This window comes from Panthera tigris, chromosome D3 (assembly GCF_018350195.1).
Source record: "Panthera tigris isolate Pti1 chromosome D3, P.tigris_Pti1_mat1.1, whole genome shotgun sequence".
NCBI classification, from domain to species: Eukaryota; Metazoa; Chordata; class Mammalia; order Carnivora; family Felidae; genus Panthera; species Panthera tigris.
The window spans coordinates 27,851,034-27,921,367 of NC_056671.1; the positions used below are offsets into that span (position 1 = coordinate 27,851,034).

The 70,334-nt window shown below is 57.1% G+C and overlaps 1 protein-coding gene across 1 annotated transcript; it reads left to right on the forward strand.

The window, feature by feature from the left end:
* The first annotated feature begins 933 nt into the window (after positions 1–933).
* On the forward strand, positions 934–26,691 carry RTN4R (reticulon 4 receptor). Its single transcript, XM_042962123.1, has 2 exons — positions 934–1,046; positions 25,072–26,691. Exons 1-2 carry the CDS (start codon positions 1,025–1,027, stop codon positions 26,472–26,474), a joined length of 1,425 nt encoding a protein of 474 aa, XP_042818057.1. The 5' UTR covers positions 934–1,024; the 3' UTR covers positions 26,475–26,691.
* Positions 26,692–70,334: the final 43,643 nt, after the last annotated feature.

The window sequence follows — 70,334 nt, forward strand, 5'->3', positions numbered from 1 at the left end:
TTTGGTCCTTAAGCCTCGGCTGGCTTTGTGGAGCATGGGGATACTCAGCAGGTGGGCAGCTAGGAATCACCTGGGTTTCCCCTTTCCGAAGGAGGGAAAAGGTGAGGTGCACCTGTGGTTCAGGGCAGGACTGTGACTGTGTCACCTCCCTGGGTTAGTCCAGAGAGAGTTGGTGCAAAAACGGGTCGGGGCTTCAGAAGTCTCTTGAGCTTTGAGCCTCAGTTTTCTAACTGAAAAAATGGAGCAATCCTACTCCAGTAAAGGGTTGTTCGGCCCTGGCGGCTCCAGAGAAAGCGAGGGGGCCATTCCAGGCCTCCGGACAAAGTCCTTACCGGTGGCTGGACGCTTCGGTGACCCTCACACCCCGGCCAGTCCGGGCCGACACGCCCTGGAGCCCACGCCCTCCGGCCCGCGCCCCCGGCCCGCTCCGGCCCTCGCCGCCATCCCCGCGGCCGCCTGCAGGGGCCGCCGCCTCTTCAGAAATGCGCCGCCTTTGTCTGGGGCCGCGCGTGGCACCGGTGCACCGGGCGGGCTGAATACCTCCTGCGGCCCGGCCTGCGCGCCCCGGGACCCTGAGCCGCCCACGCTCCCTTCCCTTTCCCCCGCTCCCCTACCCTCCCCCCGCCGCCCCACGCACCCTTCAGGGCCGAAGTCCAGGTGAGTGCCCCGCCCGCCGCGAGGCCCCGCCCCGCCCCGCCCCCGCCCCGCCCCGGCCCGGCCGGCGGGGGGACCGGGCGGATTCCTCGCGCGTCAAACCACATGATCCCATAAAACATTCATCCGCTCCCGGCCCGCGCCGCGAGCGCCCCTCCATTCCGCGCCGCCGCCGCCGCCCTCGCCCTCCGCGCCCGCGGCCCCGCCAGCCCAGCCGACCGGGCGGAGCGGAGCGCGCCTAGCCTCGTCCCGCGGCCGGGCCGGGGCCGGGCCGGAGCGGCGGCGCCTGGATGCGGACCCGGCCGCGGGGAGACGGGCGCCGGCCCCGAAGCGACTTTCGGTCCCCGACGCGCCCCGCCCGACCCTTAAGATGAAGAGGGCGTCCGCCGGAGGTGAGTGCTGTGCCGCGCCCGATCCGGGCAGGCGGGGTGGGGACGGTGGGGGCGGCCCCTCCTGGAGCCGCAGGGCCAGGCCGGGGCTGCCGAGGCAGGCGGAAGGGTCACCGGGCGGCCGTGAGGGCCACCGCAGTGCCGCGCCGGACTGGGGCCGCGGGCACCCCGGCCCCGGGAGGGCGGAGCCCGCGGCAGGAGGAAAAGTTGCCGCTTCCCGGGAAAGTTGGCCGCGGCGGCGGGGCCAGGGGCGGCGGGGCCCTGTGGCCCCGAACTCCGAGCCCGGGCCGGGTGGGTCTGCTGGCTGGAAGGGCGGGGTCCAGCCTCGGAGCGCCCTGGCCTCTAAGGGGTTAATGAGCAGGGTTGCAGAAACGTGGGTACGGAGCAGGGGTGGGGGTACTAGGTTGCTTTCACCTTTGCCCCTAGTAGTCCGCTCAGGACCTCTGGTTTCTCTGGGGTCAGGCCGCAGCGGGATGAAATGGGGGCGTTGGCGACAGTAGAGGGCGTGGGGGGGGGGCGGGGCTGGCCCAGCGCTCTACCCCAGGGGGTTGGCGGTGAAAGTAGGCAGCCTTAGCACCTCCACACCCGCAACCTGAGGGCCCCTTGGGGGCTCAACTGAGTGGTTCCAGAAGTGGTGGGGCTGGCAGCACCCCCTCCCTGACAGCCCTCATGGGACCCCTGGTGTGAGGTCCTGAGAGGTGGGGTCTGGAGGGTGACTTCCTATGGGGGAAATTGGGCATGCCCCGCCTGGAGGGTGCTCCCCTGGTGCCCACCCGGGCTGCCCTGCTGATGTCCACAGTGCCGCAGGCTGCACACACGTTTCCTTGCACGTGCACGTGTCTACAAGGGCTGCACACTTGTACATCGCGTGTGCACATGCATGCCAGACTGCCCCAGTGTGCCCGCGCACACATGCTGTGGATGCACATCCATGTCCTCACCCCCGCCCGCACGCCCACAGCCACACATGCGTGCACATAGCGTGCCTGCTGTGGTCTCCCCACTTGGCACATGCTGGGGCCCCTCAGTGGGACCCACTCCCTTGCCTACATGCACATGTGTTGAGGGGGAGGCTCTGGGCAGCCAGAGCTCACAGATGGAGGGGCGAGAAACAGGCTGCAGGAGCATGGCCCCACCTCTGTCTGCCTCTCCCCAAGTCCTGGGAGTCACCCCTCCACAGCCCCTTTGGGTCTGGGTGTGTGTGTGTGTGTGTGTGTGTGTGTGGTGTGTTCATGTGTGTGACTCAGTATGCTTCTGCACGTGTGTGTCTGCACACATGACCATATGTGCCTGTGACCACATCGGCATGTGTTTCTTTGCCTCCATTGTTGGTGCCCCTGTATGCCCAGACAGGCTGCGACCAGGTTTTACCCAAATCTTCAGCAGAGGCACTAAGGATGTGTGCTGGGGAGCTAATTCAGTGCGCCCAGACTAGGGCATGAGGCAAAAGGGCTCCCAGACACTCCTCCCCTCCCCCCCTTAACGGGGCAATGGTGGCCAATGGGGGCTGGGACCACCCGGGCAGGGAAGGCTTATTTCAAACCTCGAGGTCAACACAGTGACACATAGACCAGACCCTTCCCCCATGCTGTGCAGTCACTGCCACTAAGCCCAATGGGGGACAGGTATGTGCCCACACCGAGGCTGACCCAGGGTGACCTCAGGAAGACCCTGTCCCTGTGCCTTAGTATCTCCATGGTAGGAGCCTTATTGGCGAGGTGCTCTGTGGTGTCACCGGCTTCAGATGCTATGTGCGGCACTGAGGTAAGGGTGTTGATGATCCGCTCTCACTGTGGTGAGGAGGGCCTTGGGCCCGGGCTCGGAGAGGCAGGGCCATACTGCCTTGTCCCCCAGCCACCATCAGTGTCCTTGTCTATAGAATGGGGACAAGTGGGTCATCCTTACAGAGTGTGTGGGAGTAAAACAGAGGGGCAGGCTGGAGGTTGGGCCCCATAGGTGGGCAGGCTGAGGAGCTGGCCATTCCTCTTTTGTAAGCCAGTCAAGGTGAGGAAGAAGCAAGTTCTATGGGAGGGACTGAGCCAGGTGGTGGTCACACCCTACCACCTGGCAGAGGGCCACTCATAAACCCTGGCTGCTGGGTGTGGGATGGCAGAACGACAGCCTGGATTTGGGTCCTGGCTACGCTACCCGTCAGTGGTATGACCTTGGGTGTGACAGTTCACCTCTCTGTACCTCGGCCTTCTCTCCTGGGCCAGTGACATGGCCCAGTTATCCCTCACGGGTTGTTGGGGATACTTCCAGGCCAAGGTCCCCATGGGCTTCGGATGCCAGTACTTTTGCCTTCAAAATCCCAAAACATCACCCCCCACGCCACCCCAGTCAGTGGTTCCCACAAATGGAAGTCCTCCCAGAAACCTTGCACTGCCAACTGGACCTCCCTTGTGCCTATTTGCAGATGGGGAAATAAAGGCCCATAGAGGTCACAGGGGAGTTGGAAAGGGGTGATGTGCAGTTGGGGGGCAGGGAGCGAGTGAAAGCACTACAGAAGGTGGGAGGTGGCCAGCAATGTGCTTCCCAAGCTGGGCAGCATCTCTGCTCTGCCCCTCACCAGCAGAGAACTCACAGAATACCTGGGCCTCAGTTTCTCTATGTGAACATTAACAGCCAGCTGGGTGTCCTGCAGTTGGGACTGACCCTCTCTCTGTGGTCATGGATGAAAGGTAAGGGAGAGGGCCCAGTGGGTCTCAAGAAGCAAGAGGGCTTGTGGGGGTGTCTGTAGAAGACCTCCCCCCCACCACAGGCTGTGCTGGGGCTCTGGAAGGCAGAAGAGGAAGTCCCGCAGTCCAAGGAACCTGAGGGCTGGCCTGAGACCCATCACAGGGCCAAGAGTTTGTTTGTTGTTACTCGCTGTGAGCAACAGACTATGAGGGCCTGGCCATGTGTGGCCCTGGCTCCCCCATGCTCACTGCACTCCAGCTCCCCTCCCTCTGCTGCCCCCAGGCCAGAGGACTTGTGCTCACCCATGAGCAGTGCTGCCTCCTGGCTCCGTTCCCCACCTTGCTCCCTGCCCCAGGCCCAAATTCATGGCTTTGTGGCATGGATGCCTGTGGCAGCTGGTGCAGCACCAGGAGGGTCCCCGCTGGTGGAGGCAGAGGGAACCCATCTCCCAGGACTGCATTTCCTGCTCTCCCGGACCTGTGGCCAGTGTCTCCACAGAGCCTCAGTCTGTGCATCCAGAAAGGGGTCAGGAGAACAGGAGCACGAGGAAGCAGTTCCATGGTGAACGAGTGAATTGCGTTGAATGAGTGAATGGGTGTGAGTTAGTGTGCATGAGTGTGCGACACCCCTGCCCCTGAGCCCTGTTGTGGGGCTCCTGAGGGCTCTTGACTGTGCCTGGTTAATGAAGTTCGTGTCACCCCGGCCCTAGCCTGATGGGCCCTGACTCCCAGGCAGGGCTGCCTCCCTCGGTGGCCACCTAGGGCCTGGGCCTCAAGGTCCATAATGAGCCAGGCTGGCTGTCCCCCGCTCTCCCTCCAGCTGTGCCACAGCACTGGCCCCCAGCCCCCCCTTCTCTCTCAAGGTAACCCCTCAACAACCTCAACCCCTCTCTGTGTCCCCCACCCTGTGTCCCAGCTGCCTCATCCCAGACACTGCGATTGCTCCTGATCTGTTTACTCAGACACCCGTTCATTTACTCACTCATTTGTCCCTGTTTGGAACCAGGCAAATAAGGGGATGTGATCCTTGCTCTCCTGAATTTATAGGACTCAATGCTTTAAAGGACAGCTGGTCACAGAGCCAAAACTGGAAGCCCAGCCAGAGGGTGGGCATGCTGTCCACACCCGCTCTATCTCCCCAGGCCGTCACTGGCATGTGTGGGCCCAGCCGGGTGTTGTGTGCTGCAGTTTCTTCTTTTGTCGCTGTATTTTAAACATATTGCACGTCGGGAACTATTCTTGTGCATCATGGGTTTACTGGTGTGTGTGGAATCCCTTCCTGAAGATTCGCCATCACTTATTTATCTGAACCTGCCTCAGTCTCTCACAGTGTCCATGGTCCTGGAGCTGGCCCTCAGGAGATGCATTTAGTGTATGCCCCCAGTGTCCTCAGTGCAGGACTCCACGGGTCTCCCCCAGGGTGTGGCCACGGGCCCCCTCCCCTGATGGTAGCAAGCCCTGATCCTCACCCCCTCCCAACATTTTATGGATGGGCTCCCTGGGCCTCTCCCTTCCCTGGGGTAGGGTTTCTCACTGGTAGTGGTGGAATCTGCTTCTAGGCTTTGATCAGGACTCTGACTCCAAGGATGGCCCTTATGCAGCTGGGCTTTGGGCTACCTCTCTCCTACCCCCTTCTCACAGCCTCTGCCCTCAGCCAGCAGCATCCTGACAGTCCTGTCTCCCTGTCAGAGAGGGCCCTCTGCCTTGGGCCCTCTGCCTTGCCCTGCTGAGCGAGGATGGGGGATGGGCCCTGCGGCACCATCCTACACCCTTGATCACCCCACTCGCTCCAGGACAGGGCAGCCAGGCCGGGAGGTGGAGCTGAAAGGCAGGACTTAGGGCAGACCTCCTGGAGGGGCTGTGGAAGGTGCTATGTGGGCAGAGGCCAGGAGCTTGGGTTGGCTCAGGTGGGTCTGACAGGCTGTGAGCCCCATCTGGGCCTGGCATGTGGAGCTGGGCCAATGGTGATATGGGGAGCCCAATTGGAGGGGCTGGGGTGTCAGGAGCTGACCCAGCTTTGTTCAGGCAGCTCGCCCGGCACCCTGGGGGTGCTCCTGTGCTCGCTGGTCAGCACTGAGGCGTTCCTAACTGGCCATCACAGATCACACTCCGTGTAATTGAAGTTCCACAGAATGTTGGTGCGGATTGAACAAGGGTTTTGTGGTCAAGCAAATTTGGGACTGGCTGGGTTAAGTGGCACTGACAGAGCTCCTTTACTGCGGGGTGTCTCGGAGCCTCAGGTTTGCAAGTGGATTGGGCAGGGCCTCTGATAGGCACCCCATGTGACATGATTCAGGGACTGCTGTGCCCAGAAACTGTTTTGGGCATCAGTGGCTCAGATTCCTCGGAGGGCCTGGGAGGGGGACCTTTGGGCCCCTAGTAAAGGCCCCAGGGATGGGTGGGCCATCCCACACAAACCCTGCAGCCATGGCACTGGTGGGTGGAGGGACCACGCTTCTCCTGGCAGTGTGAGGCAATGTGCAAATTTAACCTTTGGGTTTATGACTCTATTTCTTTGCAGCAAATGTCACGGGAAATGTCAGGCTGAGGCTGAAACTGGTGAGGGGCCCATTGAGGAAGGGGATGGCGTGCATAGGGGCTCAGGCCAAGGCAGAGCTCTGGGTCCCTCACCTCCTCCAGGGAGCCTTCTCAGATTGCCCTTTCACTTGCCTGGGCCCAGCTCTGTGTCCTCCATCTGTCCCAGCTATTGTGACCTTGTTGAGATGTTGCCTTTATTCACCTCCTGCTGGGGCCCAGATGGGGCGGGCTCAGGGACCTGCCAGAAGTCTCCCCATCCTGAAGTCTGGGCAGGCGTTGGATCAACCTGTGCAGTGCCGGCTCACTCTGTGACCTTGGGCAGCACCCGCCCTTTCCTGGTCACCAGAGGCCTCATCCATAATCAGCGCCTGTTGACCAAACATGGTGCTTCCAGTTCAGTGCCTTTGTGGGTAGGAAAATGCTCCAAGTCTGAGGCGAGTAGGGTGCTGGGCTCTGGGGGAAATGGGTGGGGGCTGGGTGGCTGGCTCATGGTGTCATGTGGCTGCTCCAAGCACACAGTATGTGCTCCATAAAAAGCAGGGACAGTGAGCAGACATGAAAGGAGGGGGGGGGGGTCTCAAGACCAGCTTGGGAATCCAGAGCCCCCAAACTTACTTACCTCCCTACCCACTCCAGCATGGCCAGCTCTGGGGCCTGGTTTGACCTGTCATAGAGTTCTGCTCTGGCCCTCTGGTCCCCATGATTGCTTAGTAAGTGTTTATTGCCTCCTTGCTGTATGTCAGGCCTATGCAATTGAGCAGGGATCTCAGGCCCCTATGCTGCCCTCACCCAGCAACTCCACATCTCTTTCCCCTGCATGTGGAGTTCCACTGGAGTTACAGGTCCCTCAGACCCAGTCGGTCTGGTGGTCATTACCCCTGTACCACCTGCCTTCCACCCCCATCATCCACACCCCAGGCCCAGGGTCTTTGCTGCCTCCCATCCTCCAAAACAAGTCCAGTGTCCAGTTGGGCCCCAGGGAGGTCCATCCCCTTTTATCCCTCACTGAGGGCCTGCTGCAAGCCAGCCCCCTCCCAGGCTTATGGCCACAGATGCCCACAGCTGCCTGCCTGCCATCTTGTCCTCCATTCAGGCTCTGAGATGCTTTCTATAACATGTTACCTGACAGCCAAGCTCCTCCTGCTTAAACTCTGCCATGAGCCCCCCTTGTTTTCAGGGCCTGGGCCAGGGAGTCTCATTTGGGAACCTTTTCTTCTACCCTCAGTGGGAGAGGCCCCCAGTTTCTGGTCTCAGCACCTGACATGCATACCTGTGCCTGCCTCCCCATCTCCACGTGCCCAAGTCCAGCCCAGACCTGGCACTGGGATACAGGGAGCCACGAATGGTGGAGCAGCCTCATGGGCAGTGACTTGAGTCAGTTCCCAGGAGACACAGGAGCTGGCAGTCATGGCCCTTGGGGATGGCTGCTGGGTGTCAGGTACAGACCAGTTGTCTGAGGTGGCTGCAAGAGGGCGGCCCCCCTCCAGGACTCAGATGAGCAAAGTCATGGGTCTAGAGAGAGACAGAGATGCCAACCTATAGGGGATCCCCTCCAGGCAAAAGCCGGGCAGGCAGTGTCTGGCATTGGGACCCTCCTGGCTTTAGCCCAGAGCCAGCTGAACACCTGGGTGTGTCACTCACCTTCTGAGTCTTTCTGTCAAAGGGGGGAGACTCTGAAGGGGGAGTCAATGTTGAGTGCTGCCCCCAGGGCCCAGCCCTTCATGGAAGCTTGATTGTCCCATTCAGATGGAACTTCCTGTGGAAATAGAAGCTGGTGATGGGGCTTCTGGGGCCCTCAGTGGGTCAGGGAGCCCCCATCTCTCAGGGGACCCCTCAGGTTCCCAAGTCCTTTGAAGCGGCCCTGTCCTGGGCAGGGGTGGGGGGTCTGTGGTGTAACTCAGGAAGCAGGGTGTACAGCCACTGGAAGCAGAAGCCTCTGTTGAGCCATGGGAGCACAGAGGAGGAGCCCCGCCGGGGCCTGCCACTCCCCAGCAGTCCTGTAGCCATGAGGGTCCTTGCCGCCTGTCCCAAGGGGAGTCTGTGACATCAGTTCATACCAAGGGGAGCCAAGTCAGAGGTCAAGGTGGGACGTGCAAAAATCCAGGCAAGGCCAGTGGCAGGGGAGTCTGGAGGGGACGCTGGGACCCATGTAAGGCATCTCCACTTCTCAGCGAGGGGCCCACGTCCCAGCAGGGGCCTGGGTCAGATGGGCACTGGGCCTGGTCACTCCATCCTGACTTAGAAGGAAATTCAAGGTTTCTCTGCCTTCACAATGTGGAGACTTCTGCCCCACAGTTCATTTTGCAGCAGCTTTGTGGTCTGGTGGAAGGCGCACCCCATGGTCATTGGGCAGGGTGGGGTGCAGGCAGAAGAAGGGTGGGCCACCTGCCCCCAGGGTGTAGCCTCCAGCCCAAAAGCACCTCCCATCCCCAAACACATGGGTAGAAGCAGAATTACAGAGAAAGGCCAGTCCTGGCCAGTCACCAGAATGGGCTGGACACCACATCACAGCAGTCTTGGGAGGGCTGTGGGCCCCAAGGTCACACAGGATGCTTGCACCTAGCTCTCTCACCTGCCTCCACAGCACACCGCAGCCAGGAACTGGGAGTGGGCCCTAGTGCTCTGTCCTGCCCCCCCACCCTTCCCAGAGCCCTGCCAAGTTCCTCCTACAGCTCTCCACTGTCCACTTCCCTCCGCCATCCTGCTCAAGGTCTCCCTGCTCTCCCAAGACACACTCAGCACCCCTCTTGTCCTCAGAGAGCACAGAGCTGGCTAGTCACGCCCCTGCCCAGCCCCCACCCCGAGGCTCCATGGGGCTTTCCAAGGGATGAAGCTGTGTGAGGCAATGGCCAATGAGCCTGGTGAGAACTCAGCTCTTAGGTCTCCTCGGGAGCTGAGACCGAGACCCCAGGGCCATCTGAGGAAGGTACAGGACTGTCACTGCCCCACTGGCAGTGAGCACTTCTCACCCCAGGGCATGGGTGGCTTTCCCCACATGGCAGGAACTGATGAAGGAGCTAAAGGGTGCCCTGGGGCTGTGGTTCCTACATATGGCCTTGCAGGTGACCCCCCAGCCCATCCTCTGGGCAGGATCCTCCCCACCTTTGATGGGGTTAGCTAGGCAACAAGATGTACACCAGGGGTAGGGGCTGGGTGGAGGGGACCTGGGCAGGTCCCTGAGGGTCACTTGTTTCTCCTTTCATTCTCTTTGGTTAAGTGTTTTCTAGCCTTTAGTTTGAGGCCAGCCCTGTGTTGGGCCCAGCCCCAGCGGGAGGCCAGCCCACTGCTCTGTGTGCTCCCGGCCGTATGACATGTGGCCCCTGCACACCTGTCATGTCCAGGCTGTCTTTCATCTCCCTGCCTCAGCCCCAATTTATGTCAGGCAGAGGCTGACACGGGGACAGGTGTGACAAGTGTCTGGCTTCCTGTTCGAAAATTGGCAAAAGAAAAACTCTCCCCATAAAGATATTCCATCTACATACCTCCCGGATGTCACTGAGAGGACCCGTCACTGCCGAGACAGATGGTGGCCCTAATGGACTCCATTCTTTACCTGCTGCCGGAGTCACAGCCCATCCCCCGGGGATGGCCCGAGGCAGGTTGTGGCAGTGTGTGTGTGTGTGTGTGTGTGTGTGTGTGTGTGTGTGTGTGCACGCGCGCGCGCGTGCACATGCACTTCAGTGCCCCTATGGAGCCCTCCTTGATGCCGTGGCTGACTGCTCCCCCCCCCACTCCAGATTACAGGAAGCCTGACATAGATATGACCTTCCCCACCAGTGATTAAGGAGGCCTGGAGGGTGGGGGCGACACGTTCCTAGATAGAGCAGCCTGTAAGAATTAGGGAGGGAGGGCCTACAGACCTTCATCCTCAGGCCCTTGCCGCTCATTTCCTGCCACGTGGCCAGCACCAACACTGGTCAGCTCACTACCCCTACACTACCCCAAGGCCCAGGTGGAGTTAAGACCTGCTTGGCGTGTAACTCAACACAGGACCCCTCAGGCCTAGCTGTGCTTCTTCCCTGCCAAGTACCCCATGGTGGGAGCCCATGGCTGAGACCCTGACCAAGCTCTAGGTCTCTACTTATTCACCTGCTCCTTAAATGGCCCCATTGGGGCTGAGTCCAGCATTGAGGGTGGGTGTAAGAATGGACGGACGCCTCAGGCAAGACTGCAGTGTGGGAGGGGAACAGATTGGGAAGGGTCCTCTTCCAAGGGCTGGCATGGTGGGACTGTGAGGAGAAGAGCCCTTCCAAGAGGATGTGTTGGGATAGGGCAGGCATTCTGGAAAGGGGAACTGCCTACACAAAGGCTCATGGAAGCCACAGGATCCGGTGCACATGACAGAATCAGAGCCTGGAGTTAGGCCAGGTCAGGCACCAGCATGCCCTTTATAGCTGTGACTTGACCTCCCTTCTGTCAGGTGGGGGCAGTGGGTCCCTGCCGGGGGGTGATATGACCCATCCCTCCTGAGATGACCCCACAGGTGGGCTATGAATTTTCTGTACCCACTCTGCACCACCCCTGAGTGGGCTGTGGGGTCTCTCCATACCCTGTGAGGTGGGTCTTGGTATCTCCATTTTCCAGGTGAGGAAGCAGGTCCCAAGAGGTTGGAAGACCTGCCTGAGGCCCCAGAGAGGCAGAGGCTGCACCAAAGCCCTGGACTTTTTCTCCGGCCATCCTGCAGGGCTGGCTGTGGTGGGCGGGGATCCCATGGCATGGGAGTCTTGGAAGGGGGTCCTGCTGCCAGGGCACTGCCTCATTCACCCTTCTTGGGGCAGGGCTTCCCCATCCAGTGTTGGTACATGAGACCAAATAAACCAAACTAAAAGCATTTCTGATTTTACTGGTTTGTGTGCATTGTAAAAAAGATCTGGGAAAATATATCAGATGTAAGAAAGAAGTTGTATTAGTCAGCTCAGGCTGTCATAACAAAATGCCACAGACTGGGTGGCTTAAACAACAGAAATTTATTTTTTCACAGTTCTGGAGGCTGTAGGTCTGAGATCAGGGTGCCGGTGCGGTACGGTTCTGGTGAGAGCTTTCTTCCTGGCTTACAGATGGCCACCTTCTCACCATGTTCCCATGTGGTGACAGTGAAAACAAACCCCCCACTGTCTCTTCTTATAAGGGCCCTAATTCCATCGTGTGGGCCCCACCCACATGACATCATCTAGGTGCCCATCTCTCAAGGCCCTTCCTCCAAATACCATCACACTGGGGGTTAGGACTTCAACATAGGAATTTGAGGGCGACACAAACATTTCTGTAGCAGAAATGAAATTGCCTTTGACTTCCAGGTGCTGTTGCCACATACTCCCCACGGGGATATCAGTACCCCATAGGCTGTCTGGGCCTGCACATCCTCAGGGAATGCTGTTCCCACAGCCTGGCAAAGTCTGCCACTTGCCTGTAGTGGTGGACATTTCTTACATTCATGTGACAAACATCTATGGTGTGTGCTAGTCACCAGGTGTGGCCCTGTCCCTGTGGAGCCCACAGTCCATGGGGGCAACTGGCAGAAGCAAGCAACATGGAGACCTGCTCAGTTGACCAGCGAGGTATGTGGTTAAGTGGGCACCCTGGCAGTGGAGGAAGGTGTGGGGTATCAGGGACCCAGGTCCACCCAAGTGCCCCCAAACCCCTGGGGATTTGTCAGGTTCTCAGACCCAACTTCCCTATTTCACAGATGACCAACCCAGACCCGAGAGGCAAGGTCACTAGCGGTGCCTAAGCTGAGCTGGACAAAGTGGCTGAGCTGGGAGGTGCCCTGGCCTCTCAGGCCTGTAGCAGCCATGATGGGACAGGGAGGCAGCTGGGGAGGAGTAGGAGTGGGGATAGGTGGGCACAGCCTGGTTTCCTGCAGCCTGGGCTGGGAGGGAGGCAGCTGACTGACTGCAAGGTTTTAAGTATGCATTTCCGGGAAGAGGTCTGCACTGGCACATGCGCCAAAGGCGCCCTGTTCCCTGATCATCTGCTTCCTCCTCTGCACGGGGCTCTCCTGGCCCCATGTGAGGCCACCAAGGCTGCAGGGCCTATTTGAAGGGGGCCTTCGGAAGTGCAGTCTTTCTTACCTTTGCTTGGCAGTTACCGAGCACCTGCTGAGTGCAGCCCCTCACACAGATCAACAGACAATCATGCTGAGCCCCTGGGAGTTGGGGACCTGCCAGGGGCACTGCGGGGCCGGTGGGGGGCCCAGACCAGGTCTGACTGACCTGGGCCTCATCTCATGCTGGAGACCCTCATGTGTTGAACTGGGGGAGGAGGGAATGAGGATGGGGAAATCATTAGGAAAATATGTAAGAAAAAGGAAAATGCCTTTTCGGGTTTGATAAAGTTGAACCATCATTGGCCTGGGTTGGAGTCCAGCTGGGCACTGGGTATGTCCTCTGTGGGGATGAAAGATCAGGCTAGCCCTGGCCTCAGGGTTACATGGTGGTGGTTGGGGGGGGGGGCAGTGAGTGGAATGTGGCCTGCAGATGGCCCCCTGACCCTGATCATCCAGCCATGCCCACCCATGCCTGTGGTGGTCTCCAGTAAGGGCCTGGGCTTTCAGGGGCTCCTTTCCTGGCCTGATACTTCTTTGGCTCAAGGTGTATGTGCCCTGCGTCTAGTGGGGTGGGCTGGGCCTCTTTCAGCACTTCCAGCAGGTGTTGGAGGTAGGGAAAGGCTGTGCCGGAACACCTGCCTTGACCCTCCCAGATCCCAGGGGCAGGTGCTGAGGAATAAGGCCACCTTCCCTAGCCCCTGCCCCCAGGGCAGCCAACCCCCTCCTGCATGCCAGCTCCTGGCGCATCAGCCTCAGGAAGTAGCCGAAATACACTGACCTGCTTTTCCAGGAGGCAGTGGCGCCTGGTCCTCCCACCCTCACTGGTGAGAAGCCGCCAACAATTTCCATCCCAAATTGATTTCAAATAAGGAAGAGTTATCACACACAATCATATAGGAATAATTTATCACTCGTTAATAAAAGAGCAATTACTTATTCACGTTGCCCCTGCCTGTGTGCCACGGGTTCCTTGGCAGAAACGTAATTGGGGCTCTCACTGAAGCCGAGGAAAGCCTGTTTGCACTCAGCCAAGGTCAGGGCAAGCCCTCCCCAAGAGCCACAGACCCCCACTCCGGAGACACCATGTGCACACAGCCCCTGCCGGGTTTACCTGCTGGGCTTCCTGCTAATGGGGGTCTTGTGTCTGTGAACTGGCAGCAGGGTAGAGGTGAGGAGGAGCTAGGGTAAGGCTTTGTCTGACTGTGGAAGGTCTGAGCACACAGCTGAATTTTCAGGCCAAAGCTGTCCTGTCAAGTGTCTAAATAGCAGAGGCCTCTGAAGCCAAGAGCCCGGAGTGTCCCTAGAGTTGGGACGCAACCTTGATGACCCTTGGCAGAGCATGATGCCGAAGAGCTTTGTTCAGGGCCATGGAGATGCAGCTCGAGCAATCACAGTCCCACTTTGTCCTCCTACACCTCAGACATGCCTGCTTCTAGACCACATTCATCTCCACCTTCTGGCAGATACACTTTCTCTTTTTTTATTTATCTCTACTTCTGACATTTCAGTGCCAAATATGCAGCCATTTTGAAAAGATAAAACGGTCGACCATATCTTGGTCAAAGTTAAAACCTGCACCCAGACCTCCAGGGCTAGTCTGGAGAATCGGCTTGCTCTGTCCCAGCCCCTGTTCCTCCTTGAAGGCAGCCACTGTTCCTGTTCCTTGTGTTTCACATTTCCATGCCCCCTCTTCTCTAGTATACTTCCTAGTATGGTTGTCTCACTACCATTAGTTAAATTCATAAACAGTGTTTCCCAACCCAGGTCACATAAATGCCCTTCACCACCCCACCACGATTGGGGGTGGGTACCTTGGTGGCCTTTCTACTCTTGTATGGCCTTTGGTTTTCCTGGATTTACAATTGACTCTATCTTTTCTCTCTTGTCCCATCTACTACCCTCATGTGCTTACTCTTCTCCACCTCAGGTGTTCTACTGGGTCTCTCATTTAAACCTGGAGGTGTGACCCCAGGCTTCTGTCTTGCTGCCCCCACATGGACCAAGCATGCTTTGGCCCCCTCACAACTGCCCAGCAAACTTCCCAGCATCACCCAGTGTTTCCTGGGCCCCATATTTTCCTCTTTCAGGGTTTATATCCTAGTTTTGGCTGAAGCACATCCCCAAGTAACTCTCTAAGGAAGACACAGTGAAGAATCATTCTGTGAGTCCTCATGTGTTAACAAACCTATTCAGGCTGGATTGGCCTGCTCCAGAATTCCATATTGAAAATAATGTCCCTTAGAATTTTGAAGCCATTGCAATTTTGTTATCTTCTTGACATCCAGTGTGCTGTAGAGAGGTCTGATGCCACATTGCTTTTCCCTTGGGAGCTCTTTTGACCCCCCCCGCCCAGAGGCCTGAAATCACATTGTGAATGTCATCTATTATGCTAGGCACTTGCCCAATGGAGGGCCAGGTCTTCAGGTCTAGGAGATTTTCTGGTATTATTTCTTTGATAACTTTTTTTCTCTTCTATTATCTCTGTTTCAAATAGATATTTGACCTATATTTGTCTTCTGAATCTCATCAATTTTTTTTCCTTCTTTCTCTTTTTGTTTTTCTTTCTAGAAGACTTCCTTGACCTTGTTTTCCAACCCTTCTATTGATTTTTTTGGTAATTTTAGCAATTCTATTTTTAACTTCCAGGTACTCTTCTTATTTTCTGATAGCTCCTTGTTCATAGCACACTGTTCTTGTTTTAAATCTTCTCCTATCCCTGAGAGGAAACTGATTAGATTTTACCTAATTTTTATCTATTCCCTGCACTGTCTCTGCTTTCTCTAGAGTTGTTTTCCCTACAGTCTGCATTGGAGCCTCTTTCAGATGCCTGGTTTTCTGGGCACGTGTTCTAGGGAAGCACTATTGAGAATGGAGCTTATCAACTGGCAGGTTTGGGGTGATCAGGCAGGAGCCCCCAGAAGCCCATGGTGGAGACCCTTTCTCTGGGTGTTTTTTCAGAGGAGCAACCCCCATCTTCCTAGTCCTTGTCCCTCTTACCATATACTCCATCACCATCATCTTGGCTCTCAAGAAGGGGGAATGAACACCTGTTTCTAACATGGGTGGTAGGTGGGTAAGGAGGAGAACCACTGAGTATGCCAGTATTGCATGAGAAGCAGCAGCAACTTGAGGTCATGCTGAGCACAAACAGGATCTCTCATGAGGCAAGTCATGCTGTGCTGGGCTCCAGGCCTGTCTGTGAGCCTCCTCACTCCACTGAGGCTGAACCTGGCAGAGAGGGTGGGGGAAGCAGCTCTAGGCATCCTTACAGTACAGCCTGGCTTCTGGGCCCTCATCCCACACCCATTCTCCTGCCTGGACTCAGCCTCTCCTGGAGAAAGCAGGGCCATCAGGCCAGGCTGGAGTGGCCTCATGACTGCTGGAAGCAGAGCGATCAGTATGGCTCTGGGATGCCACCTCTGAGCTGTGGGTCTTGACTCCCCAGGTCCCTTACCTGAGATGGGGCTGACTAAAGGTCTTCTGGGAAGGTGGGACCCCAGCCACAAAGCTGGAAGCATCTCAGGGTCCCAAGAAGGCAGGTGCTATCCTGCTGTCATCCTCATGTCACGGGTGTGGAGACAGTCTCACAGCCAGCCAGCAGCTTCTCCAGCCACTCCACGAAGGAGTACAGAGCAGCTCGCATCTGAGCCTGGGGCTACCAGACTCCGGGCCCACCAACCCAGGGAACAATAAGCTTGGGCTGAGGACGAGGTGCAGTAGGGGTCAGGGAGCCCAGAGCATAGGGGGTGTGCTCAACAGCTGGCCCTCTATGGGGGGAATAGCTGTCTCTCTACCTTATGGATCTCTAGGGCTCAGGGTCTGTTTTGGTCACCTGGGGAAATGGCAGGAGTTCTTAGACCCTGTCCCCTGTCCTCAGCTAGTGTGTATGGTCACCTCACCTCAGTAAGCTTCAGTACCCTTGTCTAAGGAGTAGGGTTGATGGTCATCCCCTTGCTATGCTGTGGGATGTTGTGAGACCTCAGGAAGTCTGTGCCTTGGGCAGTCCCAGGGAGGCCAAGGGCTCATCTCTCCCCTCTCCCTTCCTCTTCCCTGGTGCTGGGCCCTGGGTGGACTGACAGGGCCTCAATGGGAGACATTCTTGGCCAAGAAGCCCTACGCAGCCTCAAGGCACCGATGCTGGAATGGGCATCCTGTGGCCCTACTCAGGGGTGTCTGGTGTCCACCCTGTGCTGGCCTGCTGTTCAGTCACTTCTGGGGCTCCTCACTCTTGTGTGAGGCTTACTGCACTCCAGATCAGCCTCAGGTTGGTCCCAGATTTGTCTTGGCTGTCTGTGATCTGAGATCCTTGCGCATGGCCAGTGTGATGATGATGGCATTGGTGACAAGGATCATGGGCCTCCACAGTCCACTTTCCATTCAAGATTCTGGCCAGGGGTCCACAGGATGATCCAAGGAAGCCTGCTTACAAGGAGGCCCCCTCACTCCACTGCCTCTCTCCTTTTCTGGACAGAGTCATCTCACCTTTACTTTTTCTTTGTCCTGAAGATTCTGTCAGCCCAGGCCTCGACCTTACCCACCTGGGAAGTGCATCATACCTGACCTGCCATGTCCCCTCCTCCCAGCCCAAGTGGACAGGCTAATGGTAGAGGGTCAGCAGGCTGCCCTCAGGGTGACCTGGCCACAGAGCCCCTAGAGGAGGGCACAGGGTCCCAGTGTTGTTGGAATGGCATGGAGAGAGTTGTGGCCCAGAGACCACCCCCCCGCCCCCGGCCTGAAACCATCCTCTTTAGATGTGTCTCCCTGAAGCACAAGCAGGTGCCACAGGGATCGGTGCCTCCCACCACCACCCCATTGCCTGGGACATCCTTCCTGTGCTTCTTACAGCCAGTTTTGTTTGTCAGTGTTGTAAGTGCCCTCTTTGATGTGTGTTTGACCACTAGCCCCTCAACAGCCTCTTTAATAAAATCATTGTTTCTCTTTTGACCTGCACACCATTTGGGGGTCACTCTCCCTCCTTCCCCCTCTCCAGCCCCGCAAGAGGCCACCAGCCTCTGTCCGTCCCAACAGTGTGGTCTCAGCAGGACAGTGGCCTTCTCTGATCATTGGTTTCCTTTTCATTAGGTGGGGGTTCAAGTGACCTCCGTGAGGCCACTGTGAGGGTGAAGGCGGCAACACCCACATGCAGCAGGTGCTCTGTGTGCTCCAGTCACAAGCCAGGTCAGCAAACTGTTTCTCAGAAGGGTCGGATCCTGAACAATGTCAACTCTGTAGGCCACAAAATGCATCGGGACTACTCCACTCAGCCATGGTAGTGCTAAAGTGGCACAATAAACACCCAGGTGTGCCCATATGTTGATAACCTATTATTTACATACCTAGACAGGCAGTGGCTGGTGGACTGGTTTGCCAGATGCCGATAGAACAGGAGGCACCAGGACCCATCAGCTCTGATGAGGGTTTCACTGATCACCTGAATGTGGTGCCCTGGCTGGTGGTGACCCAAATGGGAGCATCTCATTCACTGCCTCTGGAAACCCTCGTCCCCTTGAAAGGGCCAGACCCCATGGTCCTTCCTACCTGTCTCTCTCCAGGGGTGCTCACCAGCCCCCACTGGGCTTCTCTGTGGTCTCTCTGTGCTGCCCCCTGTCACCACCCTGGCTTAGTTACAAAACCCCCGAGCAGCCTTCATACTTTACACACCTTCCTGAGGCCTGACTGCCCTGGTCAGGGGTGTTTGCAATATCTCAGCTGTCCTGGGCCAGCTTGGGTTGGCTGCAGTCCAGCTGCTCCCTCAGGACTAGGGCTGATCCAAGGCAGATGGCCAAGAGGCAAGACTGGCTGATCCCAGAGGGTGAGGGGGTGCAGGCCTCCCGAGACCTGCACTTGTCTTTTCAATACTAGAATAAATCCCACTCAGGCAGAGGCCACCTGCCTGCCTTGCCGGTGATGTTTGACAAGTGCCCAGGGCTCCAGAGCATGCGGGGATATGCCCTCCTGTCTTCTCCCACTCCAGAAGAGAGCAGACCCTCTGTAGCCCTGCGTCCTGGGAAGAGGTCCCCATGTCTGTCTGGTCTCATCACAGCAACCCTCTGCTATTTGGCCGACTCACTCACCTCGGCCCTGGCAGTCGAAGGCCCAAAAGTGTCCTCTTTATTGTGTACTCCTATAGTGTGCACCCGAGTGGGTGTTCCTATAGCATGCACCACAAACGTACATTCCTGTAGCGTGCACCCCAAGTGTGCGCGCCTGTAGCATGCACCCCATGTGCTACTACAGTGTGTACCCACATGTGTGTTTCTATAGCATGCACCCTGAGTAGGTGCCCCAGGTGTGTACCCCAGGTGTGTATTCCTGTAAGTGCCCCCAAGAGTGCACTCCTGCACAGTGTCTGCCCTATTGGAGGCTGATGCTCTGGGCCTCGCAGGAATGGTCAGCTTCTGGCAGGTAACAGATGCAGTGTCCTGGGAGGAGATGGGATGTATTGGGGTGGGGACAGGACCCAGCACTGTTGGCCCTGCCAGGCTAGGCACCCAGGCCTGGACAAGAGCTGGCAGTGGAAAGGGGTCAGGGAGGGCAGATGGGCATGGTGACAGGTATGTGGAAGTGCAGGTCCCAGGCCCCAACACTGGGAGTGCCCTGTTCCTGAGCCCCACTGTGGGGGGAGGCAGGGGCATATTGGCCACTCACTAATTCCTCATTTACATCCTCTGGGGACTCAAGCCCACACTGGCCTCCAGATTGAATTAGTTGAGGGACCAACCAATGAGCAGTTGTAGAGACAGATTCTGCAGATAATTAGGCAGCGGGTGTTTGTTGGTGGCCTGATGGAGGGAGGTAGGGGATGCCCACCTCCTATGAGGGAGGGGATGCTGGCTGAATCCCTAGAGTGAGGGGGGTGTGCCTTGTGCCCTGGGCAGGTTTTCAGCTGAACAGAGCCTCCAGATGCTGGCATCATCAGTCCCCAGTGTGGAGCTCCCTGGGGTGGGGGCCAAGGGAGATGGGCATCAGGTGGAAACATGGCTGGACAGGGTGAGTTTCCAGAGCCCTCTGGTCCAGCAGCCCAGCCTTGACCAAGGATGGATTCCCAAGGCATGATCACCAGGCCAAGAATCCTACTCATCAGAGGGTCTGCCTGGATGCTCACCCTAGCAGTGGGCTCTGGGGCTCCTCCCCTGGTGACCCCTGATGTCTGGGGCCGGGTCAGGGCTCCCCGGCCCCTTAAATCCCCCATGTAGCACATGCCATGCAGCAGAGTGACCAACGATGGTCAGCCTGCTCTTTGACCATAAGTGCTATAAACCAGGGACTGGTCTTGTGCTTACAGTGTTCAGTGCTGCCCCTATCATGGGGTGTCCCCTTAGGAACACACCCTTAGGGTGAGCTGTACATCCAGAGCCTCCACCTCACAAGTGGGCCAAACCCCTCCCCTGGCAGCCTTTGTTTCTTTGATTTGAAAGGAACCCAGGGCCCTCCCATGTACCGTGTTGGCTGTAAATTTTAAGAGGGAATATGGGTTTGGGGTGGGGGTGATAATAAGCTGGGGATGGGGGAGTGTTAACTCTCCACTGCCAAGTGAGGCCTTTCAGTGGCTGAAAGGCCTTCTAGTCCTGGGGCTATGAGCAAGTGGCTTCCCCTACCAAACCTCATTTTCCTCCCCTGTAAAATAAGAAAATAAAGTAGGTCCCTAGGAGGGTTCACTAGACCTCTGTTGGTCCTAAGTCCACCTGTGCACTGAGTGCATTCAGGAGGCTGGTCCTGCTGGCTCTGCCCATGCTGGGCCTCAGTTTCCCCCACTGCACACAGCTTTGCCTATTGGAACTGTTCAGCCCTGGGTCCAGTGTCCTCCTTCCCTGGCAGGTGACCTTGCGTGTATCGACCTGGCCTGCCCCTGCAACTGCCTCCCCGAGAAGATCAATAAGGAGTGGGGCCTTGAGGGGCATGACCGGCAGCAGGGGCTGGCAGCCACCCCACCCCCAGGAGATGCAGGCCCCCTCAGGGGTGGGCTGCCACCCTCCTCCCCCTAGAGCCAGAGAAGGGGCCTAGGAAATGCCATGGGCATGCACACTGCCCCCTGCACGTGTCTATGGGCTGGAGGACAGACAGAAGGTGGGAGGTGATTGTGAGCAAGGAGTAAAGACCGAGGGGGACAGATGGATGACTGAGGGGGAAGGTGGGTGGGTGGTGAGCCAAGCACTGATAGAGGGCTGGAAGGGATGGGGAGCAGTCACGGGACAAGAAAGAGTGAGTGTAGCACTGCTGGGGTGCCTTGACCCTCTGCGGTGTGTGGACGCCACCAGCCCCCCACCCCCGCCCGGAGCTATTTCTGGCCTCGGTGTGCTGAGCTGTGGCCTCCTGTTCTGCCGTGTAACTGCGGTCTGTGACGTGACCCTTCTCGGGACGTTCTTGGTGATTGAGAGGGTCCTGAGCTGACCAATGTCCTGGCTGTGCTACAGCTGCCCAGACCTTCCACACCCTACTGACCCCAGCCTCCTGGGGGGGATTGGGGGGCAGGTAGCAACTCAGATCCTCCATGGAGATGTCCCCTACCTGCCGCAGATGACACAGGAGGGAGCTGTATACCCCCTGGTGCCTGCCCACACCCTCGCAGACTGGGCTCCATTCCTGTGGAGGCCACATAGCGGCTGCTTTTCAGGCTTGGGCTGGACACGCCTTCCGGCCCCTCTGGATGGCACCGTGGCCGCTTCTCTTTCCCACCTTTTCCCCTGGACCATCTCTAGGTGGGAGAAGTCCAGGGCTTAATCACTCTGCCTCAGTTTCCTAATCTGTAAAATGGGTTTGTGATAGTATTAAAAGAATTCTTATGCAGCTCTGACACATGGCTTTTATGCTAGCTGGTAGACCCTCGTAATGCCCCCTTGAATAGGGTGTTTCTGCCACCCCATTGCAGCGGGGAGGCCCAAGGACATTGAGCCGGTGCTCTGGGCAACAAGGCTGCCAGCCCTGTGCTATCTCTATGACCTCACCAGGGGAGGGGAAGAAGTGTCCCATAGAACCTCAGGGGTGCTGCACCTGCATACCTCAGCCCAGGGTAGAGGGTCTGAGAGCAGTAGAGGCCAGGGAACACACCAAAGACATCTCCTGAGCCTGCAGCCTCTGGCAATCCCTGCTTCTGAGCTGCTGACTTCAGCAGCCGCCTGCCCGCTGCCCACTGGCTCCTGCAGCTGCTGGTGAGTCCCCAGAAGCCTCCTGCCCCTCCTGGCTCCCCTCCCTTCTCCCCACCTTTCTTCTTCCTCTTCCTTCCTCCCCTCCACCCCCCAACCCCATTCAGTGACCATGAAGGAGAACCTGGGCCCTTTGCTGCCCAGGAGCTGGGGCAGGGTGAACAGTGCAGGTGCTCTTTAGGCACCTGGGCCACACCCAGGCCTGTTGGGATTTTGGCTGCATGGCCTCATCAGCTGTCCTTCCTGCCCCATCTATGGCTGCCCTGGTGGGAGAGGCCCTGAGCAGAATCTAATCACTGCCTCCCTCCATATCCTCCCAGGCAGGAGTGGCTTATCCTTCCCCAATGGTGACCTTTGTGCCATTGCCACTGCTCCTGAGGCAGACCTGAGCTAAGGTGGGAGCCCCTCCCATGACCTCATGGGGAGGGCACTGTAGAAGACCCCTGGAAGGGCCATTCTGCACTGAGGCCTAGGGAAAGAGGAGGCAAGAATCAGCCCCAGGGATGGCAGGAGGGTGATTGGTCTGGGTTTGTGCAAAGCTCAGGTGGCCTGGCGGCCTGGTATGGGAGTGTGACTCACTGTGGTTTCTGTGTGGGGGCCAGGGTCATGGCAGGGCTGTTTTCTTGTCACTTGTTTGGAGGTGAGCTGGTATTGAGTGCTTACTGAGAACAGGAGCCCAGTGAGGCTGGGCATGAGTGGGAGATGGGGCTGAGGGGATGGGACAAGGGGATGGGCTGGGAAGACAGATGGGGGAACCAGATGGGGGACAAGATGGAGAGGCTTTTTTTAGGATTCTGAGGGGTCAGATGAGTGACTGGGCCCAGCCCCTGGGGTGGGGTCAGGGAATACCATCCTGCAGCCTGGCAGGGCCTTCTGCGTCCCTAGGGCCCCTGCTATGAATATGAACACAGGCCGCAAAGTTGGGTTTGATTATCTCATAAAAAGATGCCCCCTCTGCTTGCTCAGCGGAGGGGTTGCCATGGAGACCAGCAGACAGGCCCCAAGGGGGTCCAGGCTGGAGCCAATTACCGTGGCTGCAGCGAGGAGGCAGCCCACCACTGGCCACTGCACTGACAGCAGGTCCGTGCAGAGGGACCAACCCTCAGAAGTTGGTTTCCGAAAAGCAGTTGGCTCAGCGGGAATGGAGCCATGTCTGCTCCTGATGCCGGATTCCCGGCAGGGCTGAGCCACACGGCTGCCCTGCCACTTACCCCCATGGTGTGGCTCAGCCCTGGAGCCTTGGGCCATTCTCAGAGTGGGTGTAGCCCCAAGCACGTGGCTTACAGCCTCGTGGGGGCCCAGACTGGGGAGGGCTGGAGGCTGGAGGAGCGGCTGGTTCTGGTGAAGTCAGCTGAACCTGACACCAGCTGAGCTCACAGACCATGGCTCCAGGCCTGACAGCCACCGGACGGCTCAGACGGTGATGTAGCAGGCGTGGTGACGATGGGTGGCTGCTGACATAGCCTGATTGGTGGTGTGGCCCGGTTGATGACACTGGCACAGTAGCATGGTTGGTGACATGGCACATCCGTGGTAGTGAGGTCCAGAGCCCAGCCCGGTGAGTACCCGGGGCCCCCATCCCACCCTGCCCCACGTCTTCCTCTGCTGTGAGTCCTCAGGAACAGGAAGTGCTGTTTTCATAGCATAGTTACATCCGGTGGCAGGTGAGATGCTCGTGAGAGCTGGCATGATCAGGCCCGACTTGCCCAAGAAGCCCCATAAGGAGAGAGCTTGGAGAGGATGTCAGCAGTTTAAATAGAATAGCTGGCTGAGATGCCCCCTCATAGCCTCCCGTGCATGGCCAGCCTGGGGAAGGGTGCCCTAGGCTTGGGGAGTTCTGGGCCAGGACTGCCTCTCTGGACCCCCATCCCGGGGCTGCCATGTACCCAGCCACTAACAAATGACTCGGCATGGAGGCCGGCAGAACACAAGGGACAGAGGAATCCCCCAGGATGTGGGGCACACTCCAAGAGGGCACACTCCTTATCCCCAGCTGGCCTTGCTCAGGCTCTGGGGTTGGGGCATGCATCTGCACCAGCCCAGGCAGAGAGAATCCAGTGTGGTGAGGGACCCAGCATGAGTGGGAGTCCCCAAGGTCACAGTTCTGGGTAGGGGAAGCTGGCCCACAGGCCTCTCCTTCCTCCCATCTGGCTCCGGCCCCAGCACTTAGCCGGCCTCATGTCTGCAGAATCCTGCTCTTAGCTAACTGCCAAGAAAGGTGTTAGCTGTCAATGCAGGTGTTAGCTGTCAACGAAGGTGTTAGCTGATAACTCAAGTGTTAGCTGATAAGCCATAACCCTCCCAGGGGGATTCACATTTTAATAGACTCACTCCTGAAGGAGAAAAGACTCTTCGGCATTCAAAGAGGGGACTCTAATGGTGGGATGATAGGCAGTGAGCTTCGTATTGGGGTGTGTGTCCCTGCTGATGAGACCAGGGTGGATACAGCGTACCAGGAGTATAGGTCTTTGGTGAGGCCGTGTGTGTGTCTGGCCCCCAGATACGGGGGGAGGGCATATGAGGAATTATGCAGACATCGATTGGCTGGGAAGGAGTAAGCTCCTCACCCGGGGAGGAGATCAAGCAGAGAATGAGGCCGAGGGGAGGAGGCTGCAGGAGGAGTTCCATGCCAAGTCAGGATGTGTGGAGGAGGGAGCAGCCTGTCTGGAGGGGGCTCACAGGGTAGGCAGGGCTGCACCCCTGCCCTTAGGCATCCAGGCTCCTGATCCTGTGAGAGTAGAGTTACTCTGGAGTCTGCTGTGCCTGTAGCAGTTTCATGTGCCCTGTTGGTGGGACCCAGACCCCCTACAGGAGGGCCACTGGGGGTTGTGGCTCCTGGCTCTAAGGCTCTTGTGGTTTCCTCATTAAAGCACAGCTCTCTGCAGTGGCGAGGCCTCCTCAGAATCCAGGCAGCCCAGGAGCTCCAGGGGCTCTGGAGCCTGGGAAGGGGGCTTGGACAGGGCACAGGGTCTGAGCCACAGCCCCTCCCTTCCTGCAGCCTGAGAGGGCCCTCAGGAGGGGCTGCTGCGGAAGCTACTGGAAGTCCGGCAGCTGGCTGCCTGGCAGGCCTGGGAGTGAGCCTCTGCTCTGTGTGAGCTTGGCCAGCCTGATCCTCAGTGTTTATACCAAGGGCGTCTCTCCCAGCCTAGTCTGTGGGCTGGTGGAGCAAGGGACAGGCCAGGGACAGTGCTGGGACTGATGGGGAGGGTGGGCAGGTCCAGGGATTCACTGGAGTCTCGAAAAGGTATTTGCAGGCATGAGTGTTTATCTCAGGAGGCCTTTAAATGGGCTTCGGTGGTGACCCAGCTAACCCTGAGTAGCTGGGGTGCAGGCATCGCAGCTTGTGTGTTTGAGCGCTGGGCAGGGTGGCAGGGTGGCATGGGAACCAAGGTGAGGTTCCTCGGTGCAGAACATGTAACTCCCCTGGCAGGTTTTGGTGAAGCGGTTTCTGTGTGGCAGGTGGAGCAGGGATCACAGCACCTGTGTTTTCAGGAGTGACAGCATGTCCTAGGCCCGGCTCTAGGCCCTCCTGAGGCCCTGTCTCAGGGGCCCGCCTGGCTCCAGCATGACCCCCATCCTCACAGAGCCCTCTGCCTGTTAACCACCTTCTCCTCTGCCCACAGGGAGCCAGCTGCTGGCCTGGGTGCTGTGGCTGCAGGCGTGGCGGGTGGCAGCACCGTGCCCAGGTGCCTGTGTGTGTTACAACGAGCCCAAGGTGACGACGAGCTGCCCGCAGCAGGGCCTCCAGGCCGTGCCCACTGATATCCCGGCCGCCAGCCAGCGCGTCTTCTTGCACGGCAACCGCATCGTGCACGTGCCCGCCGCCGGCTTCCGTGCCTGCCGTAACCTCACCATCCTGTGGCTGCATTCGAATGCACTGACCCGCATTGATGCTGCTGCCTTCACCGGCCTAACCCTTCTCGAGCAGCTGGACCTCAGCGACAATGCGCAGCTGCGAGCCGTGGACCCCACCACGTTCCATGGCCTGAGCCGCCTGCACACGCTGCACCTGGACCGCTGCGGCCTGCAGGAGCTGGGCCCCGGCCTGTTCCGTGGCCTGGCTGCCCTGCAGTACCTCTACCTACAGGACAACGGTCTGCAGGCGCTGCCAGATGACGCCTTCCGCGACCTGGGCAACCTCACGCACCTCTTCCTGCACGGCAACCGCATCCCCAGCGTGCCTGAGCGCGCCTTCCGTGGCCTGCACAGCCTCGACCGCCTCCTTCTACATCAGAACCGTGTGGCCCATGTGCACCCGCATGCCTTCCGTGACCTCGGCCGCCTCATGACGCTCTACCTGTTTGCCAACAACCTCTCTGCGCTGCCCGCAGAAGCCCTGGCACCCCTGCGTTCCCTGCAGTATCTGCGGCTCAATGATAACCCCTGGGTGTGTGACTGCCGGGCACGCCCGCTCTGGGCCTGGCTGCAGCAGTTCCGAGGCTCCTCGTCTGAGCTGCCCTGCAGCCTGCCCCCACACCTGGCTGGCCGTGACCTCAAGCGCTTGGCTGCCACCGACCTGGAGGGCTGCGCTATCGCTGCCAGGCCCTCCCGTCCCATCCGGACCGGCGGGCCTACTGATGACGAGCGTCTGGGTCTGCCCAAATGCTGCCAGCCTGATGCCGCGGACAAGGCCTCAGTGTTGGAGGCTGGCAGTCCAGGCTCAGCCGGCAACGCGCTCAAGGGACGTGTGCCATCCGGCGACAGCCCACCAGGCAATGGCTCTGGCCCACGGCACATCAACGACTCCCCCTTCGGGACCCTGCCTGGCTCAGCTGAGCCCCCACTGACCGGGATGAGGCCCGAGGGCTCCGAGCCACCGGGGCCCCCCACCACAGGCCCTCGCAGGAGGCCAGGCTGTTCCCGCAAGAACCGCACCCGCAGCAGCCACTGCCGTCTGGGCCAGGCGAGCAGTGGGGGCGGTGGGGCTGGTGATGCAGAGGGCTCAGGCGCCCTGCCCAGCCTCGCCTGCGGCCTGGCCCCCCTAGGCCTCGCGCTGGTGCTGTGGACGGTGCTTGGGCCCTGCTGACCGGCCACCGATCGCGAGGCCGTTCTCAGCAGTCAGGTGTGTGTACATATGGGGTCCCCTCCATGCCGCCAGCCAGCACCAGGCGGCAGGCCCTCCCTGATGGACACCTCCCGCCCACCCACCCCATCTCCACCCCATCATGTTTACAGGGTGCAGCGGCAGCGTTTGTTCCAGAACGCCACCTCCCACCCGGATCGCGGTATATAGAGATATGCATTTTATTTTACTTGTGTAAAAATATCGGAAGACGTGGAATAAAGAGATCTTTTCTTAAGCTATGGCCTCTCAGGCTGGGGTGCTGTGGGCAATGAGAGGCGTGTGGGTCCCAGAGGTGCAGCCCTGCGTCAGTCACAGGCACACGGAGGCCCCGAAAGGGGAGGGATTTGCCAGGTAGTGCAGGATGCCATTTCACTCCAGTAGCACCCAATGATGGTCAGCGGGGATGTGTCATGCCCCTGCCCTCCACCCTAGCCATGAAGGCTAACATCAGTGTGCCTTGGCCACTTTCCCTTCTAGCTAGGCTGACAGTGGCATCTGCCCAGGGAGAAGTGTTTGTCCTGCACAGAGCCCACAGGAGCAGGATGAGGCTGCCTTTGTGGGGGATGTCTGTTCTGGTGCCACACAGAGTCCCTGGAGCTCCTAGCCTTCCACCCTAGCCAGCGCCGCCGCTCCCCAGCTCCATATGGGTTGGGTGTAGGTAGACAAGGTGGCCCTGAAGGAGAGCTGAGTGGGCAAGGCCAGGCCCCTGTCTTCCAAGACCTGACAGGGGTCATGTGTACCCTCATACCACTGCTTGTGGTCTCATGCCACCTGCAGCTATGCCTATGTAGGCATGTGCCCAGACATGCGTGCACATCCACCACACTGCATCCCAAACACGTGGGTCTGCATGCCCCTGCACACACATGAGCACACATAGCACATACACAAGCAGGGCAAGGACCACACATATGCACACACATGCACGCACACGTGTGCTTGCAAACACAGCACACACAGCACAGGCAAAAATATGCACATGCACGTTTTCTCAAGGCCTGGGCCCGTGAGGACTTAGAAACAAAAGGAAAAGAGGCCATGTGGCCCGTGACTGAGGCTCCCCCATTCCCCTGGGGCAGGGGCCTTTGGGAGCAGGGTGAGGGAGGAAGCACAGTGAGTTGGGGGAGGGAGTAGGGGGAGCGTTGCTGGTGGAGCCAGATGGCAGTGGGGGCGGCCAGGGCTCCAGAAGCCCAAGGGAGGGAGGAGGAGCGGGGAACGTGTGCAGAAACCAGGCTCTCAGCTCCCCTGCCCAGCTCTTCAGTGCCCATGGTGTGCTCAGACCCTCCCCATCCTGGGGGCCAGGGCAGAGTCAAGGGCCTCTTCTTGATCCTGGGCTCACCGGCACTGCCTGCCCACTATGTGGGTTCTGGCAGTTTGCCCCTCTGCACAAAGGACACCAGCACATCCAAGCTCAAAGACCTGACTGCCTTGCCCCTGGCTCAGAGGGGGCGGCTCAAGCAGGCTCTACAGGAATAGGGACACTATTTGCTCAAAGCTCCTCTCCCAGCCCCTCTGGGCCTAGGAGACCCCATTGCTCGCCCTTGATAGCCTTCTCAGAGGCAGCTCTGTGGAATCTGGTGTCGAGGTGTCAGACAGCTTCTGTTGTTTAATCCAGTGTTCACCTGAGCAGACCGTGCCATACCTAAGAAGGTGTAACCAAAGTGCTAGATCTGGGGAAGAGGCAGGGCTCCAAACTGAGGCTGACAGGTTTTTGCACAACACAGTGGCCCCTGGGTTCCCACCACCTTCCTGGGAACCAGAAAATGGCAGATGACCATCTGCAAAGAGCTTTGAGGCCCACCTGAGCTCCTCAGCTTGCATGCCTCCCAGGACAGGACGTTCTCTACCTATGTTGAGCCTGCTCTTCACTGAGTGATACCTCAAGGCACTTTTAAGGCTAACTGTATCTGTCACCAATGGCCCTCCCTCTGGCAGCTCAGGAGACTACAGGGCTCTATGCTGAGCAGTGCCTTGGCTGACCGCCCTCAGATGCCTTGATGGGCCCTGCCTCCACAGCCACACATTCATCCTTCCTGGTACTGTCAGAGCCCACAGCCCATCTCTTGGGACTCTGTACCCCACCTCCTCCAGAAGGGAGAAACCTAGACCTTGACAAGGAATGGGGACAAGGGACCAACCAGGTCTTCAGAAGCTGAAGCAGGTGGATGGGTGAGCCCAGGTGGAACTGGAGGAGATAGAGGGTGGCATCCCACGGATCTTGGAGACTGTCCTGAGAGGGGCTAGGACCAGATCTGATTTCCAGATAAAGTCCCTCTGGCTGCTGTGTGTGCAGTGGAAGCTTGTGCAGTGCGGAGCGAGGGGAGGAGGAGGAAGGCTCAAGCAGGGTAGGGTGGGAGGATCAGGAAGGACATGGCCGCATTTCGAGTTGGATCTGGCAGAAGGCAGAGATGGTGGGCAGGGCTCCCGGCGTCTGCCCTGAGCAGCCGGCATGGGGTGCCCATCCCCAAGGTGGGGGTGCAGGAGGAGCGGCCACCGTTGTCGAGGCCCAGGAGACATCTGGGCGGGGGTGTCGCGTGGGCTGTGCGGGCTGAGCTCAGGAGAGGGGCCCAGGCTGGAGGACAATTTGGGAGTCGTGAGCGTTTGGGTGATATTTACAGCCCAGGAAGTGATGAGATCACCGGCCGGTGCTGGTGAGGGGCAGGAAGGAGTGGTAGTGCTGAGCCTGGGGTGGCAGTTGCTGATTCCCTGAGGTGGGGCCCCTGGCTCCAGGTGGGTGGGTAGCTGATGTCCAGCCTCAGTCTCTCAAACCCTGAGATCTGCACAGGAAGATAATTAAAGCCACGAGAAGTGGTGTTGAGTGTGTTAACCTCCCCCAACACCGGCTGCTGGTTTACAGTGGATGCTCCTGGCCCCAATCCAAAGATGCCAGGCCAGCCACAGGGCAACCTGTGGACAGAGCATCCTTCACAGCTCACAGGTCAACACCGCCAAGAGCAATCAGTGGAGGGTTACCCCGGGGCCGGGGCTCGCTGAGGATGAATTGAGCGGGTGAGTAGCCCTCTCAAGGTGCTGGGGTCAGGGCTGGGCTGCTCCAGAGAGTCACTTCTCTGGCAACACTGACTCTGGGGCCCTGGGACAGCAGTGAGGCACAGCCACAGGCCTTCTTGAGGGCCAAGAGGTCCCTGGGACCACTCTATGCTGCCATCCACCCAGGGGCTACATGGTTGGCTCAGATCCTGGGATAGCAGAACCTGCCCCCATTTATCTGGCTTCTGGGGCTTTTTGCACAGTAATCGAAAGAATTATTTTTTTTAATGCTTAAATTAGTTCTGAAATGATAGAAGCAGCAGAATGTTCAGCAGCTGATGGTAGACTGATGTCCAGTGAGACCAAGAACATGCCGGAAACATGTTTACAGGGAAGTGTTTATTTATTGGATGAACTGGGGGCTTCAGGCAGCAGGTTGGAGGCCCCTCCTCACAGCCAGGGCTTCTGCCCTGGTTACAGTGCTGCCCCAGCCCTGCCCCAGCTCTCACATGCGTGTCCTCCCAGGAAGAGGCTGCTGACATCCCCAGTGTGCAGATGACGACACTGAGGCCCAGAGGCATGAAATGACATGCCTGGGCAGCAGTGGACCTACCTGAGGCCACCATGCTCGTTCAGACACACCCACCGCCCACGTGGCTTTGCCCCAGAGCATTGTGTGGCCGGCACATGGCTCCCTCACCACACCTCAGCTTCCTCACCCCAGTGCCAGGACAGTACATGAATGGAGCATCGATCTCTCCACCTTGTGCCAGTCAGCCTGGCAGTGTCACCCAGCCTGGTGGTGTCCCTTAGCCCGAGGGCATCACTCAGCCCTGTAGGCAAATACACTCTGATCTGTGGTGGACATGTGACCACAATGACACAGCTTGTCCCACTCCCACACAGCATCTCTGGCAGGCTTGCTCTAGGTCCTGCCTTGTTCACCACCTCCCATCTCCCTTTTCCCATCCTGCACTGGGCTGAGGCTGCCCTGGAGCCCCAGACGACAGGTCCAGTCACTGTGTGCAGCACAGCCCAGGGGCTTGGCAAGGCTCCCCATACAAGGCATGGGCAGACCCAGGGAGAGAGCAGCATTCTGGATGTGGCCCTCCCCATGTGGCCAAACTGGAATCCTTTGGGAATCCAGGGGTCCTGCCTCCTCTCCTGGCACTACTGCCCCCTGCAGCTCCCAGTGACAGAATGTCTCAGGATCATCTTCCCAGTACCCTCCACCGTGCTTCAAGCCCTTAGCTCTGATACAACCCCCTCCCCCAGGAAGTCCTCCATGATCCTCCCAGGCTGATAGTCACCCAGCTGGGAGGTCACGGAATGGATCCATAGCACCCAGACCTTACACAGCCAGGGCTCAGGGAGGTGCAGAATTGGGTCCTGTCCTAGGGCAGGTCATCACACCTCACTACCTCTCGGTTTTCCTGCCTGTCATGAGGAATGAATAAATCCTCATGGTAGGCATCCCTGCCACAAACCTGCTGTGAGAGGGGCTCAGTTCAGACCCAGCACTGGAGAGTCTTAAAGACTGACAGGATAGCTGAAGCCCCCAGCAAAGGAGCTGCATCAGGTGTTCCTGCTGCACCATCCCAAGGCTATCCCACCCTCCAGGTAACCCACACACAGCCGGCTTGTCTTCTTGTCCCTCAGACCTCTATGCAGAGCACACACTTGGATTCCCAGGCCCAGGCAAGCCAAGGGAGTCCCCTGAGGCCAGGCAGCAGGTGGTGGGGCCAGGCTGGGCACCTGAGCACACCTCACCCCTGTGGGGTTGCTGGAGCTGGCCTCAGGGACCCCTCGCCCTGATGTCAGCTGAGTGCTCAGCCTGCCTGCAGTCCTGAGCATTGCACACACAGCATTTCCTTCCTTCCTTCAGCCGACTGGGGGTAGGGAGGCTAGGCGAAGACCATGGGAGGGCAGCAGGACTCACAGCCAGCTGTGCAGATGACTGGTCAGCTCTCCCCCAGCACATGGCTGGTCTGGCTCAGTGGAGGGGGTCTTTATGCTCTGGCCCATGTTGGGGAAGGGTGAAGCCCATTCATCCAGAAACCTACCAGTTCACCACACACTTATTAGGTACCTACTGTGTGATGGGTAGAACTAATGGGACTCCTTCCTGAGGACCAGCAGGGGTGCTGCTAGGGCCTCTGCCATCAACTCTCTGGGCCACCTGGGCAGCAAAGGGCCAGCCTGGGACTGGGTGTGGGGAGACCGGTTACATGGTCTGGCATGTTGAATCCACACAGATGGATGCACGAGGGAGGAGCCTTCTGTTGTCCCTGCACGCGCCCCAGCTTTGGCCCTCCTAGACAAAGCACAGGGACAGTGAAAGGCCCCTTCCCTGGCCCAAGCCCAGCCCGCTCCTCTGAGGGGAGGGCTAATTAAACCTGCCGCCGACAAACACCGGGGAACTAGAGGCCTCCGATCTGTCTTCACAAAGGGCTGTGCAGAGATTTATAGGCAATAAAGGAACATCCATCTCGGGGCAGTCAGAGGAACGGCAGTTGGGGCAGGAGGGGTGGGTGTGGGGAGGCAGCCCCCTCCCAAGGAGCACGGCAGCTGCATTTTGATGCTCACAAAGGAGAGGTGGGGGCCAAGGCTTCAAGGGACTCTCACCAAGGAGGGAGAAAAATTAATGTGAACAATTAGGGAATGATGAAGACCTTGCAGGGAAAACACCTTGACACACGCATCGCAGCCTGGGAGGGTCTCAGGGATGCAGAGCCAGTAACGGCAGGGTGGGGGTTGGGGGGATACCACCTGACAGGGAGCAGCTCAGAGACAGCTTGATGGCACACAATTATTTTTGAAAAATGATGGAACAAAGAGAGAGCAGAATTGGGGGGATGGGGGGGGTGCTGCTGCAGCTCCGGGGTTCCAGGAGCTTCTGGAGGGCAGTTGCTGTGTCAAGTTGGGGGAGGAGTGTCTCTGTTTCAGGACCACCAGGGCTTCTGAGAACCAAGAGAGTGGGGTCCCTTGGCCACTCAGGAGCAGCAGCCAGACCTGTCCACCTGGAGGCTCTCACCAGTACTCCCTGGATCCCCGTACTAACCCCTCTGCTCCAGGACCTGTCTCCTGTGGCCAGCCATCAGAATCTGACTCTGCCTGAGTTCCAACTGCCTGTTCATGCATCCCACCCTCCTGTCTGTGTACCCACCACTCGGTCCATCCATAACACCTTCCCTGCTCTTCTCAATGGGCCCCACTCTGTCCATCAGATCCTGGTTGGGGGGACTGTGGTTTTTCTGTCCCCAGGGTCAATATCATCCAGGACATGCCCCCCACTCCAACCACAAACCCCCTCCAGTCCTACAGAGGGACAAACTGGTCACAAGACCATGTCCCAAGCCAACCTGACTCAAATGACCACCCAGGCAAAGGCAGTGGTGCTATTGCCCCCATTCCTGCCTTGTCCAGGAAGGCCTGTGGCCCCCCACCCCAACTGCTGGGTCTGAGCTGTTCAAGGGCCTAGGCCTTGGGGATGTGGATGACTTCAGCCCTGACATGCCCAGGGGGCAAAATGCTCCCCAAACCTGCAGGTTTACTGGAATACAAAGACTTGCAGATTTTCCTACCCCATTAGGTTCATTCTGTAAAAACCAACCCCAATTAACACAACCAAATAGAAGCACCCGGCATGCCGCATTCTAGAAATAGGACATGTGCTGGGGTGAGAACGGCAGTGCGGCAAAGTGAGGGGGCGCCCGGCATCCACCGTCTCCACAGTAGCATCTCAGGAGAGCCTCAGTGTCCTCACTGGCTGATGTGGGCATCACAGACAGCAAGCACAGGGTCTGGCACCCAGCATTCTCCACCCAGTGAGTCCTACAGATGCTTTAAGACCAGGCTCTGAGGACACCTCCTCCCGGAAGCCAGTCCTGACTGCATCCACTCACCATGGAGTCTGAGCCCTCACTCAGCACTCTTCCCACCACTGATGAAGCCCTAATTGTATCAGGTATTGTCTCAAACCCTCCAAATGTGGCCCAGGGTGACCTTGTCTCCTACATATGACAGGCAAGTGTCAGGCATGTGCTGGGTGCTCCTGGAAAGGCTTCCTTAGTCTGGGAGGGCATAAGAACAACCGAGACACCTAGAACAGCATCCACCTTCCTGGGACCATGGGACCAGCCTGAGCCAGAGCCAGGCAGTGAGTGACATACGGCCCTGTTAAGGGGGACCTTGGCATCCACTAGCCTTGAGTCTGCTCCTCCTCCTGATGGCTGAGACATGGCCACCTACCATGCTATTAGTTGTCTGTCTCCAGCAGGGTCTCTGTCCTGTGGCCCTTAGCGGCTGGGACCCACCATCACCAATAGGAGGAGGGGACTGAAAAGGACAGAGAAGGAAAAGTTGGTGAGGGCAATGGGGGCCAGTGCAACTTGGATAAGAGAGCTCTCATCTGGGATCCCTGCACAAGCAGCCCCTCATCTTTCACCCAAAGCACTGCTGAAAACCAGTGAGAAGCTAAGAAGCAGTGGACCCTCCAGACAAGGGGCATCCTAGCCCTGCTGGAGATACTGAAAGTAATTTTTTCTGCCCAATGGAGAGCCAGCCTGTGGTAGCTGTCATCCTCCCCTGTGTGACACAGCTGCTCAGTCCCCAAGGGCCCCATGGAATGAGGGACTCACTCCTCCCCACCCCACCTGGCCAAGCAGATGCCAGGAAGGCCATAGTGGCAAAAGGAACAGCCTGTGCCAGGCACCAACACAGGAGAGCCAGAGGCTGATGGCTTACCCTGAGCTTGGGGAGCCTCAGTGGGGGATGGGACTGAGCAAGGACCTGAGCCAGGTGGGCATGGGCTCACCTGGCTCCCTTTCCTGCCTCCCATGAGGAGTGGGGGCAGGATCTCCCCAGGGAATCCAGTGAAGGGTGCTGAGGGTTAGAGTAGAGGGAGGTGACCCTGGGCCCCGGTAGAAGGATGAGGCTATAGGGTTTGCCCCACCTGTCTCTGGGGTCCCCAGGCCCCTTCAATGGGTGACTGCTGACACGTGACACAGAGCCTTTGTTGCTCCCACCTGACCTCTAATTTGGCTGGCTACATATCAAGCTGGAGATTGGAGCAAGCACTCAATAACGCAGAATTTGACTTGCAAAATCTGCGAAGCCATGCTAATAAGAGGACCTGTGCATGTGAGAGTGGGGGTAGGGACCTGAAATCCAGGCTTTAAGGGCAGAACACCTCTGGGCTCAGGAGACCCTGGGCCTGCCAACCTGGCCCCTGTCTGCTCAAGACCCAAGGGCATAGAGTGTTTTGAGCAGGCAGGCAGCCCAAAATAGGGGAACAGTTCACTCCACCTGCCAGTCCCCCAGCCTTAAATAGGCAAAGACTTTGGGGCCAGGATGGGGACCCTCAGCCTACCATGTGTGGCAACTTTTCCTTCCCTACACCCTTGCGGGGAAGGGGCTAGGAGTGGGGGGTCTTGCCTGACCTCTACCTCACACCATCTAATTTCTGAGGGCCTCACACACCCCTCCTGCCCCAGCCAGGACCCCCATTGCTGTGGCTCTGAGTATGGGTCATCCTCAGTCCTTATGACAGCAGCTCACTCCCTCCTCTTGGTTCCCCATGGGGGCTCAGGGGCTGGCAGAGTAGGCCTGGCAAGGTCAAGGAGCTCAGCACGGGCTGAGCTCAGCACACAGATGGGGTCGCCTAAGGGTGACATGTGGGGAAAGGTGCTGCATCAGAGGTGGGTGTCTCCATGGGACAGGCCATAGGCATGTAGCTGGAGTCAGGATTGAGGACACCTTCCTGGACCATGTGCAGGCTGAGACAGGTCTGGTCTGAGTTGGGGGCCACAGACCATGAAGAAGCTCTTTTGTGGACCCCTTTAGCGCATGGCACCTGTGGGAGGGGGATAGAGGGAAAGGAGTGAGAGGCAGGCCAGGGACCCCACTGAGCCCCAGGGAGAGCAACATATTCTCCTTCCCCTTCTCAACATGTTCCCATCACAACACTGGCCACGCCAAGTTGTGGGTCAGTCCTTGGTGCTGATGAGGACACAGTCTAGGCTGGATACTGTGGCCAGCTGTTCGTTTAATAGGAAATTCCCCAATTATGTCTCTGTCGCTGAGGCCAGCAGGTATGCTGGCTGCATGTGACCGTGGCCTAGAAGCGGAGCTGATTTGGGACACCCAGCAAAGGTTTGCAACCATGTGGCATTTTCCCAGCAATGGCTGAGTGGATTGGAGGGCTCCTTATTCCCCAGCTCCTACTGCCCACAGGAGGTCCTTGTCCTCCTGTGTCCTGCCCGGGGATGCTGTGCCCACCCTCCACCTCCCCTCTGCACCAGGCTGTAGCCTGTGCATCCAGGTCCTGTACCCAGAGCAGACCCATCCATCACACTGGCTTAGGGGCCCGGCAGGTGTGGCACCAAGTGGACATATGAGGAGAAAGACTCCCTTTTGGGTATCCAGCATTGTCACCACAGCACTGTATAGTCCACCTACTGCCACTGGTGCCCAGAGGCTGTGTATGGCTGCCCGGGGCAGGCTGGGCCCAAGGGCCCCCCCACCACCCCCGCGCTTGGCCTGGCCTGCCGCACCCCCACACTTCCCCTTTTAATTGGACCTTCTCCCTGACAGAGTGCCATGTAGGCCTGTTCTGTCAACGTCGGCACAATCTTTGCTCACTGAAGCCTGGCGGAACGGAGAGGCCAGTACAGCAGAAATAGCTCCAGGCCCCTGGGAGCCTCTAAGCAGGAGCAGGGAGAGGCTTAAATCCTAGGTGTGTCAGGGACATCCTGGGTCCATGGAGGCTTCCTAGACCTCCCCAGGCCAGGGCGTGGTCCAGGGCCGAGACACCTCCAAGAGACGCAGGGAGGTTCTGCACCCAGCTCAGGCCACAGGGGCACTGGGCCAAGACAATGTGCAGGGTTAGCCCTGGTGGGGCATCCAGCCTGGGCAGCAGGACACAACAAGACTCAGGACAAACTGCCATCCTGCCTCCTCCTCGAGAGTTGGTGTGGGGCCTGCATGGTACTTGAGTCTTTTCCCTCCACCAACCGCTTCTTCCTACCTACCTGAAACAGAATCCCCTGGTTCTTGTTACAAATGCAGGTCCCATTCTCTCACTGGAAGGTGGGACAGCGAGTCTGGGGGTCCGGAGCTGAGCAAGTGCCCTGAGTAACTCCTATGACTGGGCACATTTGGGACACGGACCCTAAAATGCATGGAGGACTAGAGAGGAGTTGAGCGGGGCTGTCGGGCTGGCCTCTTGCTGGCCTCCTGCTACCAGGGGGGTTGCAGCTATAACTTCGCTTCCCCAGGCCTCGGTTTCCTGGTCTGTGAAATGGAGTAATGATTAAACTCATAGCAATGCCTTCAGACAATCATCAAAAGGCCCTGGCCCAGGTCCCCCTTCCTGGCCCAGCCAAGCACACTCACTGAGAAAACTGGGCACCATGGGCTGCAACCAGGGAGGGCCAACCTCAGGTGCACAAACTGCATGCACACGCAGACTCTCATGCACACACAATGTGTGTACAATGTACAGAGGGAGATCCCAGCGCCACACCAACACGTCACCTAGCCCATCAACTCTCAGGCTGAGATTTCAGCGGATTCGTTCTCTTCTGGGGTTCTTATGACTGTGGCTCCCCTCCTCCAGCCTGTGCCTCCCCTCCTCCTGTCACCACACAGTCCACAGCAGCAGCTAGCAACAGACACATTGTCAGCCCAGGGAGCCTCACCAGGGTGCTAGGTCCCCATGGAGAGACTCCAGTTCCTGGGACTTGAGCTCCTGCCATGTGCTGCCTCAGTCCTGGGAAGCAACACTTGTGCCCACATCGGGTGTGCTGTCACCTCTAGGCACTCACTGGTGTTCAGTGCTAAGACACAGAGATGAGCAGGTGGGCCTCACCTTTTAACCCTCCCCTCTGTGGGCTGATCCCACACAGCAAACTGTACTCAACTTACAATGTTGACCTCCTCCCCGGCATTGCCCACCTTGACTGTGGGATCCCTGTGCCCAGTTCGAGAGAGGGAGGGTGGCCTGGAAGGGCCTGTTCCCAGAAGGCTCTAGAAGCTAAGGCCCCCAGAGTCTCGGCCCTGTTCTGCATGCTCACACACTCTTCACCTTTGCAGGGTGTATTGTTCACAGTTCGCTCAGCATTAAAATCAGAAGCTGCTGCTGAAATTCCAACAAATTCTGGCCCCAAAGGGCAGTCACTTCAGTGAGCCATGGAATGTGATGAGAGGGGCTGGATTGGCCTGAGATAGGCACCAAGCAGCAAGCGTCCACACTAGGGCGAGCACTAGCCAGGAGCCTCCCGAGAGCTTGGGGGCCTCTCCAGAGACAGGCGGAAGCAAGCCTGGACAGGGCAGCCACAGATCTGGGGTCAGCTCTCAGTAACTTAGCCTGATCTTGTGTCTTCCCCATGTGATGGTACATAGGCAACAGCTGCCGCAAAAAGGGCCAGAAGGAGCACAGCAGTGTCTTCTGTGACTGTTCCCACCAGGCACATTCTCAACAACCGAAGCTGGGCCTCCAATTCCATGACCACATCATTGGATGGCCTCCAGGACCTAGACAGAACTTGGTTGTGTCAGGGTGCCACAGCCCACAGCCCCGTGGCAGGGTCTGAGGTTGTGTCAAGGTCTTTGTCCCTGGTCTCTTCTTTACCTTGCCAGGGGGTCAACATGGCCCCTGCATCTGCCCCCTATGCCTGTCTCTGGAGAGCACACCCTCCAGGTGGCACCCCACCCACACCTCTTGCTTCTCTCTGGCTGAAAGCTGGGCCATAAGGAACCCTGGTCTTCTTGCCCCAGCGTTCACACTCGGGTCCCCTCCTGGGCCCTTTCTTTTCAAGACCCCACATTCAGATCTGGACTCCCAAGAGCCCTAGTGACCTGGAGGGAGCAAATGGTTTCTTGGCCACTGTGGGGTTGGATCTGGGAGTCCCCATGGTGAGCCTCAGACCTAAGTCACCCCCTTGCCCGTGCCTTCTGGCCATGCAGTGCCGGGGCCTGCTGACACCCACCCAGTGCCCCTCTGGAAGTCTTGTGGGTCTCCCAACCCCTGCCAAAACTGCTCTGTGTGTCTCCCGTCTTCCCAGGAGCCCCCTTCCCAGCCTTGGTACTTCTGCAGGGTAGGGTCGGGATGGAGATGGGCATAACCAGAAGAAGCTTGGAAGTGTAGAGGTGGATGTGGCCTCTGGGCCATTGTATGCTGGGCTCACCCAGAGAACAGTCCAAGGCTCCAGGCAGGCAGTGGGAGACCCTGAGTGTGCACATCCTTGTGCCTCAGAGTCCCCTGATCCAGACTGTCATTTTTCAAATTCAGCAAGTATTTGTGAGCACCTTCTGTGCATGTACATAGTTGAGGGAGACACTGGTGTGGCCCTCAGGGCAGGCACAGGTCTACAGAGTGGGAGGAGCTTATGGGTGTCACAGAAAGCCTACCCCTGGGCCTTGGCACTTGCCAGTTCCCCACCCCCACTCCCTCTCTGTGCACTCTCTCCGGTCACACCCTCCCTCCTGCTCTGGGCCCATATTTCCAACCCACCTTCTCAGCAGGGCTTCCTGGAATACCCAACTACCTCAGTGGTCTTCCCTGACCTCCTTGAGTTCACTGTGTATACACAGGATCAGCCCCAGAGAATGCTACTATATCTCCATTACCACTGCACTCTACCAGGCCAGTGTTCAGGAGCCTTAAGGCCTACCTATGACAACTGCCACGGGGATATGGACCTGGGGGTCAGAAACATCTCAGTGTCAAGGAAGTGGCCAGGAAGAACATGGCCCAGCCCTCTATGGTATCCTTTGCCCATCCTGAGACTAGGCCTGGCATCACCCTTCTTTATACAGGAAGCCAACAGGAAGCTGGATCCAGTAGAATCACCACCCCAGGGAGTGGCTCAGACATGCTGACTGTAAACAGCTGTTAGTTTCTTGGAGAGCAAACTTAATTGTTTTAATGGCAGAGTAGTTATTCCTCACCGTGCAGCTTGGGGCTGCGGGCCTCGGAAGTTTTGTGTCCTGCTAGTTGGCCCTCACCCTGGACAGCCCTGCTGGGCCTTAGAACCTTGTATAAGCCAGTCAGGTGAGTGATGGGTCCTTCGCAGGAGTGGGCTGTCTCCCTGAGACCCTCACAGGGCCCAAGCCAGGTGTGCATCTGTGAACATGCTGGGGGGTGGGAGGTGGGCCACAAGTGCATGTGGATACATGTATGTCTGTATGTCTACATGAGTGGCCATGTGTGTGTGCATGTGTGTCCACCTGTGAGGTCATGGCATCCATCCTCCTTGCTCAAACCCCTGCATTTGTCTCCACCTGGCATCTTCCTCTTCCCTTCCAGGGGTCCCTAAGTCAGCCCCCTGGCCCCAACTCCCCACCCAGTGCAATGGGAGGAGGGATCAAGGACCAAGAATGTGTACTTCTCCCATCACAGATGGCCTGGCTGTGTGATGCTGGGTGGCTGATGACCCCTCTCTGGGCTCACTGACACCATACTACCCTCCACATGAGGTCAAATGTGTGCAGAGCTCAGGGATTTTGCCCCAGTCACTCCGGCTCTAGAAAGGATCCTGGGGTGGTACAGAGGGTCCTAGTTGGGGAGAGGTCTGGGCTGGATAGCTGTCCACAACACAGGGTAGGGTACAGTGCCCATGCCAGGTAAGGAGCCCCCAAGCCATAGACAGGAGGAGAAGCGGGAGTTCTGGGCAGCTCAGGCCTGCTTGGCCCTCCCCAACCACAGCAGAAAACATCCCGAGGCTGGAGTCCACTCAGCAACTACACCGGTCAGCACAGCGGCCTCGGTGAAGACAGGAAATCCATACTAAGCTGAGCAATATTTCCAGTGAGGTCAGACCTGTTGGCAAGGGGAAAGCTAGTTGGGGGGGATTGAGCCAGGCTGGCTACCCTCACCAGCTCACAAGCTGAAAGCAGGCGGAAGTATCCAGGCCAGGTCCCCACGCACCTCTGTGAACCAAGTCAGGCCATCCCAGGGCCAGGCCCTGCCTGGCTCTATCTACCCTTGGGAGGCATCCCACACATGAACCCTGGGGCCAGGTCCTCTCTTGTAGGTGGCAGGGTCACAGGCACCATGCATCTGCCTGCCCCAGCACAGGGGAGCAATCAGGACAAGAAGCCAGTGCAGCTTTCTCTCAGCAGCCCCTTCCCCGCTCCTCCATGGGCTCCAGGGGCTGGCAGAGCTTCAAAGGTCCCTCCTGGGGTCCCTCTCCACTGTTGCCTTCCACAGGAAGCTGTAGTCCTGGATATACCACCTGCACCCTACCTGTGGCTATCAGTGGCAGCTCGAAGATGCTCCTTTGGGCCACCAAATACCTTGGCCAGGCAGGGTGACTGATGGGATCAGGGTCCTCTGTCCCTCAGGAGATCTACTTACCAAGTGTGAGCCCTAGCTGTCTGGCCCCAGGTGGGGGTGGAGTGGTGCTTCTGGGGTGTTTGCGAATGACCGGATGAATCAATGAGTGAATGAATGAAGAAAAGTACACATGCCTCAGGCTTCCCTGGGAATTGCCCCAGGTGATGACAGGACCCAAAAGTTCCAGGGTCCCATGGGTGGGGGTGCTCCATTTAGGACCCTGGACCCATCTTTGTTTGAGGTTCCTGTCGGTGTTCTTTGGCTATCACAGGACGGCCTGGGTGTCTTGGCACCAATCCCCCACTGCACAGTGTGGGCAGGCTACTCTGTGCAGCCCATGGGGAAATAGAGGCTAGAGGTGGAAGCTCCTGTCGCTGCTCCCCAAGTGTTTCCCATTGGCACCTTCCCACCTTCAGGAAGCAGCCCAAGCCACATGGTTCTGGACAACAGACTATTGGGCAAGAGTGGGGTAGGACACACCTGGGCTGGTTCAAGTCCTACAGATTCTCTCTCTCCCTCTGCCCAGAAGCCAGCAACATAGCTGTCCATCAGTCTGGGTCAGTAAGTGACTTAGAACTGGGTCCCTCTGCCAAGCGCTGTGGCATTCAGTATAAACAGAAAATGCTCCTCTGTTGCTTTAAGATTTGGGACTGTTTGTTTTGCCAGCATACCTTGGCCAGCCTGACTGATAGGGGGACAGCTGTTGGGTGGGTTCCTCACTAGATACACAAACAGGGCCACAAGCAGGATCTGAGGCTGCCCCAAGGAGGCAAGTGTGGAACCCTCCCTCCCAGGCAGATGTTGAGTTGATGGGCCAGCCAATCTGCAGGCTTGAGGCCCATGAAGATGAACCCAAGAGAGAGGACTTGATTGGGGCAGGCCAGCAGGACAGATATGCTGCCACTGGAGGTGGGTGAGCACTCCGTAAGACAGGGAAGAGACTGGGGCTGTGGCCCCAGTGTGGTTGGACTCTCCCTCAGGAGCTGTGTTCCATTGGCCCAGTCGGGCTGGCTCGCTGGCATGTCCACCGAACTGTCCCCTGGACTGGGTCCTCTCATCAGGTTGAACCTACCAGCCTTCATCTGTTTCTCTCCTCCTCTGCCACCTAGCCATGCCCCCTCCCTGCTCTCACTTCCCTCCTCCAAGTCAGACCCCACCCTTCTCCCCTGACCTGACCACAGAAGCCAGGCATAGAAGCATGTGCACTGGCCCCCAATAGTAACCAGCACTCACTGTTCACTCTTCCAGGCTGGTCTGTCTCCTTTGTCCCCTGTTGGGTCCCAAGTGCTAGTGCAGCCTGTGCCTGACACACACTGAACAGCCTTGAGGGGGTACCATGGTCACCCCATTTTACACAAGGGGACACTAAAGCTCAGAGCCACGAGCCCTGGCCCCACAGGCTCTGCCACACAGAGGTCTATCATCTGAGGCACCCAACCCCCCCACCACCCTCAGGCAAGGCTTATCAAGGGGCCCCTAGACCTCCATGGCGGGGTGGAGGGGGGGTTACTGTGTCGCCTGCAAAGGCATGTTTTCATTAGCAAGAGATGAATAATTAATGCCATGGCGCCTTTGAAACTGTTTGGGTTTTTATTTTAAACATTTTTTCTATGTATAGAAACAACACTTCCGTTACTTACCAAATTTATTTTTTAATAAACTCGGCAGATATTTATTCAATCCCTAGTGCTCCCTGGGGTGGACTGGCCCAGGGGCATCAAGGACCTGCCCGGCACCACCATCAGCTCCCACCTTGTGTCAGTGCAACCTCCAAAGTGCACAGTGGTGACAGAGGACAGAGGTCATGGGTAAGGGGACACAGCTCTCCTGCTGCCTCTCATCCCCTGTCACAGGCCTGGGATGGGGTGATGGGTGGGTGGTACCAGGTCTGACATGGGGCAGGATGGAGCCCAGGGTAAGATGGGCCTCAGGTGGAGTTCAGGTGGAGGCTGGGAGCTCCCATTGCAGGGGCAGCACGTGATGAGAGGCAAGTCATCTGTTCTGGGAGGCGAGGATGTGAGGTCACTGGCCCCAGGGAAGCACCTGCTTCCCACCATCCATGAGGCCTTCTTCCTTCTCTTGCTGAGCCTGGGACCCAAGCTGGGGGCCTGGATAATTAAACTCTGTGATTCTCTGGGCCGAGATCGGCGAAGCGTTGATTCCTTGGCTCTGCAAGTCCATCCTCAAATGCTTGCTGCTTTCTCAGAGAGTAAGTCAGAAACACTTATTTTTAAATTACAAACCAAGCAGTGTGGGCAGCAGCAGAAAAACAATATGTTAACACTTCCCAGGCTTGAGGCTCTGAGTGCCAGGATGCCAGAGTCCCTCAGTCCATCCGTGGCCAATATCATGGAGTGGACATCTCGACCCCATGCCCCTGTCTTGCTCCCCAGCCGCGTTTCCTTAGCTAAACCATGATGCTAAACAAAGGAATTAGGACGTAGACATTTTTTTTTTGCAAGAAGTCATCATTAATTTTTTAAAGTGTGCAATATTGTCCTCCATGAAACATGTGAAAAATGAGTTGTCTGTTCCTAATAAATATTTTCTATATTAAGTATTTGTAATGCTATCAATTATTTATCTCCATATATGGAGAATGCATAATTTGTAATAAAATGCAGAAAGGGTTTTAATTTTTCTGCACAATATATGAAATTGAGTTTTTGATTAATACACAAATAAATTGACTCTAATCCCATCCTGTCACAGTGTACGGTATTGTTTTAGGTATAAATCTCTTATTTTATAGATGTTTTCAAAAAATTAATCTCCAATATTTAAGGATCGGAGTAAATCTCCCTAATGGGGTGTTTTCAGTGGGTTCCCATTTATAAAACTTGTCGTTTCCACATGGCCCCCTCCACCCTCAAATAGTCAACTGTACATGCCAAAATCTCGCCAGGCCACTGCAAACACTTACAAAGGTTCATAATTTACAAAATAGATGTTGTGTTGCCTGTAATGAGGAGACTCCAGGCCCATCAACAGTAAGATGCACGGGGCCTGGCCCCATCCTGTGGGCTGGGGTGTCCATGTGGTTGAGGGTCCCCGGTCTGGTCGCTGATGGCAAAGTGGAGGTCAGGCCCATCCCATGAGCGGGTCCCAGCTGAAAAAAGCATGTCCGGGCCCTGTTTGTGTGGTGCAGAGACTTGGGGAGGGAGGCAGAAAGGGCCCAATGTGTGAAGAAATCAGCAGGGACCCAGGAGAACTGGCATGTGGCTGGGTGAAGGCCAAAGAGAGACAGGGGAGAGAGCCCAGCCACAAACATTAACCTATAATCATTAACTCCACAAACATCCGGGTCACGAGATACGCCCACTGAACCCAGTAACTGCACCAAGCACTTGTCCTATTCTGGACACTGGAGACAGATGCATAGGGGGAGCGTCTCCCCTTCATAGTGTGACATCCGGTGCTGACCACCCCAGTCCCAGCTAGGCCAAGCCAGGAATGTTTCCCCGAAGAGGTGTTGCAGTATAGTGAGTGGCACCCAATCACACTCTGACTTGACACAGCTCGCTGTGTGACCCCAGTGAGTCTGTCCCCGACCTGGACCTTGGTTCCTCCAACTGGAAACACAGAGCCCAGGTTCAAGCCACCACAAGGCTGCAGGTCAGGCTGTCCACTCTCATCTCGGAGCCCAACTCCCAGTGAGGCTGGCGGCTCTGCAGGATACAATATTGTTGGGATGTTGATACCCCAGGCATCAGGGTTGGCTCTAGGCCCAGGCCAGGCCAGTCCCAGTACCTCCCCCTCCTAGCCACATCACAGTGATTGGGTGCAGGGAAAGTTGCATGACTCAAGCCAGGTTATTCAAGATGCCTTCTTGGAATTTTTCAGGTGGAAGCAGGAGGTGGACCCCCTTTCTCCCTGGAGTGAAGTCAGGAGGTACAAGCCTGGCACTACGAGGGCCACAGGTCCAGCTTAGGGATCAGCCACTCAGAAAGGTTGACCATGTAGGGAAGTGGCAACAGGGGCTTGGAGGGGTCTCCTAGGCACTCTGGGTCCTGAGTTCCTGTGTCCCAGGGCCAGCTCATCCCTGTGGTCCTGAGGCCATCCTAGGAGCCACGAAGTCTCCACTCACACTGTCCTGAAACAGTTCCCTGGGCCCTGGGGCGGTGGGGTGGGGGGGGTCACATCAGAGCCTGGGTGCTCTTGGGGCCATGGGAGCACACACTCATGGAGCCAATACTGATGTTCTAATAACTCAGGGAATGGGTTGGAGGGGTACAGAGCTGTCTGAGATGCCTCTTCCAGGCTCTGCACATTAGGAAGCGACAAGAATTGTTTCATCAGAGGTATTTGATAATTGGAGAACCAGAGGGTAAAGTGTATTTGTGAAAACCAGGACTCAAGCCCTGAGAATTAAGAGCAGGACATCTATCCACCTGACCACCCATTGCTGCAGAACACAGAAAGCCAAAATGCCAGGCAGCAAAAAGGTATAAAGCAGAGGGGTGAAATAGGCCAGTCACAAAAGGACAAGTACTGTAGGAGTCCACTTATGTGAGGTCCCTGCAGCCATCAGATTCATAGAGACAGAAAGCAGATGGGGGTGCCAGGGGCTGGCGGAGGGGGTAGGAGTTGTGTTTAATGGGGACAGAGCTTCAGTTTAAGAAGATGAAAAGTACTGGAGGTGGATGGTGGGGGCGGATGCACAACAATGTGAGTATGCTTAATGCCACTGAACTGTACGCTTAAAAATGATTAAGACGGTAAATTTTATGCTACATGTATTTTACCACATTAAAGAAAAAAAAAAGAATGTTTCCCCTCCAACCCCCCTCTCCCCAACATTATAGGTCTATATGCCACTGGATTTTTTTAAATACATAAAAATAGGTCTCTGGTTCATTCTAGATTTACTATGCAGAATCACCTACCGAGTGAATGTCCTGAATATGCAATCTTTAACTCAATAAATGGATCATTTTAGTTTAAAAAAAAAAAAGGAAGGGGAGGAAAAGAGCATAAAACAGGGCCCATAAAACTGGATGACTGAAGCAAGACACGGCACCAGTCATGAATGATGTCAGTGTCTCACATTGTCCTTCTAGAAGGCAGATGTCCTCGGATGGGGACAAAGCAATGGAGCACCATCTGCGCAGTCTCAGCAGAGTCATCGAAGGAGTTCATGCAGGTCGTGTCGAGAGGGAAGCAGGAAGACAAGCGAGGACCTACATTCGGAGGAGCTGGGTTCCAGGTCACAGTGGTAGAGGGACATTCTCGGGGGACACAGACAGAGCAGGCAACAGAAAATGTCCCATGTCTGAGATGTCCCCTCCAGAGGGGATGGCTCCTTCTTCTTTTACTCCCAAATTTTTCCCAAATAAAAATTGTAACGAACGGTCACAACAACCATGGGAAGATGGGCAGCCAGGAGAGACACGACCTAGGAAGGGGGCTCTGCCCACCCCCACTCAGGCAGGTCTCTGGGCCCCAGTGACTCTAGAGGGTGACAGTCCTGAATGGCTCAGTGGGACAGGCATGGAGGGTGGGCCCTCAGCAGACTGGATTCCTCAGCAGACAGGGGGCTCCAGGCGTCAGCTCCCGTGAGGAACCATCCCCATTGCCCTGGGCCTTCCCAGCAGGTACAGCGTTAACCAGGCCTTTTATTTTCTGTATACTGATGCTTTGACATCTCAGGTTCTGGCCGCCCCTGAAGGGACTGTCCCTCCCAAGGTTAGCCAATCCCTAGAGCGCAAACAACTCATCCTCGAGCACACATTTCATAGACAAACTAATCAATTCAGAGTCCACTCCCAACCACCTCTCGCATGGCTCCCACACTCTGAGCCACTGCCTACCTGTCCAGATTACCCAGGCCCGTGTGCCAGACAACCAGGGATAGCCCCTATGCCCCCAGTGCTGAAATCATTCAAACTAACCAGTCCTAAGACTGCTTCCCTGTAGCTTTCCCTCAGAAACCACAATAAAGTCTCCTGCCCCCAGTATCCCTCTCCCACTCTGCCGCTGACCTACCCTTCCCGGTGGCCCCCTGGAGCACGGTATGCCCCCTCCTTTTAGGATCTGTGAGTAACCAACTATCTTCTCAATGACAGTTGTCTCCTGCTCTGTTGGCTTTGGCATAGCTGAATAATAATAAAACCTAGATTTCAAACAGGCAGTTCATGACAACAGGGACAGTGGAGGGGGGGGTCATCAGGGGCGGGTGGCAAGTCTTGGGGGTGCACAGGGGCACGGTGGGCCCCATCCCTCTGGGCCAGCTCCTCCCTCACCTGGTTGGGGCTTGAGTGTAGAGGGTGGGATAGCAGCCCTCCCTCTTGGGCTTCTAGGGCCTCCTGAGGACCACCAGTGTCCCAGAATGGCACAGAGCACAGCGGGCGTGCAGGGGTGCCGGGAGGGTGCCGAGAGCTCTGCTGGGCAGAGGCATCTGTGCAGTGGGGGTGCAGTCTGTGGGGGGACCCTGAGACCAGAGCCACCATGACTGTAGCCTCACCCTGAGCAGGACTGCCCATCACACTGGGGGGGACCCAGCCACTCTGCCAGGTTCAGTCCTTCAGCCCTGAACCCTGGCACATCTGTCTAGCACGGAGGGCACCTCTGAGGCCAAGGACATGGAAGGCTGAGTAAAGTGGTTACCAGGGAAGCTACACAGCCTCAATTTCCCTGGGGGCCTCCTCATCCTGGGCTGACAGGAAGGAGAATCCGTCTCAGCGATGGTGACAGGCAGGATGGCGCTGGAGCGGCTGAGGCAGAGCTGACAGGTATCAATGAAAACCATGTTTCATGGTTTTCAGGAGCGCTAGGGCCAGGAGGGGCTGAGGGTTAGGGTGCAGGGTGGATGCAGAGCAGGGTTGGGGGGGGTGCACCCCATGAATTCATGCAGAGAGCGCAGGAGAAGACATAGTGTGTTTCCCTGCCCCCACCCACCTCTGCCCTTACCCCAGGTGGTTGGGTGGGAGCTTGAGTGTGACAGCAAAGGATACTGGACTGGGCTGGGGGGCCCAAAACCCCAATGGGCTGAGATCGAGGATGTGGGGGACTCCAATGGCCCAGGGTCAGGGACATGGTAGCATGTGGGCTAGAGCTGGTGTGAGCCACAGGTTTGGGGTGTGAGCGGGCAGTATAGGCCAGGGGACAGTGAGAATCAAGCTGCTATTCCCTGCACGTGACACCCCACCTGCCCCCTGGGAACCTCTCAGAGCTCTTCTCTCGGTGGTCAGTCCCTGTGAGGGGCCTCAGGGACATCAGAAGACGCTCCTGCAGCACAGCCAGCACAGTGCAGGGAGGCCAAGCAGGAGAAGGCCAAGCAGGAGGAGCCTGGGGCTCTTTCAACCAGAAGAGCGGGGCCCAGGCTCCTCCTGCTGTCGGGTAGCCCTCTGGGAGCTGGATGGTGTCCATGGGCCTGGTGGGCACAGGAGAGGCCCCAGTGACTGGCCACCCATAGGGTTGCTGGGTAGACAAGCAGAGGAGCCCGGAGTCACAGTGCAGCATCTTAAGGGCTTTGGGGACTGACTCTTGGAGGAGCTCTTGAGTCTGCAGCCCAGGGCTTGCTGTGGTCAGCAGCACTCGACCCGTGGCACTGCTGGTCATGAGTGTACTCCCATGCCCAGTCAAGTTTCATCTACATACACTGTCCCTCCAGGGCTCATGGGTCCTTGGTCAGCCCATGACCGTGGTGCAAGGGGGTGGCCCACTACACTGGACACAACATCCCACAGGCCTGATGTACCTCCTCTGTGTCTCCTGCACCCTGGGTAGTAGGATCCCATGTGCCAGTTGGAAGGACTTGTCTAACACCTGTGGCCCTGAGCTGGGATTCAAATCCCCGGCTCAGATGCCAAATCCTGGCGCCACCGGCTCACTTCCTCCAAAGAGACCCCCCCCCATCGGATACAAGGGAAGGTCTAAGCCTTAGCCCCAGCCTGCCACCAGGCCTTGCTTTCCTGGGCCCTTGTTAGCCATTGTTTCTCATCTGGCCTCCCTGCCATGAACCCCACTTGTGTGTGTGTGTGTTTGTGCATGCACTCCTGCGCACCAGTGTGTGCTTGTATACACTTATATGTATACATGTATGTGCATGAATGTGAGCCTGTGTGCACGTGTATGTAGACAATCAAAGTACAGTGGCTGTCCCCAAGGACTAGTCTCTGGAGAAGCTCTGCCCCCAAGTCCTCATGTCATTATATATTCAGAACATCGTGGGAACTGATTCTTAAATGGACTGAGGCCAAAACAGCACCACACTGGCAAGACACTCATGCCCAGGGCCAGGCTGCTGGACACCCCTCAACCCCACACTGAAGTCCAAGCTCAGGGTGTCAGGAGCAGGCAGAGGTAGGTGGGCCCTGGGAAGTACTCAAGTATGGATTGTATTACTTAGGAAAAGACAGGCACTTCCTGTGTCTGAAAGAGGGCAAGATAGGGCACTCACCTTGGATGACAGAAGCCCCGCCCACCAGTGAAGCAGGTCCCAGATCCCCAGATGAACCGCTTGCCTGCTAAGGACAGAGACACAAGACAGGAAGAGGCTAGAAGCCTGGAGAAGCACCGTCTTCTCCCCCACGTGGAGATTAGGTGCCATTTTATTAGTGGAAACAGACTTGGGTGTTGCAGGCCTTGACCAAGGAGTCAGAATTTTCTATGGGGCCTCAGAGGAACTCCCAACTCTTTGAGCCCCCAACAAGGGCCAGAAACCGTGGTGAGGTTCAATATCTATGGCAGGATCCCTTCCCCATGAAGACAAGGGTGGCTGGAGGTGGGTTTAAGGACAGGAAATCCAGAAATTGCACACACATGACCCTGGCAGGGTACCAAGACTGGGAGGGCAGTGTGGCCCCAGACAGCAGGGCTGCTCCACTCGAGAGGCTGGATTTGTACCCAGTTGCCCCCAGACTCAGTTCCATAGCCATTGTGGGCTGTTGGGCAACCTGGGGCAGGCACCATCCCCTCAGGCCCCAGTCCCATGTGTGTGGACCCCTCTGCACCTACCTTATCATGTATAAAAACTCACAGATGCTGCTGTGAGCACCAAGACACTCCTCTTGCCTTACAAATGGACGGCACAAGTAATGTCCCATCAGGGCCCCTGGCACCAAGGATCTGAGCCCCCAGAACCTGCCAAAGCCAGGAAATCCTGATCTCCATCATTCCCTGCATATAAAAAAATGTTTTTAACGTTTATTTATTTTTGAGAGAGACAGAGACAGAATGCGAGTGGGTTAGGGGCAGAGAGAGAGGGAGACACAGAATCCACAGCAGGCTCCAGGCTCTGAGCTGTCAGCACAGAGTCCAACGCGGGGCTTGAACTCACGAGCTGTGAAATCATGACCTGAGTCGAAGTCGGTGGCTCAACCGACTGAGCCACCCAGGCGCCCCCATTCCCTACATATAGATGGTGCAGGGCCCAGCTGGACACTCCTCTTCATGCCAACCACAGCCAGTGCCCACCTTGGCCCCTCTGTGACTCAGTTTACCCTTTCCTCCTTGCCTGGAGCCTGTGGAGGCATCCCAGTGGTCAGGCATGGGGCAGGTGGAGGCACAGCCCAGCAAAGCTCCCTGCCTCCCCCTGGGCCAGGACTGACTGCAGCCCTTGCCCTCAGCTCCTGCCCCATTCCCTGCAGGACTGCAGTGCTGATGATGCTCCCAGGGATTCAGAGTCAGTAACGCCCCTTCATGATTGTGATATCCCCTGCCCCAGCCACCTATGTGATGGGCCAAACAACACCCTATTCTTTCAAAGCGCACAGCTTAGATAACAGTAAAGCCAAATCCTCCTCCTGTTCCCTAAGAATCCTTATCATTCTGTTTGTAAACTACAGAGCATGCCATTTGCCCCTTTTCTGTCCTTTTCCCTTCTAAGCCTCAGGGGCAGAGTGGAGTTCACAGTGGCTCATGAAGATCTTTGGACGTCAAGCTCACAGACCTGCTGTGACTTGGGCAGCAAATATTTCTGAGAAAATCTTCCTAACAGTCCTTGTTGTACTCCAGCAGTTCCTGGGAGACAACCCCAAGCAAGGACGAGAGGTGACGGAGGACGGTGTGTCCCTCCCACCCCTGGGGATGCTGCCAGAGTCTGCAGGTAATATTCAGCAACAGAACAGAGTCAAGTAATGGCAATGACAGCAGAGACACCTCAACCCACAGCCAGCCACCTCGGTCACTCTTCACAGCAGCCCCAGGACAGGCTAGCAGGGTCGGGATCTGAGCCAGGGCCACGAGGCCGGTGGAAGCAATACCAGGATTCCAACCCACCTGGGCTGATTCCAACCCACCCCACATGATGTGTGTCCCACAGGCAAAGCTCCTGCCCCAGGACCACCACGGAGTCTCTATGCGTGGTGCTGCCAGCAGGCATGGACGCAGGACCCGAGTCCCCCAGCAGCTGTGCCTGCCCCGGAGACCCTTCCTCTGGCTCTTGCCCACCCGTGAGGTCCCCATCACGCTACACCGCCCCAGGCTAGAGCCGGCTCCCTGAGTGACAGCAATTAGGGCCGTGGCTGGCAGAGCAGCCCGCTCCCCACAAAGCACCTGACGTGGCAGCAGCTCCCCGGGGGCTGCCGTGCTCCGGCTGTGGCTGAGGCGCTTGGAATCTCTGCTTGCTGCTGTAAAAATGGAAACATCCCCTACGTGAGACACAAGCTGGCAAGGAGAACGCCACTGTGAAATCTCACACCCTGAGGCGGGCGGGCGGCGGCCAGAGGCCCCCCCAGGCAAGAAAGGCTGTGGTGGTGGGGGGAGCCAAGAACTTGGGGGCACAGGGGCGAGGCGCAGACCCCCCAGCCAGACAACCCTGCTGGGAACATGGGCTAGGCCCTCCCTCCCTGGAGAGACCATTTTCCGGAAACGCCAACGAAGCCAGTTGCACCCGGCTTTCAGCACCCTCCCTGTGCTCCTGGAATAGCTGTGAAGGAGGGGGCAAGTGGGTGTGGTGGGGGAGGGGACATCCAAATGGAAGGTAGAGTGGCCCCCCCTGGGGTCCGGAGGGGCAAGGCTGGCCCAGAGTCTACAGTTCTGCTGCCTGTAGGGGTATGGGGTCAGCGATGGTGTATCTGTGCCACAAGGAGGGTCCCTGAGGTGCACCCAGCTGTCCCAGCCGGGGCTTCAGAACTAAACATGCAAGCCAAGCACACACAGGACCTCAACCCGTGTTCCCCAGGCTCAGTCAGGCTGGGGACCCTGATGATCCCCTCTGGCAGCACTTTCCTGGCCAGGACCCTCCTTCTTCCCAGCACCCCTGGGCACTGCTCAGCCGCAGGCTTGGCAGCTCAGGTCTGAAATGTTCTTCGTGCTAACTAAACTAGAGCCTGCAAACACCCACTAGTGCCAGGAGCCTGTGTTGTGCATGTAACACACCCCCACCCAGCAGGGCTGTTCGCGCCCCCAGATTCACAGAGAATACTGCACAGTGCCCATGTGTTCTGCTGACGGTGGACATTGGCCAGTGCAGACTGTGGGCTGTGAACCCCAGGTGACCCGGGGTGGGGCGGAGCCTCACCACTGGGGAGAAGGAAATACAGCAGCCACCTCTGCGGGATGTGGTCAGGGTGGCCCATGGCAGGTCTGCCCTGTGAGCACTTTCCTTGTGAGTTGCTGGTTATGAGGAAAAGAGGGTCAGGGCCGGTCCTCTAGCCCTAGGGCTCAGGCCCAGCTCCCAGGCCAGTAATGACTTCCACCGGTCAATACCATCTGGCCAAGGGCTCCACTCTGAGGGCCCCTAGTATCCTGGGCGCGGCACCCAATGCCAGGAACCAGGCACTTCCGCCTTAGGACTGCCCCAGGGCTTAGCCACCCTTTTGGGCCCCCCAGCTGTCAAAATTAATTCCCTGGAAACCAAAATCAGTGTAAAACCTGGACCACCTACCTGTACACTCACACATATCTGCACACTCACAGACATTTGTCAATATATACCAACTCACATGTGCACACGGACACACTCATCACAAACATACACACTCACACTGATGCACATTTGGTGCACACTTGCACGAACCTGCATACACGCCACGTACTTGCATGCTCACATGCACCCGCACACACATCACACAGGCACATTTTTATGCCTGCTCACTCACGTTCTCATATACACATACATACACATATACACGTACACATACACACATGTGTGCTGACATGCTCTCGAACATGCAGCTTTGCACACACACATGTTCAGGCTCACAATTCACATGCACACACATGAGCACATTCTGGCTCTTCATTCTCACTCAGACTCTGTGCAGACCCATCGGTGACATCCAGAGGTGGGTGTCCCACCTGCAGTTATTGCCAAGTCCCTTTCCCATGTGTCAGGCAAGCAGCCGAGGGCCCACTAGCGGTTCCAGACCTTCCTCTGCACCCCAGCAACTCTAGGTCTACCCTCATCATCCAGAGATGCCTTGGGCTGAGCAGTGAGGAGGTGGGTGGGGGGTGACTTCAGGGGGCTGGCAGGCGGTTGGTGTGTCTGCTCAGTTACCCACATGCTCAGTGGCTGTGGAGATGGGGTACCAAGGGGTGCAGCGCTCTGGGGACCACCTTGGATGGGGCCCCCAGGTGGGCATACAATGGGGTACAGGACAGGCAAGGACTTGGGTTCTGTCCCATAGAGCTGGGAAGACGGAAATAAGGCAGCAAAGATGAGAACAAAGGTCTCTCTCTCTCCACATAAAACTCATCCCTGAGGTTACCAAAGGCCTGAAAGACATATCATCTAGAGGTGACCTCCTGATGAGTGGCTTTGCTGGCTTTTGGCAGCACAGGCCAGCGACACTGGGTCTGGGTACTGGGCCAAGACAGGGCAGAGGTCAAGGGGAACCCTGGAGCCCAGGCACTGGGAGTCAGACAGAGGGGCATCTTCAGGTGGACAGCAGGGGGTCAAAGCTGCATGCAGACCCCCTGCCTGGGGAGGCACCGCAGGTCTCACTGTGGCACCAGGACTACCCAGCCAGAGAGAGGCAATGGTCTGCCTTCCTACCCTCACTGGCCATTCTGGGGGAACCAGGAACTCCTTCCCTGGGGAGTTGGGGTCTGAGTCTGGGGAAAGGCTGGCTGGAGGATGAATAAGAGTGGGCTGCAGGCTGTACCCTGGTGGTGGCAATGTGAGAGCTACAGCCACCGTCCATATGGACTTCTGTGCCTCTGGCTGCCAGCCTGATATGACTTCGAAAGTGACAGCCGCTCTGAGGCCCTCAGGGCCAGATGCTGTCATAGAGGCCAGCTCCCTGGAGGCAAGGGTCATGATCCTGACCACAGGTCAAGGCCCAGCCAGGAAGGTCTCCTCCTCAGCCAGAGGCAGCCCGCCACTCCAGGTGCCAAGCAGGAGCTTCATGGCAGCCGCACTGGCAGGTCAGGTGAGGGTGGGGCCGGACCAAGTGGGAAGGGAGACTAGGGGACTTGCTGGTAGTTGCCTGTCTTAGTGCAGCCATGCATGGACGGGGACTCTCAGGAGGCTCTGTGGGGAGAGTGAGGGAAGCTGCACAAGGGACGGAAGCCGAGCAGAGATGAGCACTCAGTGAGGCCAAGACCGGTTGGTTTGATTTCATGGCAGCATAGAGAGTGAACAGCATCCAGTGTTGTCTGGCCAGCTCTTGTACCCCACGCCAGCCAGACACTGACTGCAAGCTGCCCTAACGGCACCCTGTGCCCAGGCCTGAGCCCACTCACCACCCTCCTGCCTGCCCAGCCCCTTTCCATACCCGAGCTTTTGATGCAGAGCAAACAGGCTCGTTGACCAAGTTTGCACTGGGTTTGCTCAGTGTTCTCAGCCTCCCGCCAAGGACCACCTACAACTTCAGGCCCTTCCCAGTGCCCTGGGCCCACCCAGCATGGCCCAGATTCCATACTCCCAGCTTTGGGGGTCCAGTTCCAAAGTGGTTGTCCATGGGAGCTGCCCCCACCCTCAGGCAGAACGCCAAGCTCATTCACCCACTGGGCTTGGGGCAGGACCATCCACCACCAAGAAGTTCCAGTTTCCAATAAAGAGGATTTGGGCTTCTAGGACAGCACCCCATGACCAGCCATGCCTGTACTCAGAGGAAAAGGTGAGGAGAAGCCCACCCAGCTCTTGAGGGTTGGCTGGGGCAGGTGGAGTTTCTGACTGATGTGCCAAGCTGTCCTCATCACCTGGGGGAGCCCAGACCCTCTGAGAGTAGACTGCGGTGGTGAGTTGCCTGCAGTGCTTGTCATGGTGAACAGAGATGTGTGGTGCTTCAGGAACAGAAGGAAGCAAGTCTGGACGGTGTGACTCAGCCAGCTGTCATCCCTGCAGTGGTGGGGGAGAGCCTGGGGGTCTCCGCTTATTCTCACTTTCTGATTGTCACGTGGCTCCCGGGCCTCTCTGGCTGTGAGGAGGAATTGGCCTGTGGAGGGGGCCTGGGCAGAGGCCAACCCACCGGTGGGGGGTACAGTCATATCTGGGCCTGGTCTAACCTCCTCCTCTCCCAATTGCCTGCTGTGGCTCAGACACCCAGAGATCAGAGACCAGAGCTTCCAGGGGTGGGGGAGTGAAGACGTGGCCAGCATGGCAGGGCGTCAGCTCAAGCATGGTTAGCATCATGGGCACCCAGTATCCCATGTGTCCTGCTACTGGCCAAAGTAGGCAGTGGCCTGCTTTGCTCTAGTTCCCTTGTAGCTCCTGAGGTCACCCAGGGAGGCTGGCCCTCAGCATGCCCTTTGGTCTCACGGCTCGGCGTTTCACCTGTGGTCCATAGGGCCACCAGAAAAGGTCAGAGGCCACCGTCCGATTGAGAGGGGCTACCAGAGATAACTGGACAGGTGGTACACAGGGGTCCTGACTCACCCCGGGCTAGGGTCTGCAGCCTGCAGGGGTTAATACTGGTGATTGGCTGCTTCGTCGCACCCTTACACCAACCCTGTAGGTCAGGTTGCCAAATGCAGGGGGAGACTGAGGCTCAGACACACACTTGACAAACCCCGGGATCCCCAGCCAGATTCTCAGAGATGGGGACAATACAGAACTTCCTAGAGAGGGACCAGTCTGGGCCTAGAAATCCCAGCCATTATCTGGACTGGTTTGGTCACTACTACCAGGGTTTTATTTGTGCTTTCTTTTTAGAGAGGGGCAGTGTGTTACAGGGTGTCCAGGGATGAATGTAACAAGGCTGATCATGCTGACACTACCCCACAATCCCCAAACACAGGGCTTGGAGTGCCTCTCTTCCAGGCTCCAAGAGGCCTTCTAGGCCTCCAAAATGCGCTGACCCACTGCCTTGGGCCTCCTGGGCCCATCACAGTCTCCCAAGGTCAGACTGGGGTGGGCCTGTGGCACTGGGGCCAGTCCTGGCACTGGCTTACCTCCCCTTCCTCAACCAGTGCCTGCCAACAACACCTGTCACGGTCCAAAGGAGGGCACAGCGGAGACCACACTCCAGCTGCTCAGGAGCCTCACCATGGCCCAAGGCCACCTGAAGTGCCCACAGTGTCCCTAGCCATAGTCTCAAGCCGCAGGAGCCAGAACAAGAGGGTGACTATCCTGCTCATTCCAACTCAACCCATGCTTGGCTCCACAGCAGAAGACGGATGGGAGGACGGGGTGGGGACTGCAGAGCAGAAAGCACAGGTGAACTCCAGCAGGTGCACCTGAGTGTGGAGGGGAGGGGTCCCTTGCCTGCTGAGGCTCACCACATGGGTCTGGACTGTCTCAGTCGCCAATGTGCGTCCTGTGGAGGCTCATCACTATCCCTTCGCCACAGGGCTTGTCAAATGCATGAATGAATGAGTGAATGAGTTGAGTCACTGGCTCCCCTGGGCTTATGCCAAAGCCACCAAGGCTCAGAGGGGACAGGATTGGCCAGTTCACACAGCCCGTGGGACAGGGGTTCAGCCTCTGGTTCCTGCCCAGACAGAGGAGAAGGGACTTCACATAAGATTTCTCCAAGAGACTAGGCTGGAGCTTGAACCCACCTCTGTCCCCAGGGCCTCCCTCTCACCTCTGCCTCTGTCCCCAGGGCCAGCCCTACCCAGGAGTGGATCACCTGATTGAGAGCAGCATTTAAGTGCCCAGGGAGAAAAATCAATTCTCCTGATTCTACTTTAATCTATCAGTTCCATTTCTGATAAATTTCCTGGTGCCCAGGGTCACCATGGAGCTGCAGTGCCTGGCAGAGATTAGCTGCCAGGTCAGGACTGCTGAGGTGGCAGGGGCTATCCTGGAGCCTCAGCTTCTCCCCACATATGGACAGCTGAGGCTCACTGCAAGACCACCCCAAAGCCCACACCATGCCTGTCAGGGGCCACTCCAGCAGCTCACTCTCTGTAAGGTGTGAGTGACTAGCCTCAGTCTCAGTTGAGATGGTTGGAGGCATTGCACAGGTGGGCCTAGAGGACAAGAGCCTGAAAAATGAGTGGATGTGCTTTCCTCTGCTTAGGGTTTCAGGGGTACCACTCAGGGAAGCCTGTAGTGTACTGCATCAGAGGGCCATTGAGACAGGACATGGCTGTCCCTCCTGAGTCTAGATGACCAGGAACCAGACTCCAGGTCCTCTGCAGACCCAATTCAAGGTTCCACCATGCAGTGGCCCACAAGCAACGAGTCATGACAGAGGCACAGTGCCCCTCAACACTCCCTTTGTTGACCCCTCCCTGACCCCTTCCCAGCCTCCTCAGGCTTGAAACCACACTGAAGGTACAGGGGTCTCGGGCAAAGAGTGTGAGGGGCAAAGTCAAGTTAGTGGATAAGGCAAGGGGAAGCTCTTAAGCAGACAGGAGCTGGCCCAAGGAGCGGCAGGAAGAGCTTAGAGCACACACTGTGTGCCCAGGGCATCCGAGCCCGTCTTGCTGCCAGAGAAAGGACCTTCACAAGGAGTGGCTTTATCCTACTTTCCATCCAGCCACCAGGCCCCGCTAAGGTGCCCCACACAGGCCCAGACTCAGGGTATGCTGGGCTCACCCAGCCTCCCACCCTAGAGGTCCAGGCAGAGTCTCTGGCCTCTCACCAGCTTGACCCCTGGCCCACCAGTCTTGGTAGACCCTCCTCTGGCCTAAGCCCCCTCTTTATCCCCCCAGTCACAGTCTGTGGCTTTTGGTGGTCTTCCTGCGTGCAGAGGTCAGACCCCAGCCCTGGTCCCACTTGCTGGGGGCCTGGCAGAGCCTCAGCTCCCTCACTGTGACCCAGTGACATTGTTGGGGCCAGGATTAAACGGCTTGATGCAGCTGCCGTGCTGGGAACCTCAGAGGAACAAGCCAGTGCTGAAGGACGAGTGGATTAGACGGTGGTCAATATTTGTGGAATTGAATTGAATCTGTCATCTGGGAGCTGTGCGTGTTCTGGTTAGTTTTGTGGTTTCTGCCACGGCAGGCAAAACCCAGTGCAAGGGCCTCTCCAAGGCCCCAGTTGAAGCCCAATCCAGGGGCGCGAGGCCCATGGGAGCCCTGTGTCTTCCGGGCATAGAAGGCTGGACTGGATGGGCAGGGAGCTAAGGCTGGAATGGACAGTTAGGGACAAAAGGATCCTGGGAGTGCCAGCACAGGGCATGGATCAGCTGGGGTCTCAGGCTGAGGGCAGTCTGCCCTGGCCCCCCAGTGAGGCTGGGGTCTCATGATGCAGGTCCCGCCCCACTGCTGACTCTCATCAGTCCCTCAGGAAATGTGGTGCATCAGGCCTGGTGCCCCAGTGGTCAGTCTGCAGGGCTGTGCTGTGTACTATGCCGGTTATCATCTAGGCTGGGCATACAAGGAATAGTGGGGACCCAGCAGGGACCAGAGGCACAGGGTGGGGAGCTTGGTCAGCATCCTCATAACAGCCCTCCTCTGAGGCCAGGCCAGGCACATGGTGTCACAGGGAGGGGATCATGACCCTGGCCCAGAACCCACCCTCACAACCCCAGCCATGGATACTCCGAGGGTCATCCACAGGCTGGAGCTGCCCACCTCCAACCCCAAAGCCCTAATTGGATTAGTTGTGTTTAGAAAGCAGCAAAGCTGCTTATATTTGAGCAAGGGCTCAGTAGATAACACTGGGCCAAGAGGGTGCTTATCTGCAGGAAGGGGGTTTGACAGGGAAAAAACTGCACCAAGCAAGTGTTAATTGAAAACAAACTCAAGGGAATGATCCGTCTGAGCTCGGGCTTCTGTCCACCTGGTAAACACCTTCTCCACTGTGTGCTCCAGGGTCTCAGGGGAGCAGGTCTCAGCCCCCAGGATCCAAGGCTGCCCACAAGAGAAAAGTGTGGTGACTGACATGGTGGCAGCTCAGGTCACATCATGAGCCTGTGACTCAGTTGCCACCTGTCACCCTGGCACATAGGAAGCGTGATATGTTTTCTTATCACATCCATTCCTGCAACTGGGAAAGCCTCAGAGGGGCAGAGGTCCCATGGGCCAGACCTGGTCCAAGGGCCCTGAGCACAGACCTGAGCCTGCAGGGGACACTGAGGCAGGGCCTGTTGGGTGAGCTATGGAGTCATATGGCTATTCCTGACAGTAGTTTCAGGGGGAGACCTCTCTACCTTACCCTCCCCAGGTCCCTGCCCTCAGTGCCACAGGAAATAATCCACTTGTGACCCTCCAACCCTTAGCCAGCCACAAGAGAGGATAGCAAACATTTATTTAATAAAAATGCAAATAAAATCCCTCCACTGTAAAGATCCTGGCTGGTTTAGGGAGAGTAAAGTGAGCAGGAGTCAGGGCGGGGGAGGAAGGGGTTTGTGATCACCTCCCTTCCTGAAGGAATGTCACCTTGGGGTGGCCAAACTGTGATCACTGACAACCCTGCTAAATGAAATGCTCCCCAAAAATGAAACGCTCAGGGAGACGGCATGCCCAGGCCTCATGGTGGCCTGGGATCCAACCCGGAAGCCCATTTGGTCTGGCTGGTGTCTCTCCTGCTTCCAGGTCCAAACACAGCGCCCCATTCCCGCCCGGATAGCACGTCACCCTGTCCCTGGCCTGTGTCCTTGGGCAAGGGAGCAGTCCCCAGCTGCTGGAGATGGGGTAAGGAACAGAAAGAGACAGCGAAGAGAGAGAATATAGACAATGAGGACAGATGTGTCTGGCAGGTGGGGACTGTTCCTCAGAGGGAAGCTGAGGTTGCCAGGAAAAGGGGTGCTCAGGGTGCCACAGCCCACCCCCAAATCCCCTACCTCCACTCAGCTCCCATCACTCATCAAGGAAAAGCAGAGCCCCAAGGCCCAATGGGGACCACATCCGGCCCAAAGGGGCAAGGGGATGGCAGCGGATGGGACAGACAGAGCTGTGAGGTTGCTAGGTGGGTGGACAGAGCGTGAGGCGGGAGTCAGGGGTGAGCCGGCCCTGGGATCTTTGAGCTCTGCTCCTTGCCCCAAGGTGTCTGTGATCCCAACTCAGGGTCCCCCCACCCCACCCCGCATCCTCTGGCTGGTTTCCCAGCTCTCTGTGGCCGGCACTTGGCCGCCCCCTCCCCTCACACCCCAGCCCTGGCTGATCCCCGAGTGAGCAAGGGCCATCAATTATTTAGCTGCTGCCTCTCAGCCTTCTCTCTGTTAGTACCTCATAAAGTCAGAGGAGATAAATCTCCTCTCGGCTTGCTTCCACCGGCTGACAGGGAGCAGGCAGGCGCCTGGGTGATGAGGGCCCGGCCCTGAGCCCCGGGGCCCCCAAGCCAGCGAGGAGCATCCCTGGCGGCCTGCTTGGCTCCTCTGCTATTAAACCCATAACTCAGTGGAAACGAAGCTGTGCACGCTGCGTCTTGGTTCCCGTGATGTGGCGAGGTCCGCCCAGCAGTCATAACTGCGCCAGGCCCCAGCTAGAGTGAGGCTCCCGGCCACACATGGGGCCACTTCTGGGGGACCCATCAGGTTTCAGGAGCTATGTTTAAAGCTGTGCCCGGTGGAAGGTTCCTGGGCATGGACCTGGGTGAATTACGGAGCCCGACTGCCCACAGGGGAAGCTGGGCAGCCAAGCAGCACAGGCACAGGACCTGCAGAGGCAAGCGAGGGGTGAGAACACCCAGGGCACACAGTGGGCCCTTGTCTACATGCCCCAGCCATACCCGGGGTGACCATGGAAATTACCTGGGTCAGCCCTGGTGGAAGAGGCAGTCCCGGTCACACCTTTCAAGAGCAGAGCCATCCACCCCAGGTGAGCTCCAGAGCCTGGGGACCCCCCAGGGAGGACCAGCACCTGCCCAGGCCATCCTGGGGGAGGACTCACAGCCCTGCACCTCTAGCGAGACACTTGTCCCAATGGAACAGATGGACAATGATGTCATGGGAGGTCCAGGTCAGGCCCTTGCCCCTCTGCATAGTTAGGAGAGAATTTGTTGACTGAGTCCATGACCCCCACTCTGCAGGACTTGCGGTGGCCCCTGCTGGAAGTGGCGTGTGGGCAAAGGGGAGCAGTCACAAGGCAGCAAGACAAGGTGGGCCAGGGAGGTATGGAGTAGGGGTGAAGTCAGGGCTTTGGGACAGAGTCATGCCCACCCTGTGGACCCTACCACAGGTGGACCTACCCAGAGTTCCACTCTTAAATCCCTTAGGCACATGGTGAGACAGAGCTCCAAGAATCCCGGTGATTCTAGGCCAGGGGACTAAAATGCATGCAGAGCAGAGGGGCCTGGCCCAGTTGTGGGGACTTGGACTGCTGGAGGCACTGCCTGACTGGAGCTCCAGCTCCTGGTGGGTGTTCCCCTCCCCACTCCCCACTCCCACTGGCCCCCATGGGGCAGGGGCTGAGACCCAGGTAAGGAGTCCAGAGGTGCCACCAGTCCCTGCAATTAGCAGTAACGAGTTGACAGGCACCCAGTGCAGGCCACAGGTCAAGTGCTAATCGAGAATGATAATTACCTCGATAGGCTAGGAAGTGAAGCAGTCCCTCCCCTCTGACCATTAATCCTCTGGATGTGGCTCCTGCCCCACCCCAGAGCTAATGGGGTTGTTTTTCAGCTGTAACCATGAGGCTCCTGCACAGAGAGAGGCTGGGTGTGTGAGGGGCCTCAGGCCCATCCCCCTTTGGCCCCCAGCACAATGGCCATGCTGGGTCCCTCCCAAGGCACTGGTCCTGACTCTCCGTCTCACACCCCTGCAGGTTGAGTACACCAGCAGCTGTCCTAGGCCTTTATCACAGCCAATCCAACTCTGCAAACTACCTCGAGCTCCCAACGCTGCCCCCTGGACACCGGCCACTCCAGAGACACAGCCTTCCTGTATCCCAAGCAGCCATCAGGCCCACACCCAGCTTTGGGGGCTAACCACCTGGTACTTGCTCCTACCACAGCTTCAGGCTCCTGTCCACCCTGCAGACCTGTCCCCTTCTTCCCTCCAGGCCCCAGCCTCTGTTGATGTGGCCAGTGTTGTTATATAAGCAGTGTCCAGCCACATCAAGGATTCATGGGGCTTTATAGACTGACTCCAAATCTCTCTCTTCTCTGTGACCAGCCAAGCCGACCCTCCACCTGACCCTGGATCATCAGGTTTTGTGGCCAAGAACGGGGCCCATCTATCACAGTTAGAGCCCATCTTGTCCCATCTGTGGGCAGGCCTGGTCTCGTCCCCACCTGTGCCCCTTATGCCATGCCTGGCTTGGTAACACCTCCACAGCATCCCCAGGAGCACTACGTGCTGAGACCTCAGGGCAGGAGCTCACTCCTGGGGGCCTGTCCTGCATTCTGTCAGCTCACTCTTTGGGAATTGCTCCCTCAGAGGGTACATGGCATGCCTCATCCATCTTTCTCACTGCCCATCGGCTGGGACTGAATACACTGGATCTAGGCCTCCCCTCACCTGCCCTCATTGCCGTGGGGGCAGGAAGGGTGCCTCCCTCCTGCTCTGCTTGCATGTGGCCTCCCCCACCCCCACAGCCCCTACAGTCCTGCCAAGGTCAGTTGCAACAAGAAATGCCTCCAACAGGACTGTAAGCAGCTACAGAGATGAATTATGTGGGAGGACATCCAGTGTCTGGTGCTGATAAGGCCTGTAGGGCCTCTGCCTGGAGGGAACCACCATCAGGAAGGGCTCGTTTCAAGAGAGCATCCTCTGTCCTGAGAAGAGAGCGACCCGACCGCTTGGCTTCCCAGAGCACAAAGGTGCATTCCATTGACTTCATTGCATCAACTTCTACTGACTTGATTGCCCTTGAAGGGTGAGAGAATCAATCTTCAGTGCATATGGGGGGCCTAAAGCAGCAAGATCCACACAGACCAGAGCAACCCACTCTGGACCAGACCTTTGTGGCACAGAACTGACTGCCAGGATCCCATGTCTCCTGCCTCAGGCACCCTGCATGGGACACCGCAAAGCTTTCTAAAACAAACACAGTCTGGGGATGCAGAGGTTTTATCTCCAGCTCCCATGCTGGTCAATGAACAGGACCAGGGGCTGCTCTGGACACAGGAGAGAGATCTGTCTCCAATGACTTCATGTCCAGCTCCTGCCCGACTCTGCCACCTCCCCACTTCCCTCTGTTGCCCTACCCCCTGCTCCAGGTGTTCTAAACACCTGACACAGGGACATAATTGATCTCAGAGCACGGTCCACTGCTCCACTCCCTGGCCAAGTCCTGCGCTGCCCGCCCCCTGCCAGTCATCACTCCAAGAGTTTCCTGGCACTCCCCACTCTCTCTGACACCCTCTCCTCCAGCCCCCAGCTCAGACCTCAGTCCTCAGCCCTGACTCCACACCTGCTTTCTTTGCTTTGCACGTCTGCACTTCTGGAGGCCAGGGTCAGGTCTGTCCCCTCAGCAGCTGCAACACCAAGACTACTGAGACAAATGTATGCAGGAAGGTGGGGAGAGAGGGAGGGAGTGTGGGGCCCACAGATGTGGGCTAGAGGGTAAGGTGGTGCAAAAGGAAAAGAGCTGAAACCATTGAGAAGAACTGGAGGTAAGCAGGCAAATATTGACCAAATCTCCCATGGGAAAGAACTTTCTAAGAACAAAGGCAAAGATAAGTACACTTTGTGTGAAAGCTAAATTCTCAGGTGGCTCAGAAGAAACCATACAGTTAAAAGGCAAGCAATGAATTGGGCAAATTTTTGACACTAACATGACAAAAAATTAATAAACAACATAGCATAAGCCTATCCAAAGCCAAAACACCAAGGAATTCAGCAAATTGCAGATGAGGCAGCACCTTAAAGATGAACCCCATTGAATGCCCCAGCCCCTCCAGCCAGGTATCACAGAAGCCCCTTGTCCACTGAAGGCAGCTTTAGCAGGCCAGCTTTTTGGCGTCCTGAGTCATGAGATGTTGAAACATTAGCTGAGGAAGCCCCCTTCCTGGAATCTGTGCTGATGGAGTCTGACTCAGAGGGGCAGATCCAGCTGTGTGGACTTGGTATGGCCACAGCATTTACTTGTCACTGCAGAAAAGGTAGAAACAGCTAGAATACCCAAAAATGCAAAGTGAAAATGAAGACCAAACACAGAGTCAAATATGCACTTATGAGAAAGTGTGTGCACACAGCAAAACTGGGAGAACATAAATAAACCACCATTAACCACAGGGTTCTCCATTATTTAGACTGAATATATAAAGCATACAGACATGAAGAGGAGGTTCCTAGGGGATGAAGCACAAGGCAAGAGGGTGTGGGTGTTCTGGCCAAGTCCAAAGCAATAGTTTCAGCATTTCCAAATGATGATGTAGGTCCTAAAGGCTTTCCTAGCCTTGGGTCATCTCTGGGGGGCAGTTCTATCCCCTGGTTGAAGGGCATCTGTGAGGGGAGAGAAGGGCTAATGGAAAGGTGGGTAGGTGGATGGTGAGTGAATTAATGGGTGAACAGACAGATAAGTAGATGGACATATAGGTGGATAGATGATGGGTGGGTAGACAGGGGAATGAATAGAAGGATGGATAGAGCAATGGATGGATGGATGGATGGATGGATGGATAGATGGATAGGTAGATGAATGGAGGGATAGAAGAATGGATGAATTGACATGGATGTCAATGGATGGACAGATGGGTGTGTGGAGGGATTGTTGGGTGGATGAATGGGTGGGTACATAAGTGGATGCATAGAAGGATGGATGGAGAGATGGAAAAAGGGATGGATGAGTGGATGGATGGATGGGCAGGTGGATGATTAGGTGGATAGATGGGTAGAAGATGGACAGACAGATGTGTGGAGCGATGGTTGGGTGGATGATTGGATGGATAGACAGATGGATGGGTAGACAGATGGATGAATGAAGGGATTGGTGGGAGGGCCTCTGGTGTGTGAGGTATAGCCAATGACCCCTCCCCAGACTTTCCCTTTGCCTCTCCCTACCAGAAGCTCTAGTGGGATCACTGTTTTTCAGGGAGCATACACTCCCTTTGTTAGCCTCTGCCTCAGCATCCCCAAACCAGCCCCCTGCCTGGGAGCTGTGGGCCAACCCTCTGCCATGAGCCTCAGATCCCTGGTGGCTGGCCGAGGAATCCCTTTGCCTTCCCTCTGGGCTGTTCAATATGCAGAAGCACAGGACCCAGCATGGCCACCACAAATCTTGCCCCCATCCTGCAGCCGATCAATCATCAATCAGTCCCAAAGCCCCTGGATGTCTCAGTGGCTCAGCCTACATGGCTGCCTGATCCTTCCATGACAGCCACAGCCGCAGCCGGCTCTGAATGCCGTTGGCTACATATATTGAACTTGAAGCATCGGATTACATGTTTGTTCAATAGCAATAAACTCCCAAAGTTTTATGGGGTCATAAAACCGCTGCCTCGGCTCCCACTTAGGCAGTGCATAATGTACACAGGCCGGTTTTCCCGCTAATGGGGCAGCACGAGTGATTTGGGGCTATTAGCTGGAAACATCACATCTGCATTTCCCAAATTCTCATAAATAAAGCCGCCCGCCAGAGCATACCAGACTGAGCCTTGAAGTTCTAGGAGAAGCTAGAGAGGCAGAGTAGGCTGCAATCATGGGACATGTTGGGGGTGGGGGGGGCAGATGAGGGGGAGTGGCAAGAGGAAGTTGAAGAAGTATCCGTGAAACACATGGGGGGTGGGGTGGGCAGGTGCCCACCCACCCAAAACACTGTCTCTGGAGTTATCCTGCTCAGCCTCTCCCTCAAGGGGTCCTGGATCCCCAGCCTCACCTTCAGGGAAGGACAATTCCAGGCAGGTGGGAGCTCAGAGGAAGGACGGAGGGGGGTTTAATGGTGGACAGAGAAGGGAGAGTGAGAGCTTCAGGTACAGGGAGCAGCAGGTGCAAAAGCAGGGAGGGGCAGGGAGGGGCAGGGAGGGGCAGTGACGTCCCAAGTCCCCATGGGCCAGTCAGGCATCTGGACTGATTGAGGAGGGCAGAAGTGATCAGAGAGCTGGAGGGGTCAGTCAAGGTGGTGGTGGCAGAGCTGGGGGAAATGGCCAGAATAACCTTGAGCAGGTAGAGGCTGTCTCCTGGAGTGTGCGTTTGGGGAGAGGGTGCCACTTCTGTGGGCCTGGGTCCATGGTGAGGTGCTGCCAGGGTCAGAGATGGAAGAGGTAGTTTTGGAGGAAGTGAGCTCCCATCTCGGGGGCATGCCACAAGGGGAAGGAGATTAAGGGCTGCAGAGAGACCCCTGAGGAAGGGCCTCTGCTCTGGCCTGAACCCCAGCCACCAGGCACATACATATCAATGGGAGATATTCAGATGGGTTGGCATGAGGAAGGCCCTGACAGGCATGAGGACACCCCCTCAGCCATGGTCAGGTGAGGAGGAGGGGCTGGTGTCTGCCAAGCCCCTCCTCTCCACTCTGATCCCTCGGGTGGACCCAGCCATTGGCACTCGTTGCTTGGACATGTGGCCAGTACTTTTTCAGTCCTGCCAGGCTCTTAATGATGCTGGAATTGGGTGCGTGGATGACTTTGCCCTGATCCTTGTAATTTTGCTATCAAGCTAGGGCCTCAGAAATACATCGATTTTCCAGAATCAATATTTATTGCAGCTTCAAAGGCTAGGGTGGGCGGGGGGGCTTCAAGCTGATGAATGGAGGCCAAGTAGCCAGGGAGTAGCCGTGCTGCCTCCACAGGCCTTGCCAACCTCAGCGCCTGCCCTGCCCCCAACCCAACAGCTTGGCCCCAGCCAGGGCAGAGGACCAGGTGGTGCACCCTATATCTAAGACATCCTAATGTCCTGTTCCTTAAAGGCTGTATGCTTGCTTTGGTTTGAGCTGCCCAGGAACAAAGGCAATCCAGGGTTAATTCTCCCCAGCAGAAGCCCCTCCCTCCAGGAATCAACCTTCTGCAAAAACCCTAGGAGGGTTGGGAGGTCGTATGGGTGGGCAGTACAAGGGCACCTTCCCATCCACACAGGGCATCTGTTTTGCCTCTGAGCCTGGGCCAGCAGCAGTTGTGCTGAACAAGATAGCAGAGCATCCATCTGGAGGAGACCCCCTTGACCTGGTAGAGGGCTACTTCTTCATGGATGACCCCAGTACGTGGCAAGCCCCATGTGTGACCAGTGTGAGGTGATGGTCAATACTTCACAACCTGCAAGAAATAGTCTGGTTTGGAACATCTGCTAGTTTCTGGGGTGTAAGTGTTCCCACAGTGGCAGATTCCAGAGCTACCAATGGGCTGTCATTGTGGTCAGAGTTGGGGAGAGCCAGGTCTAGCACACCACTGCCTTGAGGGAACCCACTCCAGAGCTGTTGCTCCCTCCCAGGAATGCCATAGCCTCAGGGCTCAGGCAAAGGACAGGAGGAGATCCCCCAGTGGGCCCAGAGGCTGGGCCAGTGGGACAGGAGGATAGGAGGCTCTGGACCATCAGGGTGCTGGATGGGTAGGCAGTCCCTGGCCCACAGGGCATCAAGAAACTCATTTCAGGAAATGTCCAGGCTCCTGCCACACAGACAGCATGGAATCAAGTAGTAAGATCTGCCAACTGAGAAGAATGGGGCAGAAGTGAGGATGCCAGGACATGGGACACACATTCACAGAGGGGAATATGGGAGGCCCAGAACCCGTGGTGGAGTTCAGCTGGCTGACAATGAGAGAGACCCCTCTAGGGGAGCAGCTGGGGGAAGGGGGAGTGAGTAAACACAGAGCTTGAGTGGTGGATGCTCCCAGCCCACACAGTGCTGGCAAGAAAAGACCCCCACCAAGCCTAGCCCATGGCTAGACACCATGGCCAAGGAGTAGGACAGATGAATCTGTTCCCCCTGAAGGTGACACAGGGCCATGGCCTGACTTTTCAGCAGTGCACTGGCCACAGGCCACCCTGAATGAGTCCACCTCTGGAGAGGGTCTGTGTTCACATCCATCCCTGCCCCATGGTTTCCCTGCTCTCCTTTCCGGGGTCAGGAAGGACCTAAAGTTCCACCACTTGGAAGTGCTATCCCTGGAAAAACAGCTTCCCAGGAGACACAGATGTCAGTGTGAACTGGAAGATGTCCCAGGATGGCCGTGTGACCTGTGTGGGTACCATTGCCTCTCACAGCCTCAGTCTCCTCATCTGCAAGATGCCCAGAGATGCTTGAGGAGGCGGTGTGCACCTGGGAGGAAGTGGGCTTTTATGAACTGGTAACTTCCTCACCCTCCAAAGGTGGTGGTCCTGACAGGCTGGCACACAGCAGTTGGGCAAGGAGGCAGAGGAGCCTGGCAGGGTGAGAGGGTGAGGCAAGGACTCAAAGGACACCCTAACCACAAAGGGAACCCCCAAGGAGCAGGGGCAAGATGGAGCTCCTGGTGCAAACACAAACCCATCCAAGGCCTGACTGGGGCTCAGGGGGGTTCCTGACCAAGCCAGGGTCCATGGCAAGTGAGGGGCAGACCAGCATGGAGGTCCAGGTCTGGAGATGTCTCTGGAAGTCTTCTTGGAGGAGGAGGCCCTGTCTCCAGCAGCCTCTGGGAACCACTAATGCTTCGTGGTGGGCATGGCCACTACTTGCACTTCCCTGATCCCCACTGATGTAGAATGAAAGTTGGGAGGAGGCCAGAGCCTGGCAGATGGCTGCCCTATAGCTGGGTTCAATCTCAAGCAAAGCCCGAGGTATTCCCCTCCCTCCTCCCTCTAGGCCTGTGCCAAATCCCTTCTTCTGTCCTGCCCTTGGAGGCAGATCGTTGGCTCTGCTGACTGCTGGCCCACCATTATTAACACACTGTTGCTTGTGCCCTGAGCATCTCAGCCTTCCAGATTAAATACAACTGTTTAGGAAATCCTTCCAAGAAGCTGTGAATTCTGACACCTTTTTGGCAGGGATTGAGAGCACAGCTAGGATGGCCCAAAAGGTGGGACACACACACCCCCACTCCAGGGCATGTTGGGAGGCCCTGGGACCCAAATGTGGGCAGAGGACAGGCGGAAGACAGGCCCATGTGGATGGAATAGCATCAGCCTCCAGGGCCCTAGGAGGCAGCTCCACGAGGATGCCAGGAATTCTGGGAGGGTAAGTGCCCAGGTGAGTCTTGGGATGGGTTGGGGAGGGACCTGGGCAGGACAGGCGCTTTAGAAGCCACTGGGAGTTGGCAGCATTCCAACCTGACCGTGAGCACTGGGCTGGGCAGGCAGCCCAGGTTGTAATACCTGCATTGCTGTGTGTCTGCAAGGAGACGCCCCACCACTGTTTCACAGACAGACAGGGAAACCGAGGCTTGGAGGGTTGGAGAGGTGAAAACCCCTGCCTACTGTCTCAGTCCATCCAGGCTGCTATAACAAAAATACAAGACAGAGCAGCTTATGAACAACCTAACGGTATTTCTCACAGTTCTGGAGGCTCAGAAGTCTGAGATCAAGGCACGGGTAGATTGAGTATTTGGTGAGACCTACTTCCTGGCTCATGATTGCCATCTTCTCACTGTGTCTGCATGTGGCGGAAGGAATAAGGCAACTCTCTGGGGTCTCTTTTATGAGGGCTCTAATCCCATTCCTAAAGGCTCCACTCCTATGACCTAATCATTTCCCAAAGGCCCCACTTCCAAATACCATGGCCTGGGGGTTAGGATTTCAATATATGAATTCAGGGAGGGACTTAAACATTCAACCTACACCACCCAGCTTGTACCCAGCTCACAGACTCACATGCTAGAGCCCAGTTTTCCTGCCCCTGGCACTCACTCATCCTGAGGCCTTGGTCCTGGACAGGGAAGGCTGTCCCTGTCTCCACTTTCTCCAGGAAGCTGGCACCTCCCTGGTTCCAAAATGGGTGCCAGGTACCAGGTAGCTGAATGCCCTGGGACAGACTAACTCGTCAGAATCCGCCCCACATCTGCCACTCCTTCTGACTGAGGCACCAACTCCCCCAGTGAGGGAGAGGTTGGGAGTTGATGAGGTGGGGCCCTCGATGGAGAGTGGGGCTACAGAGGCCCAGGGAGCCCAAAGGCCTCCTGGAAGCTGCAAGCAGGGCAAAGGCCCAGGATACCAGCAGGAGGCCCTCAGCAGGTGTGCAAGCAAATACTGGGCGCCTCCCATGTCCAATTCCCAGCAGGTAGGGGCACCGCCTTCAGAGCCTAGCAGGCAGGTGCATGCCCCATGTATGCCTTGAGCTGGGGCATCAGAAAGTACTGGGGTCAGGGGACCCATTGCTACCACTGGAAGGAATTAAGCCAACAGTTACTAAGTACTGGCAGGAGCCAAGGCCACAAACGAACTGCTGGCCCCTCCTCCTGATTGGAGAGCCTGAGATCAGGAAGG

What these genes read in the sequence shown, in the direction of transcription:
- RTN4R (XM_042962123.1), top strand. Translation starts at nt 1,025, where the DNA reads ATGAAGAGGGCGTCCGCCGGAG. An exon ending in GAAGAGGGCGTCCGCCGGAG is followed by an intron (nt 1,047 to 25,071) that starts GTGAGTGCTGTG and finishes CTCTGCCCACAG; the next exon opens with GGAGCCAGCTGCTGGCCTGG.